General features: G+C 40.1%; 2 protein-coding genes across 5 annotated transcripts; both read right to left on the bottom strand.

Moving 5' to 3' along the window:
* Positions 1 to 23761: 23761 nt before the first annotated feature.
* alx1 (ALX homeobox 1) lies at positions 23762 to 29919 on the bottom strand. Its single transcript, XM_086299537.1, has 4 exons — positions 28377 to 29919; positions 27729 to 28033; positions 27241 to 27369; positions 23762 to 24901 (listed from the first exon to the last, which is right to left on the bottom strand). The coding sequence occupies exons 1-4, from the start codon at positions 28564 to 28566 to the stop codon at positions 24566 to 24568; spliced, it is 960 nt and encodes a 319-aa protein (XP_086155663.1). The 5' UTR covers positions 28567 to 29919; the 3' UTR covers positions 23762 to 24565.
* Positions 29920 to 30776: 857 nt separating this feature from the next.
* Positions 30777 to 70271, bottom strand: lrriq1 (leucine-rich repeats and IQ motif containing 1). Of its 4 annotated transcripts, XM_086299535.1 has the most exons (28): positions 70169 to 70271; positions 69940 to 70031; positions 69033 to 69129; positions 68844 to 68926; positions 68631 to 68745; positions 66836 to 67011; positions 65230 to 65304; positions 63240 to 64892; positions 62933 to 63085; positions 62666 to 62816; positions 61655 to 61848; positions 60774 to 60901; positions 60409 to 60482; positions 59855 to 59948; positions 54509 to 54688; positions 50637 to 50734; positions 50345 to 50507; positions 49635 to 49818; positions 47740 to 47865; positions 47440 to 47529; positions 46114 to 46205; positions 44673 to 44744; positions 44482 to 44570; positions 43524 to 43625; positions 37975 to 38083; positions 37502 to 37562; positions 36824 to 36944; positions 30777 to 34228 (listed from the first exon to the last, which is right to left on the bottom strand). In XM_086299535.1, the coding sequence occupies exons 2-28, from the start codon at positions 70015 to 70017 to the stop codon at positions 34095 to 34097; spliced, it is 4692 nt and encodes a 1563-aa protein (XP_086155661.1). In that variant the 5' UTR covers positions 70018 to 70031; positions 70169 to 70271; the 3' UTR covers positions 30777 to 34094. The 4 variants fall into 4 exon arrangements, with proteins under 4 accessions (XP_086155661.1, XP_086155659.1, XP_086155660.1 ...); XM_086299533.1 differs by having other exon boundaries at positions 50345 to 50734; XM_086299534.1 differs by having other exon boundaries at positions 50345 to 50731.
* Positions 70272 to 72089: the final 1818 nt, after the last annotated feature.

The raw sequence follows: 72089 nt of genomic DNA, 5'->3' as shown, positions 1-72089 counted from the left end.
TCCGCTGCTGAAGCCAGTGCATGTCCAGGCCCGTCTGAAGTTTGCCAGAGAGCACATGGATGATACAGCAGAGGATTGGGAGAATGTCATGTGGTCAGATGAAACCAAAGTAGAACTTTTTGGTATAAACTCAACTCGTCGTGTTTGGAGGAAGAAGAATACTGAGTTGCATCCCAAGAACACCATACCTACTGTGAAGCATGGGGGTGGAAACATCATGCTATGGGGCTGTTTTTCTGCCAAGGGGACAGGACGACTGATCCGTGTTAAGGACAGAATGAATGGGGCCATGTATCGTGAGATTTTGAGCCAAAACCTCCTTCCATCAGTGAGAACTTTGAAGATGAAACGAGGCTGGGTCTTCCAACATGACAATGATCCAAAACACACCGCCCGGGCAACAAAGGAGTGGCTCCGTAAGAAGCATTTGAAAGTCCTGGAGTGGCCTAGCCAGTCTCCAGACCTCAACCCCATAGAAAATCTGTGGCGGGAGTTGAAAGTCCGTGTTGCTCGGCGACAGCCCCAAAACATCACTGCTCTCGAGAAGATCTGCATGGAGGAATGGGCCAAAATACCAGCTACTGTGTGTGCAAACCTGGTAAAGACCTATAGTAAACGTTTGACCTCTGTTATTGCCAACAAAGGTTATGTTACAAAGTATTGAGTTGTATTTTTGTTATTGACCAAATACTTATTTTCCACCCTGATTTATGAATAAATTCTTTACAAATCCTACCATGTGGATTCATGGATTTTTTTTTTCACATTCTGTCTCTCACAGTTGAAGTGTACCTCTGGTGCAAATTACTGACCTCTGTCATCATTTTAGGTGGGGGAACTTGCACAATCGGTGGCTGACTAAATACTTTTTTGCCCCACTGTGTGTGTGTGTGTATATATATATATATATATATATATATATATACAGAGAGAGAGAGGCCAATAATGCCACATTCATTACAAAATCTCCATATTCTTTTTTTTTTTTCCATTGTGCTCGAGCTACAACCAGCTGTTTTCCGTTCCTATGCTGGGAGAATAAAAATAGCATTGTACAGCTTTTGAGGTGTAAATGTTGCACACTTGGATTAAAATGAATTGAAACCAGTGTGGCTTTGTGAATTCGCCTTTACTGCATCTGCAAATATATACATTGACATAGCACAACGTTACACACTTTTGCAGTCTCACACAACTCTTATAGGCGCACTGCCTTATGGGTAGTCTTTAAACTCAAATCACTAATATTTCTTACAGTGCAACAATGAAATAAACATAAACAAAAGATAGTGTGATCCACCAGTCTATATCTGCTTGGTTATAGCTCGGTACAGGTATAAATCCACAAAAGCGCCACGAGGTTTCTGCACAAACTAATGAATTAGATCTAGCTGCTAATCGTTAGCATCACGGCTAATTCACATCGCTACCAATAACTTATATACTAATGACACATAGTGGGGATCAACAGCCAACTTTCCCACATTCTCTGCAACCCCGTGGACTCATCTGTAGATACATTTTAAGTTATTTACCATCTTGTATCTGCTTACCTGCAAATATATACATTGACATAGCACAACGTTACACACTTTTGCAGTCTCACACAACTCTTATAGGCGCACTGCCTTATGGGTAGTGGCTGGGCTTATTTACTCCCGCTAGACCTGCTCATTTTAGGGGATACTCCCTCTTGTGGTGTAACGGAGGAATAACTACCCTTCTTGCACTATGTCATTTTTGGAGACTGGGGCACACATTATTTTACCACAATCAAAGAAAATACATATTTGAACAATCAGACCATTTAACTAACTATAATATTGTAACTAAAGAGTATGGGGGGTGCCCTGTTTTGTCCACAATGTCTTTCTTGTCCTTACACTCTTACACCCCTCAAAAAGTTAATGGCGTCCCGACATTCTATCAATATCAGTCCTTATGTGGCAACTATACATTGCTTGTAGGAGGCTACATCCCTTTAGGAGTCAGAGTTCAGCATTACTGCTGGCCACAGTGAAACACATGACATGTATCTCCCCTTCATGTCATATGCCGCCGCAGGTGTTATTGTGCACGATAACAGTCCACTGCTTTTCCGTCCATATCACGGGTATCTGCATCTTTACTGAGTAAGGTGCTCTCACCTTTACCTGGACATAACCTCGCTACATAACATAGGGTGCCATTCTCATAACGGGTCATTACACTAAAAGACCGAGAACCAGGAGCTTCCTTTCAATGTGTTGAGCATATCCTGTATGCGGGGTATGGGATGGCGGTCAGGGATTGACTTCATATTTAGCTCCCTGTAGTCACAGCACAAGCGGAGGCTGCCATCTTTTTTCCGCACACATACGATGGGGCTGGAGTAGGAGGATTTTGATTTTTTATCCACCCTCTATTCAGCAAGTCTTCCAGATATTCTTTTACTTCTTTATGAAGTGGCTTAGGCACTGATGTATATGTTCGGCGAACAGGTGTGGGGTCGCTGAGGCCAGTGGCGGGATGAGACACCATTCTTCCCAAACACTGACACTTCTTCATTTGAAGTTGTTAATGATAGCTATGCAGAAAAGCTGTCTCACAGATTGCTTCTAAATATCCCACAGGTGTTAAATAACTGTGACAACCCTAGTAAATTATATAAATATTGCAGCGAAGGTGTGGTCCCTGCTCAGCTACAGGGGAGGAGTGGCGCATTGAGCTCAAGGAGGCGTGCCATGAGGCAGGTGAGGCCACAGGTGGTGGCGATTGGACTGATGACAGTCTCTGTTTCTTTTCATAGTGAAGGGAGAGACGAGCGGAGGAGAAGGAAGCTGAGACCTGGGCTGAGAGGAGACTGTCTTTGTGTGTGCAACTGACAAAAAAGTGGAAACCATTGAGCACAACCATTGTGTGTTGGGTCTTTGTACAAATATAATATGTGAATAACATGAATATGTGAATGATATTAATCACCATGGATGGGACTATTGTCTTTGTAGAAGACACAACTTCATTCATAATAGAAATGTTTATATCATTGGATACAGGTGATACCTCAGGCCCTCCAAGGTTTGGAGGCCTATCTCCACCCACCACCACTTCCCCTGCCGGTGGCGGACTCCCTCAGGTGTCGGTGTGTTGGTGGTTCTTTGTGTCTGGGGGTGGGCGTCCGGGTACACACCGGCTCACTCCTTGGCGGCCGCTTGTCGGGGCCTGGGGCCTGGGGCTCGCTCGGGCCCCTTAGGAGGTGGGGTGCCCCCGGCCTCTCGGCCTGGGGCTCGGTCACTCAGGCACAGCTGGGGGCCGGCGGAGCTCACGGGCGCGTCACTGCAACTCCCCCTGACTTCTGCTCCGCGGCTGCTGAGTGAGCCCTCATCTGGGACTCTCCTCAGCTCTTACTGGAACAGTGGCGCGGCTGCCCCTCTGTTGGTCTTCCATGGTCTCTTGTGTTCTGGGGGCCTCTGGATGTCTGGAGTTTTGATCTCCTCCATACCCGCTTCACACCCTGGAGGACGGGGCTGTGGCCCCCCCACACTCCCTAGCAGATCATTACATGGAGAAACCTTTGGAATGCAAGCATGCTGATCCACACAGGTATGCACACATGGGTATTCACAGACACGGACTAAAGCTTTCTTGGCTGCTGCCTCAAAGCACACTGTGCGCTGTCTATCTTGCGTGCTGCACAATATCGTTTATTATTTAGTAAATATTGATATCTATGACTAGCTAGTTTATTGTGATGGTGCTTTGTTTTCTCTATTATTATGCTGCTCTTTGTTGTTTGCTGTCTCCTCTGTTTGTTTTTTTTGTTTGTTTTTTTTTTTCTCCATACAGGTGACCCAGGAGTTCTTTTTTTTTTTTCTCTCTTCCCCCCCTTCTCACCGTCTCTTCTCCCCTTTGGTTTTCTTTCTTTCTCTCCCCCTCTTTCTCTCATTCATTCCCCCTGTCCTATTTATTAAAAAAAAAAAAAAAAAAAAAAAAATGACAAAGGATGAACTGAAGCTCTGCCATCACGTAATGTCGCATACTGCTGTTTCTGATGTCATTTAGGAAAAAAAAAAAAAAAAAAAAAAAAAAAAAAAAAAGGATACAGGTGATACCAGCACCAAATATCTTTGTATTGGCTTTTAGTTTTCTGTAAGAGGACAATGGACCCAATTCAAATGAGATAAAAAAAAGTGCCAAGAATCTGTGCAGCTGAAAAGTTGTTGTTTTTTTCAACAATTCCAACCATTACCACTTCTGTACCTACGCTATGCAGAACCTTTACTCCAACAACAAAGCTGGGAAAGATCTGTGCACTAAAATAGAAAAGATGCTTCCAGGCCAATAATAAAACATGTCATTTTCAACAGTTTTTATGTTTTACAGACATAAAGCTTGTGTTGAAATACATTGTTTACCAACACAGAAAACAGGCTAACGCCAGACACCTGATGCATCATCCTTTTCTTTCATCTTTTCTGAGAAGACCTAGGGACCTCAAGTTTCTTCTCACTGATAGACTGCAGTCCTTACTTAGTTTTAGGAGAAATTGGAGCTGATATGAGTTTCCAGATGCTGTATGTACAATATGATAGAAAGCCAATGGGCAAGCTAAGAAGTGTTACTTGTAGGTGTGCGGACTTCTGTTGTGTGACAGGCCTGCTTTTTCCTCTTGCAAGAATCAAAGTCCAGCAGAACGGCAGTCATGTTACCATCTATATGGCACCACCAAGTGAGACCACAATACTTACAGCGAGTGTTTCACAGACAAAGGAAGTGCTACACAATGCACAATAGAACACACACACACACACACACACACACATATGTAAATACTGTACTCACCAAACCTTACATATTATTATATTAACTTCCAATACACCCAATAATGTTATATCACCGAACAACAAATCGTTTTAGCTTACAGCTAACAAGCATGAAACATAACAGTTAGCATTAGCAGCATGAACTAGCCACATAGAGAACATGTCAATACGCATTGCACTTCTACATCCACTAAATGCTTGAATGGCATAAAAGACTCCACTAAGCTAATTTCAGCCAACAGTAAATGTTTGGACACACTATTGTGTCTTACGATCAGCATCAGTTCACTACAATGATGATAAGAAAGTAAAATTCATGTATCTGCTATCTTTTTCATTTAATCTATCCTTGGATTTGTTTTTCTGTAACATGACTGAATCTTTAAATGGCTTCTTTTTAGACTCCATCAACGTCCCTCATAACTTAGGGATATGCCTCACTGTTTTCATGTTATCTCTTTACTGGTACAAGGGACAAACTCATTAAACTCATTACATAAAAAAATAAGCTTCAAAGACTGTATACAATTTAGCCCTGTGTGGGGGGAAGTTCCAAGAAATGCCTTTGACAGATTAAAAGAGAAATGTTTGAAGAAAACAACAACTGGAGAACTTAATAGGTAAAAAATCCCCAAACTTGCCTCACACTGCGAATGCATTCACAGTTAGGTAGCTTGAAACCAAATTTCCAGATTTCTTTTGATAACCTCTTTTTTGTTGGTCTTTATGACCAAAGGGGGTCACTTGTCAGAAAAACTTACACTGCTATATCTATTTTTTATACTGTATAATGTTCTACTATAATGTAAGCAAATTCCCGACACAGTCTTCAAACCCTAAAGATCCACTAGCATTTTCAGAGTACTGCATTTTGTCTGACCAGCAGCAGCAGATTAAAATAATCTGACAGTAAGTTAGATCAGTGCTACAGGTCACATAGTACTTTCCCACATTTAATGAACTTAAATTTCTGATTTTATATTAAAAATTATGGCAGTAAATCTTTTATTCAATAAATAACTGATTAATTGCTGAGCTTTTCTGTAGTACTGGAAAACACTACTAGAAGCACAACAATTCTCCTTTACCCACTTAAACACACTGACAGTGAGAAAACTGTAGATTAAGTTTGACTATCAAGACATCAAGAGCAGCTTATTATTATTATTATAATTAATATTAATAATATTATTATGTTGCTCAAGGACATTCACATGTAGAGGAGAGGAAGAAAAATCGGTTCTAATTTCCTATCAAAACCCATGAAAGGCTAAAGAATGAGTATTATAAATGATCAATAATGCTAAAAAGTTCTATATTTTATCTTATTTTTATCACATAATTTTGCTTCAAGATTTTTTTTTTCTTTTTCAGAACTTAGTAATGTTTTGCTCCTTCTTTGTTCATCTGAGCTGAAGATGCATTAAGGAGTCGTTCATCCAAGCAATGTATATCGATGATTCATCTTAACCTATTTTGCTGTACATTGCAACCACAAGCATGAAAAAGCAAATTCTTCAGTAGAACAGAAGTGATGGGAGGATGCCAAAGTGATTCAGTCAAATAAGTCACACCATAAATAATTCCCTCTACATAGCCCTATTTCCATTCAGTCATTTTCCTAGATGTTTCATCTTATATAATCATTTGTCGCTTGAAAGCGACAAATGCTTTCCATCTTTTGTGCTAATCTATCAATGCACTCAAGAATAAATTAATCTTCAGCAATCTCAACTCTAAGATCAGGTGCACCTTTGAATTGTCTTTTGCTGCTTTTTTCCAGAGGCATAATGAATGAGGCACTGTAATTGCACTTAACATGCTCTCACTCTGAGGGACAATGTGGGGCCCAAAGCTGCCCATGTTTGACCCTATCCCAAGATCCACAACACAAAAACCAAACCTGGAGCCCAGAACCCATAAAGTATGTCAAGTCTTTAAACAAATAAATGTTTCTTTTATTTATTTATTTGACCTGTGGATTCTCAGGAAACTGTTAGCAGTTAAACTCATCTCTGTGCTTTCGTCCTCTGTGGAATCTCTGTGGTTTGGAGGTCCTGTTCATTACTATTATTTTACTCATTGCTGGTAACTTTAGTTATATTGTTTCAATTGCTAAATATCCATCCATCCATCTTCATCCGCTTTATCCGGGGCCGGGTCGCGGGGGCAGCAGCCTAAGCAAAGAGGCCCAGACCTCCCTCTCCCCAGCCACCTCCTCCAGCTTATCCGGGGGAATACCAAGGCGTTTCCAGGCCAGCCGAGAGATATAATCTCTCCAGCGTGTCCTGGGTCTGCCCTGGGGCCTCCTCCCGGTGGGACATGCCTGGAACACCTCACCCAGGAGGCGCCCAGGGGGCATCCTTGTCAGATGCCCGAACCACCTCAGCTGGCTCCTTTCGATGTGGAGCAGCAGCTGCTCTACTCTGAGCCCCTCCCGGATGGCCGAACTTCTCACCCTATCTCTAAGGGAGAGGCCAGCCACCCTTCGGAGGAAGCTCATTTCTGCCGCTTGTATCCGCGATCTCGTTCTTTCGGTCACTACCCACAGCTCGTGGCCATAGGTGAGGGTAGGGACATAGATCGACCGGTAAATTGAGAGCTTCGCTTTTACACTCAGCTCCCTCTTCACCACGACGGACCGGTGCAGCGTCCGCATTACTGCAGCTGCAGCCCCAATCCATCTGTCGATCTCCGGCTCCCTTCTCCCATCACTCGAGAACAAGACCCCGAGATACTTGAACTCCTCCACTTGGGGCAGGAACTCATCCCCGACCCGGAGTGGGCACTCCACCCTTTTCCGGCTGAGAACCATGGCCTCAGATTTGGAGGTGCTGATCTTCATTCCCGCTGCTTCACACTCGGCTGCGAACCGTTCCAGTGCGAGCTGGAGGCCCCCACCCGATGAAGCCAACAGAACCACATCATCCGCGAAAATCAGAGATGAGATTCTGAGGCCACCAAAGCAAAAGCCTAGAAATCCTGTCCATAAAAATTATGAACAGATCCGGAGACAAAGGGCAGCCCTGGCGGAGCCCATCACCCACCGGGAACGAGTCCGACTTATTGCCGGCAATGCGAACCAAGCTCTTGCAACGGTTATATAGGGATCGAATGGCCCGTAGCAATGGGCCAGACACCCCATACTCCCGCAGCACCTCCCACAGGACACCCCGAGGGACACGGTCGAATGCCTTCTCCAAGTCCACAAAACACATGTAGACTGGTTGGGCAAACTCCCATGCACCCTCAAGTATCCTGGAGAGGATAAAGAGCTGGTCCAGTGTTCCGCGACCAGGACGAAAACCGCATTGTTCCTCCTGTATCAGAGGTTCGACTAGCGGACGAACTCTCCTTTCCAGCACCCTGGCATAGACTTTCCCAGGGAGGCTGAGGAGTGTGATCCCCCTGTAGTTGGAACACACCCTCCGGTCCCCCTTCTTAAAGATGGGGACCACCACCCCGGTCTGCCAGTCCACAGGTACTGCCCCTGATCTCCACGCAACATTGCTGAGGCGTGTCAACCAGGACAGCCCTACAACGTCCAGAGCCTTCAGGAACTCGGGGCGGACCTCATCAACACCAGGGGCTCTGCCACCAAGGAGTTGTTTAACTGCCTCAGTGACCTTGCCGGGTCATTCCCCTCATCCCCAGACTCTGCTTCCTCCTCGGAAGACGTGTCAGTGGGATTAAGGAGGTCCTCGAAGTATTCCTTCCACCGCCTGACAATTTTCTCAGTCGACATCAGCAGCGCTCCGCCAGCACTATACACAGTGCAGGTAGAGCACCGCTTTCCCCTCCTGAGACGTCTGACGGTTTGCCAGAATCTCTTCGAGGCAGTCCGAAAGTCTTTTTCCATGGCCTCTCCGAACTCCTCCCACACCCGAGTTTTTGCTTCAGCCACTGCCCGAGCCGCATTCCGCTTGGCCTGTCGATACCTGTCGGCTGCCTCCGGAGTCCCACAGGCTAACCAAGCCCGATAGGACTCCTTCTTCAGCCTGGTGGCTCCGTTCACCTCTGGTGTCCACCATTTGGTTCGGGGATTACCGAGGCAGGCACCAACCACCTTGCGGCCGCAGCTCAATGCAGCAGCTTCGGCAATGGAGACGCTGAACATGGTCCATTCGGACTCAATGTCCCCAGTCTCCCTCGGAATGCTGTTGAAGCTCTGCCGGAGGTGTGCGTTGAAGATCTCGCGGACTGGGGCCTCTGCTAGACGTTCCCAGCACACCCTCACTACGCGTTTAGGTGCACCAGGTCTGTCCAGCGTCCTCCCCCTCCACCTGATCCAACTCACCACCAGGTGGTGATCAGTTGACAGCTCAGCCCCTCTCTTTACCCGAGTGTCCAGAACATATGGTCGCAGGTCTGCTGATACGATTACAAAATCGATCATCGACCTACGGCCTAGAGTGTCCTGGTGCCACGTGCACTTATGGACACTCTTATGTTCGAACAGGCTGTTCGTTATGGCCAAACTGTGATTAGCACAGAAGTCCAATAACAAAGCACCGCTCGGGTTCAGATCAGGGAGGCCGTTCCTCCCAATCACGCCCCTCCAGGTCTCGCTGTCGTTACCCACGTGAGCATTGAAGTCTCCCAGCAGGACAACAGAGTCTCCAGGTGGAGCACCCTCCAGCACCCAAACCTTCCGACTGATTCACCTGCATTTTTGCCTGTTGATCTGTAAATATCCCCAAGTCTAACCCGAGGCTATCAGGACAGAGTGGTTTCTGAAAATTTCAGGAGAATAAAAAAAGTCCTAATTTGCATGCATATACTGTTTTTTTCTTAAAAATATTTTTTAATTGAACATTTATGGTTACATTTAATCAGTGTTAAAATACATTTCATCATAGATTTCTGTCTGCACTTTCTTGTATATCTTGTTAATTCAAATAATTCTCCAAAATTCCAAAAATATATATACTATTAATATAAATATTATAATATTTTATTATATTATTGATACAAATCCTATTGGAGTTTCATCAGGAAGGGCATCCTCCATAAAAATCTGCCAGATCAAACATGCAATGCTACCCGCTGTGGCAAACCCTTGTGAATAAGGGAGCAGCCAAAAGTAGCTTCTTCTATACAGTGATTCTTTTTATCAAGTAAAATAAAGCTAGTGATGTCTGCGTTCAAATGGGAACCTGACAGAACAAAGCTTCTAAGTGTGTAAAATGTCTGACTCTAACTGGTGGCTTCACACCAGGCGAGGCTTTCACACATTTAATGAGCTAACAGGATGAGGTTTGTATAGGAGAATTGGCTTTTTCTCCTCAGATTAATGGAAAAATCACTCTATCAATAGACCTCATTTTCATCTCGATAAGATGAGCCCTGAGGCTCCGTCTGAATCATACATTTCAAGAAAGAAACTTTAAAAGAATACAGATTCTGAGGGGGTAATGAGTAAGTTTGTTCTAGCACAATCAGCCTGTGGCCCATGACAGAAAATGGTGAGATCGGTTTAATCATGTGTCTTTGTCGTAAGGGGGAAAAAAGGAATTTTCTGGAATTTACGAGGACAGAAGGGTCATCATTACGGCCGGGGTTTAAGCACAAAATATGTTCACTGAAATGCATCACAAAGTCTGTGTGTTTTCATCAAGTCCAAGGGTAAAAGCACTGTGGTACAGCACATTTATGATAAATAAGTGTCAGCATGACATAACCACAAATGCAGCTAGTTTGTCCTCAGACAGCCAGTCAAATCCACGGCATTGGCTGTGTAGCTCGTGGGCGATTTTGTTGCACAATCAGGAGCCATGAGGCACTCAAGTCTCAGATATGCACTCACAGGAACTCCCCTGTCAATCGTACAGCAAGGCCACAGAGCCCATGAAAAGACAAAGGCAAATAAATATCATGAATTACGCATGGATATTGATGCTGTGGCAGTATGGTAACATATGACCTCCAACACAGTATACAGGGGCTTGCATTACCTTTTCTATATGTACACCTTATCATTACCAGATCACCTGACAATCTATGTAGTTTTCCCATGATTCATTGAGCTAACTATAAAAGATATAAGCTGTTAGGTTTTGTAAAAGCTGAAAGTTGCTGATTAAAGGGACTTTAATATTAAACTGCAATTAAAATGTTTTAAAAACTTGTGCTCGTTCTCTGAATCTCATGTCTTCTTTGTTTTATCTTCCCTGCGGCATCTTAAAATGTTTTATTAAATAAGCTGTTCCTTTTCCTTATGAGCTCAGTGTAATTAGATCAATTTTCAGTCACGTCAGGTCAACTAATAGCTGAAGTCATGAGCTTTAATGCCTAAAGTATTAACGTGGAAAAACACACAGCTAATTGTTTTCCTGGTTTTAATTTTTCCATTAATAAATGTAATTAGGATTAGGATCATTAAGATAGAAATTGTCCAGAAAACCTAATTCAACTTCACATGAGAGCTTTATCATGTGTCTCAGATGAGTCACATGGATTTGTATCATAACAGTGATGCAAGTGTATCACCTTCAAAATCTTTACACATTCTCTGGACATGCTGTTCGGCCCACGGCAGCAAGCAGTGTAGAACCAGAAGTGATTAAATGGTAAATATTTACAACCCAATTTAAGCATTTCTATCCATATCACAAAATATTGTTTATGTGAATTATTTGGGTTATGTAAGGATGTGAAAATCTGATATATATCACATATCATCAAGTCTGTGAAGGTTCTCAGTCATCCAGGTCATCGCAGTCTAAGGAGCTTGGAAAGAAAAGCGTCTGGACTTCTTTAGGTTGCTTGAAGACGTTCTTCAGTTCTAGGGTCAAATGGTGGAGAGTCCCAGATTTACACCTTGGCTCATGTGATTAGGTAGAGGATCATCAGGGGCTCCTTTTGTCCCTCTTTGGGAGGATACTCCCACAGGGTGTAAATCTGGGACTCCAAAGGGCGTATTTAGACCAGCGTTAACAGTACATCTGTGGGTATACAGATGCCTGACAGGGTAAAGGATAAAACATCATTAGGTTTGTATGTGAGGTTTTCAGGCTACATGGTAAAGTCCAAAGTTCTCCAAGTCCAAAATAATAAAATGTGGTCAACTGAGATTTTCCTGTCACTGTTTAAATCATATTTCTAATTTCAAGGGAAAATCTCTGAAGTGTCCTTGAGCAAAGCAGGCCAAGGTTCCTGCTATATGTAACTACAGTATGACCTTTGACCTAACTCCATCATGAAGCTGTATTGTATTTTACGGAAAATGCTTCTGATTTGTTTTCAGAAGAAACGCGGTCGATCTAAAAGGTAATATGGAAAGTTCATCAGTGTTGAAGTACAAGCTGCCGTGCTGATCAATACCACCTCTATCTTGTATACAGCTACCATGCCATTACTGCCACTCTTTGTTTCTCCAAGAGTCGAGTATGAAGTGGATTCATCTTTCCTTTCATATCTTGGTTCCACAGACTGAGTGCCCCATCATAACGCCAGTGCTCTCACATCTTCCATCACCACTGATGAAAAAGGTACTCAGTACCACCTGCCCCCCCATTGTCTTTAAGTGGTTTTAGAGCCACTTACACTGTGCTTCAAAGAAATATCACTGGCAGAGGAGGAAGGTCAGCAGCCCCGCTATAGCTGCCCTCAAATTCAGCTGATGTATTCAGCTGATGTACTGTATGCCATAAACTTGTGGTCTATTTGTCTGGTCAGTTTAATAGCAAAGGGGGTTGTTAAACAGTTTCAGCTGCTTTATTGCTATTGAAATCAACAACAGGTGCACTAGAGGAGCAACAATGAGACAACTCCCAAAACGGGAATGGTTTTACAGGTGGAGGACACTGACACTCTTCCCTCCTTGTCTTTTACTTCACTTTACTTTTCACTAGTTTGGCAATCCCCTAGGGTCAGCGTCACTGCTGGTAGCACGAGGTGATATCTGGACCCTAAAGAGGTTGCACAGGTATTCCGATATACACAGCATATATAGTTAGCAGCCAGGTTACAAGATTTTACAACTTGGCTACAATTATTGTCAGATGATGAGGTTTTCGTGCTTCATCTCAGGTGATGGAAGACTTTCATGTCATGGCTCTTTGCATCCCACAATATAATCTTTTATTTGTCTGTATGGTTTGTTTTCTTTATTTCTGAAATAAATAAGGTTTAGCTTTGTGTGCCTAAAAAAAGCTTACAGCCTGACTGGATATTCATCCCTAAAGTGATCATATGCTTCCATCTAGTGGACTAGAGCAGAAATCCCTTATTTTTACATCTCTACTCCTGTTGCCCATAAGCAGGCTCGACCTCAGCTACAGTTTGCTTTTAGCACAGTGGATGACTAAGTTTTTAATTCTAGTGACAAAATAAAAATTGAAATTGTAAACTATAGTTAATACTCATGATTTTACAGAGTTCTAAAACGTAGTTTTTTTCAATAAATACTTCTCTCTTTCTCTCTTTTACACTTTACTTTCAGATGGTCTGTCTAAATGAACAGTCATTTTAGTGGATTTAGAAGCAGTCACATCTTCCTGCAGATGCTGTGTGTGACCCTGTTTGACCTGCGATGAATGTGATGTCTTAAGTCTCTGTTTCAAAGTTTTAATTTGAGATGCTTCTGCACTTCATTCTGTATTCGCCGGATATGTCTGCGTTGTGTCTCTCAGTGTGTTGCTCTGTAGCCTTTGCTACCTGGATTTGCCAGGACGCCTACAAAACTCTACAGTCTAATAATAATAAACGTAGAATTGCTGTTAATCCTTTGATAGACTCTACAGAATCTGTCCTTTGTCATATTGCAGGCCTTTCATCACATTTTTAGTACAAGCTTATATGTGATCATTATCTTATATATCCTCATTATCTGAGCAAACCTGAGATAACTTTCTTATGTATGACTCATAAATTAGATTCTAGCTTCATTCAAGTATTTCTTCCCTCCCTCAGCTTGTGTGCCTGAGCTCTCATGTATATTTATGACACATATGAACTACCTCGAAGTGTAAACCAAACACACTTATGTCAGATATATGAGCCACTTTAACACTCCTGAGATGCAAGGCTGCAGTTTGGTTTGGCCACTACACAGCAGGAGTCGTCTTCCCCCCGTCAGCTTTCATGTGGTGAGGGCATCCATCTCTGTGGAGGCAGCCTCATGAATACTATCTCGATGGCCCAATTTCCATGGCTGCAAAAACTGAGGTTTTCATATCGTGAATAGCTTTTGATTACATTGTTCTTCTACGTATTTCTAACTAAGTGGATGTGACACCCTTGAAAGACTGCACACAGTAAAGCTCTTGTCACTGAGTTATGAGCTAGTGGATTAGAAATTTTAAAGGTTTCTGTAAATGTGCAAAAAAAATCTATGATGTTAATGGGAAGGATGAAGAGTAAGTCATCAGCAGTAGGCAAACTCAATATACCAACATACCTCCTCCTTCTTGCTGGGAGTCTGAGTATGACAGCGCCACTAAAGCCCATGCTTAGGGGTCAAAAACTGCAGTTGTGCTAATGGTTGGTTGTGTCTAATGTTTTGGCTCCAATAACACTAGATTTTCCAAACTTTGGACACAAAGTATATCTACCTATTATCCCAATGGCTCAAAAAGCCAATCAATTTCCATGGATTCATTTTAAAATGCCCAGCTTAACAGTATTGGACACATGTTTCAGCCTGGTACAAAAAATGTTTTTGACCTCTTGGATGGTTTCTCCCTTTGTAGCATTTGACGCTGGGTGACTGGTAACTGTAGGCGTTTACTGTTTGCGAGGCATCACCTCCACTATCTCCAGTCTCTTAACTGGACCTCTCAGCTGTTTTTGTCGTGTTGGGCCCTTTTAGAGTACTTCTAATGGGATTTTCTGGCAAATAATGTGGCCTGCTGTGTAATACAGACAATCCAGTAGGTTTGTTTGTGTTATTTTAGTCTGTCAGCACTCACTAGCAGAAATGTTTATGTATTGCACTCATATAGTTTAAGAATGCAGTTTGCTAACCAGACCTACTAGCCTTGGCCAGTTGCAGAAATCCAGAACCAGAATGCTTCTCTTCATTGGCTCTCTGTTGAATCCAGAATCAAATGTAAAATCCTCCTCCTCACATACATGATCTTGAACAAACAGGCCTCATCTTTACTGACTTGTACTTCCTAGAATCTGTAAAAGAGAATGGGAGGCCCCTCTTCTGTGGAACAGCTGCCAGTTTGGATTCAGGAGACAAAAACCCTCTATGCTTTTAAGAATAGGCTTAAAACTTTCCTTTTTGATAAAGACTAGATCAGGTGACCCTGGAGCCCCCCTTAGTTCTGCTGCAATAGGTCTGGTTGCTGGTGGTTTCTCCTGATGCACTGAGTGCGACTTCTTCTTCTTTCACATTTTTTCTCTGTGAGTTTCTGCACCTCTCTGCATTTAATCATCAGTTATTATTAAGCTCTTGCTCTCTTCCACAGCATGTCTCTGTTCTGTCAGCCCCCTCTCACCCCGACCAGTCACAGCAGATGGCCGGCCCTTCCTGATCCTGGTTCTGCCAGAGATTTCTTCCTGTTAAAAGGGAGTTTTATATTCCAATAGTCACCAAGTGCTTGCTCATAGGGGATTATTTGATTGTTGGAGTTTTCTCTATATTATTGTAGGGTCTTTACCTTACAATGTAAAGCACCTTGGGGTGACTGTTGTTTTGATTTGGCACTAAGCGCCAAATTGCCGAATTGAAATTAACTGCATTAAAATCTACCAAGAGGTGATGTCATGATGCTTACAGCCATCTTTAATTTGGATGAAGGGCCCAAGCACGCCAACAGTTTATAACATCTGAATATTGTGAGTCTTTTAGTCCTTTGAATACTATAAATGAAGGAAAGGGACTTAGCTCCTGGATGGCAGTTTGGTACCCGTTTCCTTAAAGCAGATTTGCCTCATTTGTCCAGCAGACATTCTGGCATTAGATATCATACACTGACATGAAAAAACAGAACAATGAAAAATCAGCAGTTAATAATAGATCGCAAAAATGTCTCCCAGGCAGTGCTGAGTTACCACAGGGCTTACATTCTACTTATTAAAGAAAGCTGCTGCTTTGCCTAGAGGGGCCCAGAGGACCTTTTGTTAGTTTTGTCTCTATCTTTATTTGACAGATTAGTCTTCAAGACACCCAAGGAACGATATTAACAACGCTTGAGATCCAGCAGATTTTGAATAATTTTTCCTATGTGAATCTTCATCCACATTGTGCAACTCTGGGGCTTAAATGAATGAAAACAAGTGTGATAGAGATTATCCTGTACATGGGGGAAGAGGGTTTATTTGGCGATAGCAAGACAATGATTCAAAGTGAAGAATCTGCACTACAGTTCAGGCTACCTGCACACATAGACTCATTAAGATAACTTTTAAATGTGAGGGTGCAAACCTAAGTTCTTACCTTAAGGATGATAATTTTTCTCTACTTACTTTTAGGTTAAAAGTCATATTTCTATGTATCAGTCTACCAGCTGTTTCTGTCCATGACACAAAAGAAAGTGAGTTTTCAAACTTTGTTAATCAAAAAAGGTTCATCAGTTCTGCCTTTAACTGTAAAACTATTCATACCAAGGTAATTCTAACACTAAAACTTTCAGTTTCCGTTTTTGAGGAGAAAGAAGAAGACAGAGAGTTATTAGGAAAGAAAGTGTCGCACTGAGATAAACTGCTCTGTCAATTAGGATTGATGACAAAATCCCACTTCAGGAGTGCAGACTCAGCTGAGTACACACTGACTATAAATCTACTTCCACTGCAATGGTAGGACCGGGCTGCATCTCTAGGAAGCTAAATGAGGACAGCAGAAGAGCTAAACCTTAAGAGGGATTTCTTTGTCCACTAGTGAAAGGAGAGGAGCAGTCAGGGAAACGATTCAGCCAATTTTTGTGACATTCTTTGTGCCATGTGTGTCAGCAAACACTGGCCAGGTCAACTATCCACAAGTACACAGAATAAAGGCGGTTAAAGCTTATTGCTGCTGACTCTCTGGCGCAGTGGTACACTTTGGACAAGTCACCAGCCCTTTAAAAGGCTTGATACAAGGACACACACTTGACACCCACTCCTACAGCAAATTTAAAATCACCAGTCACCTAAGATGCATGTCAGTAGGTGGTGCAAGAAAGCTGCAGCATTTGGAGAGTACCCAAACAGGCACAGGGGGAACATGCAAATACAATGCTTCAAGGTCCCATCTGATGAGGAGCGTTGAACACCAGTGCAAAGTTACAATTTATGTAAAAATTGTATATATTTTTTAAAAATATAACTGATGTAATGTATGTAGGCCTTCTAGCCACAGCTAATTGAAAGACTTCGTCCCTGTTTTGACTTTTAAGACACAATATGTCAATATAAAGAGGAGATCAAATGATAATAATAATATAATAATTTATTTAGAGAAACATTTAAGTAAAATTATTAAGAACACTAGAAGACCTATTTCAGTGATCACAGATTTATTTTAGCCATAATTTTGCTTTTTCATTAAAAAATTTCAGGGCCAATCACACCTTTAAAATTAATGTTAAAAGGGCAAATTGTATAAGAGCATTTATTTAAAAAATATTATTAGCTTCATTTTGCAATAATTCTATTGTATTGCCTTTTTCAAGCTTTTTTGTATGTTGACATTGCAGGTTTTATATCTGATTTGGTTGCCTGGCATAAAAAATCACATTATGAAAGATGTGACAAAATCACAGCATGTAAATATAACTGGAAGCTTTAACAGGTAGACAAGATTGTATTAGAACGGTTAAAAAACAGTTCAAATTAATCTTGATGGGTTTTGGAAATTTTCTTAATCTGTATTTCACATTTTACTTCATCACCCAATATTACTCCCAAATATTTAACTTTATTGATTTGCTGAGTTTCTTTCTGATAAGTAATTATTGAAGAACTATCACATCATTTCCTCCCCTTTGAAAAACTGTGCCACGCTAGAGGCTCAGGATTCAAACAAATCTGTTGGAAATGTGAATTAAGGAACGAAAATAACACAGACTTGAGAGTTGAGTGAATTATAAAATGACAACACCTATTCTTCTGGGCTGCATTTGACCTCCCAGCTTTGTATATCTCGGGTGAGCTGAGTTTCCTCAGGGAGCAGTGGGGTTATGTCTTTTAGCATTCCCAATATTTAATCATTATCATTATCGAGCCTGGAACCATGAAAAGACTCATTACTTCTTATTACTACCTTTACTAAAATGATGTTACACTGATGACAGCTTAATAATACTCCAGCAAAACTTAGGCTAACGTGAGGAAGAAATAATGAGTGACAGAATCCACTCATGTGAGTCAAACCTCGTGTGCTGCAGGGAGATTACATCAGAGATTAGGTAACTGGCATTTGGATTTTTCATTGGTTATGGTGGACTCCATTTACCAAGGGACCCGGCCTGCAGCTTTCCCACAGCACCACCACTGGCACATGTCCTTTATTTATAAGGGTACAGCTAAAACGTGAATATTTACACTTCATATAAATACATTCAAATGGCTTCCATAGGAACAAACACTTACAAACTCTCTCTCACACACAAATACATACACGTTCCACTTTGACATCTTTGGTAACTGGACACCTGCTTTCTCCTGCTCTGACTGACAGCCAGCAGTAGAAAGTCCAGATCCAGTCCCAACTCTTCCTAAATGGATTTGTGAGGCATCCTGCCGCAGGCCTCCTAATAGCCTCTTGTAAGCCACCTCAGGCCTGCTGTGGACCACTTCCTCCCTGCGCTGAGAATAAGGGACCTCCTGAAAGGCATTTTTGGCCATGCACCCGGATTCCTCTGGGTCATTAAGCTCTTGCAGAGTTGGAGGGGCTTTGACAACAACAGGACATGTGTCAAAAAAAGAGATAAAGTAAGAGCATTTGTAACACAGCAACACCGCTAAATGATGATGTTTTTGAATTTTTGGAATTGTATTGAATTGATCATATTTTCTCAGCTCCATGAACTGAAGAATGAAGCATTCTGAGCTCAGCTTAGGCAAAAGAAGTATGCCTGCTTTTAAACTCACAAGAGGTTTTATAAAGGAAGGTGTTGCAAAGGAACACAAAAAAGAAAAAGGCCCACTTTGTTCCCTATTATTGACACAAAAAAACACGTAAAAAGAGCCTCAGGTGTTAAAACAGCTTGCCCCGAATAAACATAATATGAAAATGAGTATTACCTGACTGTTAAGCCTAGACACCAACATGGCTTTTGAAACACAATCACCCTCACTTTCATATGGGTGAACATCACCCAGTGTACGTACTGGGGTTAAATGGATTTTAGTGATTTACACAAAAAGATTTTACCAAGGTAAATTCAAGTCATTTTAGTTGCATTGTTTGAGTAATACACTCTGCTTGCATTAAACATGACCACTAGATGGCTTTAAAAGCGAGCAGTACTTCACGAAGTGTACATAGTTTGTTTGCATGTGCCGGAATGGCATTGGATATTTGACTGGTTTTGATAGATATTTTGCAGAAATACAAAACTTTGAATTAATACTGCAAATTACACACAACATATGTTCATAAGTAACTAAAAGCAGGAAACCGCATTTGAATGCTACAGGCTGCAGTGGAACAAATCGTAATGTTCTCCAAATGCTCTCTTTCTTTTGTTGCACTTACTGCTGTGCTAAGTAGCCAAATCATGAGTCACATGGCTAAATATTAAAATTCAAACTGCACTGAATGTGCAAGGAAGGCCTGGTGCTGTTTCAGTGTATCATTTGTTTTAAACTGTTATATGTTTTATTGTGCAAATCAAAGAAAGCTAAATGTCTACCAGCTAACATAAGTTCATAATTTATGAAATGTGTCTTTGTCAGTCTGACATGAAAATCTTTTATTAAATGACCTCTAAAGAAATGTAGTCTTATATTACATGTAGCGAGGAAGACGGCAAAGGTGAACTGGTCCATCCTTCCAGAGCAGAGGAAGAAGTAAAACATCACTGCTGAGTGATTAGAAAAACAACAGTGGGCAAGACACATGTTCCACAGCAGAGGAACATGTGTGACCGCCAGTGCCATTTTTCAGCCGCCTGCCACCACAGCGTTTGATCTGCCTCTTTTTCTTCGTACCAATGGCCATGTGCGTATGTATGCACACACACATGCGCACACACTGGGGCTTGTACTCCCCCACGTAAGGTTGTGCGGGAAGAAGGGAGGCAGAGGAGGGAAGCTTTTATATTAATGGCTGCGGTTAACCTGGAAGGGTCAAACCCATTGGAGCTGTTGATGGATCTAGACTGCAGGAGCTCTCTTTCTCTCTCTCTCTCTCGCCTACGCACAAAAACACAAACACAGTGTGGACCTGACTGCATGATCAGTCTCCAGGCACATTGTGATGACCATGGAGAGAGATAAAAGATGGCGTGGAGGCCAGGACAGCATGGACATAGTGATGGTTGGAGGGGGAAAAAGAAGATGAATATATATAAAAGAGCAGATCAGAGTGCTGGTTACAGGCATTTTTATCAGAGGCAGACTAGAAAGAAATTATGAGTTTTTAAATTAGGGTTTAAAATAATAATAATTTAAAAAAAACTGGAACGAGATAGATTTTCAATTTTTAATTACTCCTTGAGTACAGTATATCACCGAGGGTTATGGCAAGTGGAATCTCATTAAACCATTTGTACGGTGAGAATGTCACACTGCTCACTTTACTTTTCATAGACAGCAGTTTCTATTCTCTTTGCTACAAGATCTCACCACTTAACAACACCACTGGAACAAAGCTTTTGCCTTGGGCAATTTCTAATAGAATCAATGATTTGTAGTGAAGAAAGTTTAGTAAGAAACGTCACTAGAAACACTACTAGAAAAAGTAGATGTATCTGTAAATACATAGTTCATGGTTATAGTCTACAGATAAGCACCACAAAGCAAAGACAGATTGTCGGTGATGGGATCACACAAGTGGCAATGTAATCAACACGGGGATGTTTTGATTCACAAGTACGAGGTCGTTACTACATAATTACACCAGTCATCATGAGTCACAGACCTTGAATGGGTGCATGAGGCGTGTATCAGAAGCTGCTCTGAGTGCTCGGGTAGAGTAGAGAAGCGCTATATAAGAATCAGTCCATTTAACATTTTCCGAGCTTGACTATGGGGGCGGTGTTCTTTGGGTTATACTCAGTGTTTCACTTTTTCCAAATACAGCAGATCGAATTAATGCCATTAAGCTTGGTTTCAGTTTCATCAGACCACAGCACTTTCTCTCAAGCCTTCTTTAAATGTTCACTGGCAAACTTAAGATGGGCCTGTATCTGTGCCTTCTTAAGCAGGGAGACCTTGCAAGCGCTGCAGGATTTCAATCCAATATGGCATAGTGTGTTACCAATGGTGTTCTTGGTTACTGTGGTTCCACCAGCCTTTAGATCATTAGCAAGATTTTCTCAACTAGTTTTGGGGGATCCACCACCTATCTCATGCTTATCCTCACCTCATGAGTGTGATTTTTGGAGTTCTAGACCTTCCATTTCCATATAATCATATCAACAACTGTCACTTTCTCACCAAGCTTCTTGGTGATGGTCTTGTAGCCATATTGTGCAGGTCTACACTTGTTCCTGACATCTGTTGTCCTCGGAGGTAGAGAGGATGGGATCAAAGAAACAGACTGTGTGACAGATGTGCTTTATACGCATAACGAGTTGAGATCACAAGTATCTGTAATTGATTGACTGACTTATTACTGACTCCTTGTAATTTTAGTGACTTGCAAATCAATTTATAACGTTCATGTAATGTCCTTTTTCTTGATTTTTGATTCATATTCTCTGAGCAAACTAACAAATAAAGCAGAGGTTCAAATAATTTCCCCCACTGGATGGATGGATGGATGGATGGATGGATGGATGGATGGATGGATGGATGGATGGATGGATGGATGGATGGATGACTAACTTTTGAACATTTGACACAATATTATCATTAAGAATTACAACAATCAAACATTAAGTACTTAATAGAAGATATGATTTGGTGACAACAGCCATGATCCACTCAAAAATTGAAAGTGTATGTGCAACATTAAACTGCAGTTTTATTACAAATATCTTATCACAATACACGCAGTTGTGAAAAAGTGAAGACATACGTAAATTATTTGTTCACTATAAGAAGAGTCTCACTGCAACTTTTGGGAGTGTATGCAGCGCTCGTTCCATGAACACTTCAGCATCAAAGCTTGTGTGTTATAACGTGCGCCGATAAGGCACTTGGTGTTCTCAGAATGGCAGCAAGCAGGAAGTACCTCAAAAAAACAAACCTATTTCCAAACCGAGGCATCTGACACAAGTTACGGTCCTAATTGAATCAAGCCCGCTGTTCCTATAGACAGGGTTTCCCTGAAAACACAATTCACCGCTGGCTGGGATTTCAGAGCAAAACAAAGCGATGATGTCAGTAAAAAAAACAGCAGAGAAAGAACATGACATGCTCCTAATTACATGACAGCATGATAGACTACAAGACTTTATTTTTTTTACATACTGTGGTGTTGGTGAATAAATAGATTAACTGCATTTAATGAGCCGACTTGGACTCCACAGGAAAGGTCTGATTTTGGATAAGGTTCCAGATATATTTTCTTGTTGTAAACAAATCCCATGTAAGTACCACATTTTAAATCCAACAATTAATGTATGCTAGTACTCTTACATAAGAGTCATATATCTAATTCGTATATCCCTTATTCATATCTTGTTCCATTACTATAACCATAGAAACTGTAGTTTATCTTGAACCAAATCCCTTTGTCCTACTGCGTGAATACTAAAGCATTGTGTCACTCCACAGCTGAAAATAGGTCCCTTCTCAAGCGCTGTTAACTTCTCTTTGAGTGACTTTTCTAGTGTCCATCTGTTTGACAAATCGCTAACATTTGTGACCATTTTTTAAAAATTACATGTTCAGTAGAAACTGAGCCACAAACAGGCCAGAGAAGTAAGATAAAAAGTATTCAAAGACAGTGGATACAGTTTGTTACATACAGCTTGTTTGGTATTTTTCATTATCTTTATATCTCTCAGATAATATTTAAAACTTGCTTAAACTGCAGCGGCTAATGCCAAAATGATTCACTTTACAATCAATTTGTAAAGTGAAAGAATGCTGACAATTTGTTGTGCCATTTATCCAGCATTTTTTTTTTACTTTCTACCAACCACAGTAGGTTTTTTTTAAATCTTTGTTAAATGAAATGCTGAACTTATTAATATAATTCAATATTTCACAAAATTTCACAGACAAAATAACCAAGTCATCAAAAAATATTCAACGGAGAAAAGGAGAAAATAGGTATTTGTTGCAGCTCTTTGGCATAAACATGATTCCGTGTGAAACAAAGAAATTCCTTGTAAAAGAACATAGTCATATCCTACGGCCAAAAAATGAATGAAGACGTTGATTTTTATCCAAATAGAGGTATTTAGTTAAACAAATCATTTTAAAAATCATGTATTCCAAACAAATACTTGACTTTGATGAACTGAGGTATGCATGACTTTAATTGTCTAATCTATTTTTCCCATAATAAACCAGTTGTGCAACTATGGAACAGCATAATTAAAAACAACTTAATTTCCAAATGTAATTATTTAAAATGTCTAAATCATTTCTTAAGCAATCTCTCAAAGTGGAGTAAAGAGTGAATTTGCTAGAAATAGTCAGCTGCAGATTAATATAGATGTGGGTGTTCTGTGAGATACAGACTAAAGAAACATTTGCAGCACTAATATTAATAATGATGGAAACCATCACCCAGTAAAACTGTTTGACACTCTCATGTTTTTAATATTTCTTAACTTATATTAAAACTCTGCTGCACAAAAGAAGAAATAATAAAAGATCTTGGATGTAAAGGTTCTTCCATGGTTTGTCGACACCTGCCGTACATCTCAGTGTAATCTTTTTTTTAAAAATGCAGCCATACCAGAATCAAGTAAAATCCATTTATTATGATTCCATCAAATAAATTTATAGCACAAACATGGTTAAAAAACAACAACACCTGCCTCTTTTGATACAGAACAAAGGCAGAAAACAGAGATTACAGCTTTGCTGCAAAGCACACAGACACGTTAATACGCCAAGTAGGTTTTTCCTCTGCTCTGCTCATCTTCAGTCCTGAGACAGGGAGAAATATGAAAGGTAAAAGAAAGCTATTCACAGTGCTTGGAAATACTGAAGTGGTTTTGGACCCCTCTCTCTGGATCCAAGTGTGCACAAAGTGGTACTAAATCCCACGGTAGCCTTTGGTTTTTGTTATTGTCTCTGTCGAGAGGAAATGGTGATAGGAAAAGAAAAACAACAACGACAAAGCTTATACACATCACAGCTTTCATCTCCACCGATCACAAAGGTTCATTAAATGTCTCTTCTCACCAGAGTGACAATATTTGCTGGGACCATTACCTTGATATGAATGTATTGGTTCCGTTTGATGACAACTTTCAATTAGTTCAAACAGGCTTCAGCCAGAAACACAGCTGATTGTCATACACTTTCATTCCTAGTTCAATTTTATGGTCCGAGCTTGAGTGTATTATTTTTTGAATAAGCACAGAACCATAAGTAGTAGGAGAGTGAACTCGAGTCCACCGAGCAAAGAAAGGCTTGTTAGAGCTTCACTGTGAGTGACATAGAGCTTTTTTTTCAGAACAGTTCACTTTTTTGTGTAAAAAGTGATAATTGAAAAAGATAATAAATTCCCACACAGTATCCGGGCTTTCTGGGAACCCTGATCACATGGCCCACGAGATGTTGGCTGTGTGCTCCTTGGCCTTCATGCGCAGCACGGCGATGCTGGATGACCGCCTCTCAAACTCAGGTTTGGTGTCAAAAGCTGGGTTACTTGCCGGCGTGAGAAGCGAGTCTGCGCTGAAGAAGTTATTGAGAGACACGTGGCCAAATTGGTTCTGCTGATTTGGGAAGCCCATGTAGCCATGGTCAGCAGCAGTGGCGGCCGAACGAGGGGAGTGGGAGTAAGAAGTGACACAAGGAGGGGAACCTCGGGGCAGCATGCAAGAGGAGACCACAGAGCTGCCAGGAGCTGGGCTCGGCCACAGATTGTTGGTGATCTGTTGGGTGAAGAGGCTGTTAGATACTACAGGGAATGGCTTCAATTCATCCCAGCATACAGTACAAATTAGTTTATATGGATTAATAACTGGGCTCGTAAAGACACTGTACGCTGACCTGTTATCTGTAACTTACCATTTGAAAAAATTTAAGAGAATTGTAAATACAGGGTTACAGACATGATCTTGTAAAGTAAACTATGATGTATCCTGGGTACAATTATTGCCTTTCGAACTGTCTATATGGAACATAAAATACAGAGAATACAGTGTATGTAGTTAACAAGCATCTAGTTTACAGAAGTATTTTTCACTAAAAAATGTTGTTGTTGTTGTTTTTAAAATGTCCTCTGTTATTTATATATATGTTATCTCATGCAACTGGAAAGTTGCAAGTGATTTTAAACTTTTACTGTAGCACTAAAGTTTTCTAACAATTACCTAAAAAAAGAGAGGAGAATAGCAATGAATATTACATAGTTTTGACACTGACAGCGCTATAATACAAAGTTTGAGTGATGCCCAACTGAGCCCAGGTAAGAATAAAAATTCACAGTGAGTGCTTGGGCATCCCACATGTTGTATGCTTGAAAGGTCAACTTCAGAAAATATCCGGACCTGATTATCCAAAGCGTGTAAAAACTACTTACAGGAATCTTAAATGGTTGCATATTAATAATACAATAAATGTAAATGTGGACAAAAATATTTTTATACAAAGCGTGAAAACTTAAAATTATTGTTTAAAGGGTTGTGTTTGTAATGCATCTTTCCATGAAATTTTAAGTGAACATTTTTCAGTGAACTGCTGATATGATTACGTTTGATGGTGATGTGTATGATTATCAGTCGTAGTGACTCCGGAGTAGTTTAAAATGTCCTAAATTCACTCTAAAAGGTCATGTGGCCAAAATTTAGTCAGGGAGTAGTAGGATAACACAAGAGATACACTCATGTGATAAGCTACAGCAAACACTACATGACCGATTTTTAATAAACTTCACCTTACAGAAGGATGACTGTCTAACTTATAAGCTCAGAGTCTACTGACTGCTTGATCACATCCAAACAATTTGATCCTGACACAGTGCGAAATTTCCAATAAACTGAGAGGACAGGCCAATGTAACTAAGGAGCATGTAAATTTCCTCGGTCAAAAAACAGTGACTGAAATATGTCTGCCTCTTCAAAAGACTCTGCAAATTGCACATCAACAGTAACCAAACTGGTAGAGCTCATTTTGCTGAAGCATGGCTTTCTGAAAATCAAATGACAAAATGCCAAATACGTTTTGACTGACTAAGGTTGTTTTGGGAGTCAGATGAACATCCTTAAGTTAAACTAGCATAAGAATCGACTGGTGCCCTTTTGACCACATGCATCATTGTTAAGCATGACTTCAACTTTTGCACAGAAATCAACGACAACCGAAAACCTCGCTGACAGAAAAAAAAAAAAAAAGAAAGTTCTCTAAAAGCCACAGCAATGCAACTCATGTCCAGTGTGTTTCAGCAGACCGAAACAGCCAGTGCCAACAGGGTTACAAGTAGGTTTGTCCGTTTATTGATAGTAATGGGGATCAGCTGTATGAACAGGCATGGCTCATATCCAGGAGAATCTATCAGAAACATATGTGAGGAAAAAATGTGAGACAGTCCAACAGAATTCTAACCTGGTGTTCGGCCAGGGTATAGCAGAGCTGTGACTCTGCCTTTTACTACATTTTATTATTTTTGCCTCTTGGAATCAAACACGTCAGCTGTTTTGTTTTTGTTTTTCTCAAACTCAGAGTGTAAATGCGAATCTCTCTACAGAGCTGCTGTGTGCATATTTACATCTCTGAAAACCTAAAAGTCTCCACAACACTTGAAGGCCAGATGTCCGTTTTTAATGTAACACCTAACAAAAGGAGAAAAAGACACAAAAAACACTGACATTCTGCATCTCTTCTCTTCTCACCTCCTCTCATCTTGTAACTGACCTTTGTCCAAACAGCAAGACAAATGCTCAGCCAACATGCAATCTGATATAAGCTCATTCATTCAGACATGACGCCTCACAGCGACTCTAATCAGTGTTCAGGCTCCTATCTGAAGATGGGTTTCATAATTAGTGATTTATCGAGCAATCGTGGCCGAAGCACTAATTTAAGTTTGAAGTGACCTACATAACTGAGATGCTTAGAAAGGAGTGAGAGTAAAGAGTTCATATTCTTTATAAAGCACAGTACTGCCTCCAGCCCATGCAGCTGACAAAGAAACTCATTTTCTTTTGACGCTGAGAATAAAGTCCATGAATGCTTAAAATGAATAAAATAAAATAAAATTCTCAATACTTGCCTGTGTGTAGCTGTCTGTCCTCGGTAGCACGGATAAATCGTAGGCGGCTGCAAAGTGACTTTTGGCTTGCTGGATTTGCCCGTAGCGCTCTCTTTTCCTCCACTTTGCCCTTCTGTTTTGAAACCACACCTTTTAAGTAAAAGAAAAAAGACAGAAATATAAAATATGTTTACATTTATTAATATTATTTTTCCCAAAGGCTCAGAAAGACAGAAAAGTAGCCAATCTATTTAAAAAAAAACAAAAACAAAAAACAAAAAACGGGACAACAGAAAATAACAAAGTTGCAACATTCAAACAAAAAATTAAAAGAAACATGAAAATGTATTTCAACTATCAAAACCTTTATGCTTATATATTCACGTATACATAGGCTGTATGGGTTTGGATATTAACGCCCGCTGCCGTACTAGGCTACACCTTTCAGCGCTTAAAGGCTCCTGTTCTCATTATGTTTAAGCAAAAACGAGTCGGTCCGTAAACTCTACCTGCACTCTAGCCTCTGTTAATTCTGTCCTCATTGCCAGCTGTTCCCTCACATAAACATCTGGATAGTGTGTCTTCTGAAACACTTTCTCCAACTCCTCGAGCTGCGCGCTGGTGAAGGTCGTCCGGTGTCTCCTCTTCTTGCTGCTGGACACGTTACTGTCGCACTTGTCTCCCATGTCATCCAAATCGGTTTTCTCCGAGCCGGTGGTCACCGGAGACGCCCGCAGAGTGCAACAACCGTCCATGGGCCTCCCGAGGTCAGAGTGCAAGGTGTCTTCATCTGTTTTTGGCACACTGTAACTGGCTACAATACAAATAAGTGATAAGTTAACAACAACAGTCTCAATTTGCTAGTCACTGCACCAAAATATGCAACCTACTAGCCTGTATTGGAGATTAAATTAAATTATTTTACATATCAGATAATGTTAAAAAAAAAAATAGATTCGATTTAAAAAATTAAAATAAAAATCCAAAAGAAATTGTAATTAATAAGTAGGAGAATAAAACTAAACGTCATTGAAAAGATCGACTTCGGGGAATGTAAGCTTTCCCCCCCCTCTCTCTCTCTCTCTCTCGCTTAACTCGTTTAACTCGCGCACACATTTGCGGGATAACTTTGACTTTGCAAAAATGAGCGTACTCACGGGTTTGATCCCCGCAGGGAGAGGAGCGGTGCTCGCCGCTCTGCAGCCCGAAGGCCTGCACACATTTTGGGGGAGACTTGGTGAAGTACTGCGCGCTGTCCAGGCTCTCCATGACTTGATCCATGTAGTAATCGCTGGCCTTCATCGCTTGGCTTTTCAAGGCAAACTTATCCTCCATGTATTCCATCATCTTCACCGAAAACCGCTCGCTCTAATCAAATGTCACTAAAAAAAAAAGAAAAAAGAGAAACTAATCGCTTCGCGCACCGACGAGTAGAGACGACTTGTAAAGCAATAATTCGCCGATGAAGATAATTTGCTCTGTCTTGAAGGCACAACGTCTTTATAGCCCCAAAGAGAACGAGATCCTTAAAGAGCACCCCCTCTCTGAATATGAAAAAGCGCCCTCCTCCCACTCCTCCTACGCCCTGAATCCAAACCAAACAGCAGTTTAAAGTGATTGGAGACCCACAACGAATTCGAGGAAACAATCAAAAGTGACTTTAATTTACAGCATGTTTAGACGTCCAAAATGAGGCAATAATTTTTCTACAGCTAAACCTTTCAGCTGAAAATGGGATTTAATTCGTGTCTTTGGAAATGTTGTAAGAACTCTGCTCGTGATTTATTTATTTGGAGGGATATTTTAACCTGTAGGCAGCAGAAGGAAGTCAACAGTCAGATGTTCTCAAAATGAGGAGATTTCATTGGCGTGAACATATAAATAAGTTTGTTATATTTTGCAGTAAGTCATTTAAGTTCGGAGGATTGATTTATTACCATTTTAAAGAAAAGATCATTTCTGAAACTTCAAACTAGTAAAAACGATATAAAGCAGATTTGACATTTGCGAATCTGTCATGTGACGAAGTAAAATAATCAATCATATTTAATTATTAAAACAGGAAGGTGGAAAATGCGTTCGTCCTTGTCGGGTAAATTGTTATTATTATTATTATTATTATTATTTAATCTGCTTATTTCAAATCCTTCTGAAAACCCAATGCAAGATTTCTCTTCTTTTTTTCATTTATTTGCACCCAAAAACAGATCTTTATTAACACCGTGGCACATTCCAGACTTTCTCTTTTACGTGATCAAAATATGGATTTTAAGAAGTGGTTTTATTATTATTATTATTCTAACACGATAATAATGTAAATGTCATATCTGGTGGCTTTAGAGTAAGTTTTATTTTTAGCTAAACTTTAAATTACATTTCGAGCTGCGCGGAGGATCTTGTGCACTTCATTGCTTTGTAATAAGAATCTAATATTACGGCTGCAAACCTGCATGAAGCTGCTGCTTGATGCTTGCAAAACTAACTGAAAACTTTTTAAAAGCATAAGACGAGAAATTCTTTTCAGTTGGACTAAAAGCCTAAAACTATGCTCTCTAATTAGAGTAGGATGCCACTGTTGTCTGCTGGGTGAAAAGAGGATTTTATGAACTTTAGCAATAAACTTAAAAAGTTCCATTACTGGAATATTGATCATTCCTGTTTTTCTTAATTGAAACATCCGGGAAAGTTTAGTTTCATTAAGCCCTCACACACACACACACACACACACACACACACACACACACACACACACACACACACACACACACACACACACACACACACACAGGACCCAGCTGCGAGTTTTTCACCAAAAAAAAAAAGAACAGGAAGAGTTGTTCTTCTGTATTTTCTTATTGTAAGAATTATATTACCACTAACCAAAGCCCATCTTCCACCTCCACATCTCCACCCTGAGCTACACCACCTGCGATGCACACCATGCATAGCTTTGGTTCGCTCGAGGGTCAGTGGCAGTTACCTGGGGCTGCATGGTGCCACAGGAGAAAAAATAAAAATAAATAGGTGTGCTCCTAAGTAGCAGGGGGTGTCTTAGCCTTCCTACGATGACCTTGCACACTGGCTCATGCTGTGGAGAAAATGTTAAAAGTTCACTGTGGTTTGGTGGGCTTTCTGCTGGAAATTCCAGCCACAATAGCTCCTGCATGGTTCTGCAAAAGTGGAGAAGCTGGTCATGAGTTGATCAGTCAGGCTAATTCTATAAGTACTGCTGCCAATGTCATGTGAGCAACCTTGAAAGACCTACAACTTGACTTTAAAAAAAGACAATTCTAAAATATATGATTGAATTGAACTAATTCTCAACCTTTTGAGCCTTAATGTGACTGAACATGATCAAACACACAAAAAAGCTGAAACTGAACAGGCCAAAATCTGCCACTTCAGAAGGCATAAACATGACATCATGATGCCCAAAGCTACCCTTGGGTATAATTCAATTTAACGAAATGTCTTCAAACTTTGGCTGCATGAAACACACACAGAAAAAGACCAAAGTTTATTTCAGTTCAGTTCAGTTCATTTTTATTTCAAACATTTCAAACATGTGCCTTCACAATCATTACAAAATATCATTCCATTATTTGTTTGAAAAGGAGTAGGCTGAAGTATTTACTTATTTGTCCCTACCCCCTCAAGTTTTACCTCTCATTCATTTAATTTTTTTTTGTCTTAAATTAAACAAACAACATATGAAACATATAAACATATGAAGTAAAACAAAACATAACATACATAAATCAAAAACAAGAAATTAGCAAGCCCCACCACAGTATAGTTTCTTTCATATGAAATATGAATATTTTCCCCAAAAGCACAAACTGTGAGCTTATTGATGCCACTCGAGTCTGCAGAACATTTGGCTGAATTTCAGAAAGTGAAAGCAGTGCATCAGCGTCACGAAAGTTTGTTTTCATTTTGTTTGCCATTTGCTTTTCCATAGTCAGGCATTCCTGAGCACTAACAAGCTTCAAGTCTCAGTGATTTCACTAAGTCTTCTGAGTTCATGTTAACATGTTGCACAGGCCCCCTATACGACTGAAACCACTGCAAACCGTCCAGTTAAGTAATCGAATGCTATGGTACAGTACAAGGGTAAAGGAAATGTTAAATACATTGTTTATAATAGTGTATGCTTTTTTATATATCAGGGAAATTATAAATGGGAAATTCGTTCTTCTTCGTCTTGTCATTGTGAAGGGTTTTTTTTTTTGTAGACTATAAATTTCGCATATGATTAATCAATTAATACATTAATAAATTAATATATTTTTCCTAATACTTGAAACATATCTAAAAGGTTTAGGCTTAACAAAAAAAATAATCAGTGAACAGCAAAACAGTCTCTATGACCTCTGTGTCATGGGAGATGCTAAAAGACATCAAGTACTTATAAAAGCACAAAACACCACATAAACCATTATTATTGTAGTAAACTGCTGAAACCAGCAGCAAAGGAAAAGGCAGTTTAGGCATTATCAAACCAAATTTAACAAACAAAATCATATCACATCAATTATTATTACAATACAAAAATTGTGTTTCTTATTTACTTCTTCATAAAACACATCTTATATTTCGAGTCATCATAAAAAAACAGACATAAAAAGTGTGTCTAAACGTTCATTTAATGATACATTTGATAATGAAAACATTTCCATTTTCCTTTTTAGAGGGCAGCTTGCACAATATGTTCTTACTCTGACAGAGTTACTAATAAAGTAGAAATAAATAGAATCCAACTCCTCTGTCATTTTTATCAATAAGGGTTTTACATTCTAAAGCATTTTTAAGTAGCGCAATATATCTCTGCAAAATTAAGGTCCCTTTTAAAGAATGTACATACAATTCAAACTCTTTAAGATTTAATATTGACTAAAAAAAATGTAATCACTTCAGAATATATATTATTTTCTTGCAACACACAAATTTGATGTCAAGGTCACGCCACACCCTTATCCTGCATTACCTCACCACAGCTTTCTTTATTTGCATTAGTTGGACCACCAAAAACCTCCTACACATTTAAAGGCCTGTGTGTTTCTCATGTTTTAACTATTTTAACATCACAGTGAATTATTCTGCAAGTACACCAGTGTTCTTGAGAAATCTTTCCAGATAGCCACTGCTTTCTTTAAATTGAAACCACTGGCCAAAGTTAACATTTCACGTGTCTGTTAATTCATTTTCAAATATTCAGAAATGCATAGGAACCTAAAAGCTGCCAGGAATTGGTTATAACTCCACAGCGTACTTCAAAAATGTTCAGCAAAAATGTGCAAAATTTGCAAATTGTAGTGAAAACATGGAAATGTGGTTTTATGGACTTCAATGCATTTAAAGAGAGCACTTGGAGAGATCTGGATGCAGAGTCCCATTGACATGGCAGACGAGGCTGAGAGGGACATTCTTGGTCTTATCTAAATGTGCAGTGGAGCTCTCATTTTACAAGGCAATGGGTTTTGGATCTCTTAGGTTACATATAATTTACCCATAATCCAAACGTAAACAAATGAAATGAAAAGTGGTAGATTACAGCTTAACAACATCCCTTCAGAATAGGAAGCTGCAGAAAACAGCTCTAATGGCAAATCTGAACTTGTGTCAAGTAATACTAGTGACAAGACATAGGCACAGATAGGCCACGCACACCTGTCTGTAAAGCAAAGCATCAGATTTGACTTATGCAGTACTGGTATGATCACAGTCTACAAAAAAGCAACTAGAAGAATCAGTCTCCCCGCTGCAGGAGAACAGTGCTCTCCAGTTTCACAACAGCCCCCAAGTGGGCAGGACCACCACATCTCTGGCATGCGCCACTCTCCAAGACAAAAATCCCCATCAGATCGTGTACAGTCAAAACACAGCCTCAAGCCATGCTTAAGTGAAAGACAGAAGGAAAATAAACAGGCCGACATGCATTTCCTTCCAGGGAGCCACTCTGCAACTCTGACTATTTGTTTTGACATTCATTAACTTATCATTTTCAGCAAGGAACCTTCAAGCCTGATGTTCACTGCCTTCAGTAGGGCTTGTGTTTGTGGACGGACGCCTTGGCTCTCCAAATTCAAATACACAGAAAAGGCCATTACGATCCACAGCAGAAGATAAAGAAAACAGTGTTGCAAATCTAACACCAACGTTTATGCTGAGAACATAAATGCAGTCATTTCACGTGCACTTTTGGTTAGCAAGTGTTAAACGCAAATACAGGGCAGTCAAACTAAAATTCTGCACTTTCATAAAGTCTGCTCTGAGAAAGCAACAGAAAATTGGAAAAGGGTAAGACTGATCTCATAGCTACAATCTGTATTTAAAATCTGCATGGAGGCAAAATGACAGCATCCTAAGAAACAGGCATTAAAAGTCCTGGTTCTTATTTCCTGCCATCATTTGCATATGAAGCATGTCATCCACTCAACATTTGTGACTTTGTTCCATGTGTTTTGGTGCTAGTTGGATGCAGTGAGGTTTGGGCAATGATACTTGAGAACACAGCATTTGATACTTGAATGAACATAATAGAACCGCCTGCAGATATTTGGGCTGGTCTGAGTCCTGTTGGCCTTAATTCATTTACAGAAAAGGGAGTCTTGAGTTTTCATCTGCTTTTCCATCTTAGTGCAGGCAATAAAACAGCATTAAAAATCAAGCTGACCGGCAAAGGAAAATCACATCGAATTTTAATAGCTAAAAATTTTCTAAAGTATCCACGTGAGCTCTTCCAACGCATATTTTAATAATCTTTTGACGCGAAATGCATCGAAGTACATATAAGAAAGCTGCAACTGCATCTATTAGAGGCTGCAGAGCAAGGGCAGGAAAAGTGGTGACCTCTGGAAGGAGGCTTTGTGTTTTTACTTGCGCACTCTGTCCCTTTTCTTGCCTCCTCCCCAGCCACCGCTCAGCTGAACCGGGTTGTCACGGAAGGAGATACGCTCCTTTTTTGACGGGGCAGACGTGACTCGCGCGGGAGATGGGACTTCTTTTCCTGGAGACAAAATGGAAGAAGACGGCATCAGTATTTAACATTCAAAACAAGCAGAGTGAATTTACTTTGCTGACTCATACTATATGTGTTTTTAAACAACAGTTGACACCGAGAACTCATTTTGTACTTCTGTGTCTGCTCACATATTTTATAGAATTTATTAACATGGGTTATTATTAATTTCATAACATCATTTTCTAGAGGGAAGGCTATCTTTGCAACACACAACGTCATGTTAGTTTGCCAGGGTCACATTATAGAAATTGTTAAGTACTTAAAAATGCATGGCATAAAAGTAAATATAAAAGCTTTAACTAATGATGCAGTGTTAAGTAGGTTAAAATATGAGGATTTGTAATATGTACTTAATATACATGTTTTGAAAATTGAGCGTCAATTTTGTGTGACTCAAAATACTCGAGATGGTGCTGCATTAAATCTCACACTAAAGACTTAAGTGTGAGCAGGCGGGTTGTTCGGTGCCTCTCGGGAGCAGTGTGTGTGCTGTATCACAGGCCGTTCCACTTTCACCTGGGGATCAGTACAAAGCTTTTCAAACATACAGAACAAAGGCAGCGCTTCTACAGGGTATGATGCATTCCACGTGTAGAGCGCAAACCCACAGTCAGCACGGCTGCCTCACACAGGGAGTCCAACAGCATGAAGCGCTCTTTAGGTGGGAGGGCTGGGATGCATCGCACGTTCTATGCTAGCCCCAAATATCCGCACAGCTGGCAAACTGTATAGAATAACCATCCGCTCACAAGTCACACATAATCACACATCTCTAAGTTTTGATTTTGTTCAAGTCTGTTGGGCTAACACTGCGATTTTCCTTTCCTCGTGGTCTCTCTTAATACACAGTGTTTTGGTGTTTATTTCCAGGTCAGCTTTGGTGGCTCAGTATATTAAGGAACTTTGTGCAGTAATGCGTTTGAAATCAGAAGCATTACTGCACTAAAAGTTCAGTGTAATAAACACTGAACTTTTGCTGCATGTTTTCCTAATAGCACTGCTAGTTGTGCATTCTGTTATTAACAGTACAGAGTTTTATTTTTGTTTAAACTGCTCATTTTAACAAACCACTGTGACCAAACAAATTGTTTTCAGTCATCTTACTCCTATTAGGGTTGCAAGAGGAGCTTAACTTAAGTAGTTTCCTCTGCACACGTAATGAAAATATTGTGTGAGCCGAGAAATGCATTTTATGGTACTGTCCCGGCAAGAGGTGAGTATCGCATTGCAACAGGTTATAGACTATTTATGTAGTCTTTACTGCTATACCAAACTAAGTGAACCCTCTAACTTTAAACCCCCACCTTGATGATGTATGCCCCTTTACAGGCGAAGGCGATTGTTAGTCACACTTTTTTGCAGGATCACGTAGGCTCAGTATGAAGATTTACATCAAAGAAGCTGCGTTCCCTGATTTTACTCCCTAAGGAATTTCCAAGCCATGACTTTTTGATGACCACTGGGACCATTAGATAGTCTTTCCAAGTTTATAAAATATCTAATTGGCTTTTCAAGAAATATTCTTTCCTTACACATACATCCATATTTCAATTTGTCCTTCACAATTTTGATAATGGATGTTTTGATCAGTGCGGACAAAGAGGCTTTCTTTCTCCCGGCCACACTCCCCGTAGAGTCTGCCTGCCTAACAGGGAAATGCTCGTTCCTGCTGCTGCACCTCGTGGATATCATTTTGAAATCATCATCGGAATCCAATTTGGCTTCGTTAACATGGACAGGGCTCTCCTTCACTCAGATTCCTGGGCTTGTTTAATGTGGTCATCTGCTTGTCAGCCTGTCAGTAGCATCTTTGTCACTCAAACTCCTGAGCCCCACTACTCCTGACAGAAGGGCCAGTCATTCTTCACTGAAAGGACTGATTTTTTTTCTCTCCCTCGCTGCCTGTTTCCTGTCAGAGGAAAATTTCACGACACTCTGTCCCCAGCCCGACCTTGTGGCTCCCCTCCCCTCCCGCAGCAGACGACCAGCGGACTCGGTCTAGGCTGAATAAGCAGCGGTCTTTATCCCTGGCTCTGCGCACTCAGATCTGTGTGGCCCAGTAGTCATAGGTGCAACTATGCAAACCTAAAGAGATCACATGTAATAAACACACAGTTATGTGCACCCCTGCCAAAAGATTTTGAAGAGTTTGAATTTGAGCCTGTGCTTTTCTCTCTGTGACTGCTAACAGGAGAATATAGAGATATATGTGACAGTGAGCTCATATGTTTATTGGTCCTTTTCTTAATTGTTATTTTTAAGTCAGAACTTGGTTTCAAGTTAAGGGCAACTTTCTAGAATTGTAATAATTAACACATTTGCATAAAAATACATTTTGCATACATAATGAGTTTTAAATATATATACATCTCTAAATTTGCCATAAATTATATGTGTTAAAAATTATATGTGTTAAAAAAATAAAAAAAAACTAAGGGAAACACTTCTGTAAGGAGAGTTGGGTTTTTTACTTCACATACATACAGATATTTTTTACACTCTGCTGAAAGACCAGTTCATTATTCCCAGTATCACTGTGATGTTGTGGAGAAAAGCAGTTTACAAGTTTACAAGACTCACTTGCATGACTGGAGGAGGTTCTACGGGTATAACTGTTCACTTTGCAACCCTGGCCAACCAAATTGCTGTTCGTCCACAGTCCACTGGTGTGATTTAGACAATCTGCATATGCTGGGTTAGCCTGCATGCACCACACACAGAAACAGACACACACACACACACACACAAATGAGGCCCAAAATGAAACATCTCACGCAAGTAGTCGAACATTCTGAAAATCAACAACCCAGCAGCTCTGCAGTCAGAGGATATATCTAAGAAACTGGAGGAAAGGGGCGGCCCCTCTTGCCAGTAAACATAAGTCACACTGCTCCATAATGGCACGAGGAGACCTGTGGTTTGTGACTTCAAAGACTTCACAACCATCAGCATCGTTCTCAGGTCTAAACAAACTGCTCCAATGTGACACTGGGATTTCAACAAGTGAAATTAAGAAATCGCGCCCACTTGATCCAATTGAAAGTGTCACTACAGAGCTAAACCTCAGACTCCCCCCGCCCCTTCCTCCTTTAAATCAAAGTTGATGAGACAGACTCCAAGGAAGAGGACCTACGGTGTGGGATGTGACTCTGACTGGTAAATGTAAATACTACATAGCTTTACATGCATGCAACTGCGCCACAAAAAAGATTCAAATCAAGGGGGGGAAACAGCATGGCTGGGGGGACCGATACTCACTACGAGCTGCACTCTGCCTCCGTTCAGAATGGATGAGTTTATGTCCGGTAAGAAATGATCACTGAGGACAAAACACAAAATGCTTAGATGATTAGTGTTCTGCATGCTTCACACCAATTCAGTGATTAACTCTCTATTGCAGGCTCCATTTCCAAGCAAAAAACTCATATTCAATTTTAAAAAAAGAAACAAATTATATGGATTATGTCTGTTTTTTTTAAATAGGGCAGGGATAGCACAGGCCTACACACTGACTTGTTTCTGTCATCTCCCTGATTCAGCAGAATCAGAATACTTTATTGATCCCTGGGGGAAATTATTTAATAAGTTAATCAATTAAGTTAATATGTCATTCTCAGTGCACTGGAATATTTTATTTTAGAATGATACAGCGCAGGTCTTAAGGTGAATCGATACAGATAGATGCATAAACACCACCTTCATCACCTTATGATCTACATTAAATAGCTCACCTGTCTGAATGCCCATGAGTGGCCTGGGTATGGAGCCACTGCTGAGTTTGATCTTGTTTAACTTGCTCTGTCCTCTCTGCCTGCTGATGGCCCGTCTTAGCCCCACCAGCTGCACTCAACAGAAGAAATGAAATAAAGGGTCACAGGCTGTTCTTTTTTCAGTTTGTTGGTTAGGTAACATTTTTGACAACAGTGGCAATAAAGAAATAACTGCCTCATCACCGTGTGCTGTGGAGAAGATAGCATGAGTCTAAATGAAAGGACAAGGCTTGTGTTAACAGATGCTTACAAATGTTCAAGCTGAACAAATAAACAACTGCAGGGCCTGTTCTGTGGCAAAGTTTGACACGTTTTACTGCCATTACAGCGTGCCAGCTTTCCCTCAACGGGACAGATTAGTGGTCAAAGTCATGTTAGGGCAGAAGGTGGTGTAATAATTCATGTAGCACTGCTGAAAGTTGCAACAGGAAAGGCCTCATTTTGTTCCAACAATGGCAGTGACTTGTTTTTTTTTTTTGTAAAATTGAATCCAAGCAATGTTTCAAAAGTTTGTGAAAGTGAAAAATCCAAGAGGCCGGTGATTTACGGGTTATGCTGAAATCCCATAATAAGGTCGTAATTCAAAATAAACATTTAGGTTGTACTGACAGTAATGCTGCCTTAGATGGGTGTAAACTGATAATTTATTTTGACAGGCCAGTGCTGGAACTAATGACGCATTTATTTAAGCCATTCACTTGCTTTTGCTGAGCTGTAAAAAGAAGAAAAGAGCTTTACAGTTTTCATGGGTTAATTGAGAAGCCACACTAAAAACGTCAAGTGATAGATGCCTCCCCTGGGCCAGCAAAGGGCAGGATATGGCTACTTGCACTTCCCGAAGTTGAGAGAGAAAGAGGGAGAGATGGTGCATGAGAAGTCCAGATATCAGTTTTCAAACACCAGCCTGCTCGCGTAGAGTAAATACAGTGATTACAAAGGGTAGGTAAACACATGCACAGAAATCTGTACACACTGATGCAAGATAAGAACCACGAAAAAAAATCATTTAGTTTGATGTACTTGAGCAGCATGGAGAGATTTCTTCTCTCCATTTCCCCCTCAGAACCCCCTACTAGAGCTTCCTCCTGACCTCCTTCAACCTCCTCAATCCCCCTTGAGTACTCCTCCAGGACATCATGAGGGGGGCCTGTAAAAGTCATGCCTGTTAAGGGGGGCTTTTAACCACATTAGGGGATCTCGTCAATATCAGAGCGCCGGGGAGGAGGAGTAGCATTCAGGTTTTGGCCTGCAGCAAAGCAGAGATGAAGGAGAGATGATGTTGTCACTAAGTAGTCTCCTCTCCTCGAACCTCACTAAAGGAACAAAAAACACTGAGTCCTGCAAAGAGTCAGTACCAGTACCAATAACAAGTAGAAAAAAAAACAAAAAACTCCTAAACAAATGATAGTGACCTTAAAGGACAGTTGTGTCAAGAGTAAAACTGTGCACGTGCACAAATATAGCAAGTTTAACAACCAAGTCACTTTATAACAGACATATTTTAAAGTCAGAGGATTCTTGATTTGTCCTTCAGGCATAAACCATAGATAAAAGATGCCCATAGTTTGTGGATGACTTGGCAATCTTGGTTTTTTGAAGCCAACTAAAGACACTGTAGTGATTTATCAATCAAGCGGGAGGCCCACACTGAAGAATATGTTGCATTATATTCCTTTTATAAAAATGGACATCAAGTTGTACTCAGTCAGACTCAAACTAGCATTTGAGACCATATACTCATTAAGAAACCCTTCACTGAGGTCATGAATCAAGTAAGTAGTAGATTTTTTAGAAATCTTTTATCGATTTTTTATAAATTCTGGAGCAGCCAGAAGAGTCCCTCTCCTTTTGGCAATGAGAAAAAAAAATGCATGTTTAAAGCCGTTTTAGGTCGAAAACCTGAATCTTCATCTTTTCTACACATGCTGTGTCACAAAACAAATCTAAATGTAAAAGTGTGAGATGGAATAACAGTGCACATCTGTGGATTAGAACATCTATCCACCAGAGATGTAAAGCTTTTCTAACCCCTAAAACTTGGTTTCATGCATTAGGCGACTTGACTCTAAATGATTCTACAAACATGTCACTGAAGTTAATCTGAATCACAATAAGGTCTGTAAAATGAAGTTGTCTCTTGCAAACATATTGGCTGGTTTTGGTCTGCTAAAACATGAAAATAAAGACCACAGTAGGATGGAGCAATTCATACACGCTAATCATCTTTTGATCTAAAAGCATTCTAAGATCCATTTGTTAACTTTGTAAAAACACTGGAACACTGACAGGAAAATGTTTGTGACGATACTTGAAGAGAACCAGTTCAAATTGCATATTATCCAAACACATTAGAAATTAAAAATGTAAATGTTTAGTTCCCACATTTTCAGGCACTGCTCCTGAAAGGACTTCTAACTTGACAGATTAATGTGTTTCTCGATTACTGGAGACTTGTAAGGGACCTTCTGTAAGTAACATGAATTTAAATTAATAAGACGGCTAAAGTGCATACGTTTTCTGTTTTGTGCAGATGGCTAATGTTGGAAAATGTAGGAAAAAAATGAAAAAGAAATATAGAAAAGTATTTTATAATCCTTTTTTTTTAGGCATTTGCTAAGTGAAATGTGTGACATTTTAGCAACTCGGTGGTTTTAGTTAGATGTCTGACTCTGTGAATGACTGATGGCCCAATGCACATTGGCTCAGCTCGTTTCTGAAGTGTGCCAATGCGCCTCAGTCATGTAGTATGAGGAGAGAGGCTCCACTGCACGAGATAAATAGAAGCTTAGAGATTACGGGGCTGAAATTGGATGCATATGAATGGTGGGGAACAGCCTAAGCTATTTTGACTGATCAATGATAAACAAAATGATTGTGTTTCAGTTTGACTTTGTTGATGACATCAAGTGTGAAATCAAGTTAAATGCTCAGGAGGTAGGGGAACCAGGCTGAAACAAAAATATATATCATTGTGTCCCTGAGACACGAGGACGGATGTTTGGTGGGGTTGGATCTCAGTTTGGATGGAAGAGGATGATTAGAACTCTGTGTGTATATGTATGGATATGTATGTGTGTGTGTGTGTGTGTGTGTGTGTGTGTGTGTGTGTGTGTATCTCTGCGTGCATCTGGAGGGGTTGAGTGGTAATTAAGAGTAGAAATTAGGAGAATTCCTTAGAGGCACACCACACTGTCAACATCTGCAGCACCCCAGACACATGCAAAAGATGCAAATAATAAGGAAAAGGTATATTTATATTCTCTTTTAAACTTTTAGAAGAAAATTTGTTGTGGCTCTGCACTATTCTCTCCCTCTCTGTCTCCGTGTCTGGGTATGTAAACTGATACCCATTTCAAGTGGGTTACTCATGTCCAGCACATCCACACAAAGAGCCCGGATAAAATAAACACGCAGCGTCAGATATCTTGGAAAGAATCTGTCATGGGTTTGAGGCTAATCACCTCCAGAAGGAGCTTGACTCGAGGCCTGAAACGTTAGCCCCTGTCGGGGAGCGCTGGCTGGGCCAGTCTGGGGCTGGGCTGGCCAGGCCCCGGGCACTGGTGATGAATCCGGAGGAGGGGGTGTCTTACACAGGTCAGGACCAGGGGGGCGAGGATGTAGTCAAACCTGGACCCTTTTACAGAGACCCAGCTTCACAGCACCACAAGTTAATAACTGACACAGCACCTCACTCGCCAGCCTTATAGCAATGCTGTAAAAAGACAGTAGGAATCGTTTCCCCTAGACTGAAGCTGGATAGAGTTACACATTTCTGTCAGATCAGAAAACTGACTGAGGATACAGAATATAAACCGGAAAGAAAGAGAATGCCCTAACCAGAGATCCTTCCATTACTTTATCAGTTGTATTAGCTCAAAAGCATCAGTCCCGTTTGATAAACTGTCAATAAGAGGGTGGGGAGGAGCGATGAAGCTATGGGAAAAAACAGAGCTGGAAATATTGTTGTAATTTAATATGTTATCGGGATACAGCTATTCCTCGATTGCCAGTTAGCTGACAGTTTATCCACAGCAGTATTATGCTCACACATAATTCCAGTGTCAGCAATCACAATGTTGGAAAGTTGACATAATACACCTGCAATTCAAATAAACAATAGATAACATAATGATGCTGTCACGCAGCTGAGATAGCTCCAGCTCCCCCCATGACCCTGAGCTGGATAAGAGGAAGAAAATGGATGGATGATGCTGTCATAGTCAAGCTCCATTTTTCATGCATTTTATAAATTGTCAATGGAAAATAATTATTGGAAAAGAATGTTGTGCCACCTACTCCAAAAGGGAACATTTGTTAGTCCGTCACTGTCCTGATGAAAATGCCTTGTAATGCTGGCAAAACAGTGTCTGCTGACAGAAGAACTTCAGAATTAATGAAAATAAGAGAACTCATTCACATATAAATCGCCACATTTTTACGCTAAAAAGATCATGGTTGTTCTATTTTTTAAGACTGCAACATAAAATGACAGGCAAATCTGCTCTTCGTCTTCACAGCTAATTCTTTAGTATGTTAGTCTTATAACTGATCGCTTCACTTTCTGCTGGCAAATGCTGCTGTTCCAGCATCCCTCTGACTGCTGGATGACCGTGAGACTATTACTCCATGGATGTGAGGCCTTGACCCTGGTACGTGGTGGTGGGGTCCAAAAGAAAGACGGAGACAGTCCCTCATGATAAAAACAGACTCCCCCCCCCCCCCCCCCCCCCCCCCAACTCTCCCTTATGCTCTCCCTCCAGCGCTTCCCTTCCTTTTAAGTCTGTCTGTGTGTGTCACAATGCCAAATCCTCTCTGCACCTCAGGGCAGGGCACCAGGCCACAGCAGAATATGGATGAAGGTGGAGGGAGGCTTTTGACTTTTCTCAACCAATCACACTATCCCACATATAATCAATCCATAGCCTTTTTTTGACACTGTATTTCCATAACACTGAAAACTCTTTGGAAAAAAGTTGTGCCATACAGTCCTGTGAAAAGTACACCCTGACCGTCATGACAGTACAATTAGAAAAAGGTTGGAAAAATATGGCTTTGAGGGGTTGCCAAAAGAAAGCTTCTTCTCTTTTAAAAGAATGTGGACATTTGAGCCATCCAGAAGACATCTTTCACCTTTAGACTGATGAGACCAAAGCGGAGATGTTGGGTCATAAAGCGCAGTGGCCCAACAGGCAAAAACCAAACACAACATATCAGCACAAAAACCTCTCACCAACTGTTAAGCACGGCGGTGGACGGGTGGTGATTTGGGCTTGTTTTGTAGTTGCAGGACCTTTGAAAATTGCAATCACTGAGTTGATCATGAGTGTCTCTATATATCACAGTATTTTAGAGACAAATGTGAGGCCATCTACCCCTTCTGCTTTGCAATAGTCCAGTCTAAGACCAGACCAGACTTAAATAGTTTAAATTTAAATTAAAAATTCTTAAAAATAATCCAAGCATTTGAAATACTACTGGGTTAGAAAATATGCATAGATCTCTTTTCTTACCTTTTGCATAATTTCTGTTGTATCGTGCTGTTGTGTTTTGTGCCTCCGCTGGACCAAGCTGGTAATTACAATTTCTGAACAAGTCAAGTCGGACGGAGGGATCTAACACAGCAAGAAAGAGAAGGTCAAAGCAGGACACACCAGGCTTTAAACCAGAAGCAGAAAACCAGGATCAAACAGTCAGAAAATATTAGTGCATATGTAATACAGCGCTGTGGTTCAGCTGAGGCAGATGCCATTAGGAGTTAAAGCCGACAAAGACCTGTGTGTCGATGGAGCAAGATGACAAGAGCACCACTAATGCAATCATGTATTTGAAAGTCTGATCAAAGACCAACCTCCCATTACATGACCATGACATGATACCCATGGCAGAACTACTGTTTCTTGGAACAGAGCAGAGGTGAGGTCACCTTTCACTGCAGTTACACTAAACCACTACAATGAAATGGAATGAAAGTCGCCACAAGACGACTTGTCATGAGCTTTCTTGGCAATAGTTATTTCCTTTGCAGGCTCGTAAATAAGTCCAATGAGAGGTGACAGCCCTGGCTTCTGCTGTCTGTTATGGCTCATTAACATACATGCGGCGGAAAGGTTCACTGCTACTAAAGCACGGCTGAAGAATGAGAATGAAGAGAGATCTTTCTCCTTTTTAGACAACAGATTTATGTCTTAACAGGAGTTATCTCCATTTTGTGAACTATATAAAGACAGAAACATCAGCTGAGGTGTAGAAGGATTAATGAATGAAGGAAGCATTGCATATGAGGTGACTGAAGAAGGAAACCACAACAGTGTTTAATCTCCAATCACAGCATTCAAATTCTATGGGGAATTTTCTAAAAACATACAAAAATAGTTTTTTTAAACCTGAACTACTGCATAAAAAGCACACATGCAAACACAAAGGGTCCAAATCTCAAATTTCCACCTATCCCACTTTAAACACACTAACCCCTTTGCTTCTTTTGCAGTTGTCTCTTTGACTTCATCTTCCGAGCTCTCCTCAGCAGCAGAAGTGCTGTGTGGCTGTCAGTAAAGCCCCTGCAGATGGCAAGGAAAGAAAAGACAAATAGAAAGTGCCGTTCTGCCATTTACTAACAACACACAGTTGCAGCAAGCAGTGAGGAGGAGATGATGATTTACCATTCTTCTAGAATCTTTTCTGATCTTTCAGAGAGACCACTAAGCGCTGAGGTGGAAGTAGGAGATGTGTTTCTGGAATCATAAAGAAATTATTGTCCTTAAAAACATAACTTGAGATGCAGAAATTCACAACAGGACTACACATATTTAAATCTTTCGGGATTGAATTATGGCTGATCTTTAAGTCAAGGTTGTCCTGTATTTTTTCCTGCATGGCTGCTAATATTATTATGCTCAGTGGACGTGCAATAAAGATGTGCAAAATGGAAACCCATTTCATTTAAGGAAAAAGGGAGCTAAACTGGGCGAGTAGGGCTAGTGGTGATTGAAGATTGTGTTTGTGTGTCCAAACACAATCTTTATTGGGGCCAAAAACACATTTTCAGTGCACTCTGATGGTGGCATGCTCCACAGCTGTGGTCTTTAGTAGCAACTGTTCTCTCAGATGCCTTGGGATCTTACAGTAAAAACATGCATTAAACATTTGATTGTTTAAAAGTCTCAGTCCTCTAAAAGTTCATTTAAAAAAGGAAAAGCACACTCCTGCTCCAGCTCTTGAACTGAAGCTTGATCAAACTCTTAAACTGAAAACTGTTGTCTGGTCTGTAGCAAAAGATGCACCTGTCATCCACATAACTGTAACCAACATAACAAGCATGCTGGAAGTGGAGCAGTGCTGCCTTGTTTTCCTTTCCATTTCATTTTTTTCCTCAATGGAAGCCATTGAATTTTATGATTTGTATGCCACCAAGTAAAAAAGTAAACGAAAACAAATATTACCACTTTATAGATTACCAGTGACATCAGCTGAACATCATAGAGAGGAGAACTGAACAGTCATTCAGTGAACCTGCTTATTTGAGTGTTTTGCTAGCTGAATATGTGGATACATTTTGTGGATCACAACCATAACAAAAATATAAATGTGATTTAGTGTGTGTGTCATCCTCCTTTATATCCAGAAAGTGAAATTTCAACATCTGTATCATCATTTTTTCTATGCTATACTAAAATCTTATGACATTAAAATCTTGCATTATTAGGACCAGTTTGATTATTGTTCCTTGCATTTTTAATATCAGATTTATATTTTGCTATCCATGAAACACTTAAACACATACTTCAGGTTGTCTGTATTTTGTTCCAAGAGCAAACGCCATATCATGAGCTTCATATGTGAAAAAGTAAACCCAGTTAAAATCTCTAACTTCTAAGATACATCCGACTCTTTAATGTGCTTAGCAAAGATTGTATTTTTCTACTTGGAGTTGCATTAACGAAAAATATTAATGTCACAAATCAACACTGTTTGCTATATGTCCTATTATGAAAATTATTTATCTTCTTTTTCCCTATATAACTTTGTACAATAATTATGAAAATCTATATAAAGCTTAAAATAAACAGCTTTTTCAAATGCTGTGGCTGTGGGTTGTTGTACCTGTTAGAACCGTCCACATGTTCCCCAGCCATCCAGGCGTGCTTTGGTAGGGGGAGTATGTCCTGGGAGGGATCAAGACAGGGCCCAGGAGGCTGAAATACATATATCAATTAATGACAGGCCTAAGTTACTTTTCTTTTTTTTTTGTTACCTTGAAATGTTACCAAAACACACTTGTTGTAGTTTTCCTAATGAATTACCAGAATACACATAAAACATCTGGGATACCAGTGTGTGTTTTTATTTCTGTTATTCTGCATCACAGACATTAAATCGGAGCGGCTTTGCTTTTTCAGTTTCTAAATGTTTCATTATTATACTGTTCATCAAACTCAAAGCTGGTTGGAGATAAAACCACGCTGAACAAAGGCAGGATTTTAGCTTTAGACTGTGACACTTGGAGTTTATGCAAAATTGATTTGGTTGCAGTTTTTTAAAAAATTGAATGTGTTTTTCAGGCTGGAAAAACTAATGTAGCTTTCTCCTGTATTTATGAACTTGAGCACACTCAAAAATCCTAGGAAAAAAAATAGACATAGATTACTAGTGGAAAACTTCAACTGACATCTGTGTACTTAAAGGACCTGTAACAAAGGTAAAATTGTGCATGCTTTCATTATAGTTACAAAAAATCTGAGCAGTCTGTTGTGGCATACTAATTAATTTTTCATGGAATAACACTACAGTTATCTGTAACTCTTGGGGGAAGTGATTACATTCTACACTATTATATCCAGTGACACTTAACTCAGGGGCCTATTTTTGTTGTAGGTATGTGGCTGACCGAGTGAACGGTTCACAATCATGGAATTCTGATATTTAAGTCAAAGTAACAGCTTAATTACTCTCCAGATTCTATTTTCTCTTGGTTAAAGTGCTAAATTGTTCATCCCCTGCCTTTGATCTGTGCCTCAGTGTCAACATATTGAGGCTGACCACGCTAGCAGCTGCACCACATCAGCTTGCTTAAACTGGCTACCATGATGTACAGCGCTGAGCACGCTCCAAAGAAAAGATCCAACAAGAGGTAAATGAAGAAAAAAAACAGGACGACAGTCCAGCCAGCATGAAAAATGACATCTGCTGGTGCTGTGCAACTTTCAGCCCTCCAGGAAATAATCCTGTTTTTCCAAGTGAATAAATTTAGAGATCAATAAGGGAGGGTGAGACAATTCCTGGAGGGGAGGTAGACAAGCAAGAAAATAACTCCAACACTGACATAACACAAGATGGTAAATCCCAAAATTCACAATTTGCATAGCAGGTTTCAAAGTATTAGAGAATATCATGTCAGGACTACCAGGTTTTAAGAATATCAAACTTTACCTTCGTAGATAATTGCTGCTCTGACACAAGTTGGTGTCTGGTAGACGAGTCCTGAGAAAGCATCAGTGTGCAGTGTTCCTCCAAAGCTGCCTTTATGAAAATGAAAAATACTTGAATTTCTGGACGGCAATGACAAACAAACCACAAATAAAGTGTCTTTGGAGTGAAGTATACAGTACTATATTTATGTGTTACATTTATGTGTTAGCCTCTGTGCAGGTTTTTTGGTCTGATGGGGTGCGAGATGGGGAACAACTGCCGAATCGTGAAAGTGAAGAACATACAGGCTTGTGCAGATACCTCATCAAAGACAAATTCATCTATGTCCACCTCCTCAAAGGTGTCATCCTCTCCAACACTGGGGCATGTCACAGCAGCAAGAGCAGATGTGAGCCTCCTCCTCAGAGAGTAGCCCCTCCAGAATGCCTGGAGGTACCCAGAAAAAGAAATGGTAGTTGCTCAATGAATCATGGAGCAAACGCAAATATTGCATGTTATCCCATTAGGAAGATAAAACATGTTAACCCCTCTTTTAATTGCTGAGTGTTCTGCTGTCTGAACTCTGTGTGACTCCAGGCTGCTCTGAGACAAATAGAGCTCCAGTGCGCCTCTAAATCCTGCAATTCCCAATGGGCAGAGGGGGGGGGGGCACACTTCACTTCAAGTTGAGCCGCACAGGAATTTTAGAACTCTTACTACCGCACGTCTTTGGAATCTGATTAATCACTCTATACCCCCCTGACATGCACAAAACACACACTTACACTTACACAGTGCTGTAGTGCACGGTACACGGCAACTCCCAGCCTCTACCTAGCCCTCAAGGAGTCATCAAACACTTTGTGTGTTGAAAAGGGATTTGAGAGGGGTGATGAGTAGCATGTTTTTCAGAAGAGCAGCTTACACCTCTGTGCAGAGGATTAGCCGAATAAGCCTCAAGAACGTATGAGGCCTGAAGTTCAGTTTTTAAGGATGAAAATTGGCATTTTCAGATATCCACAAAGAGGAAGTGACTTCAGGCACACTTTCTACATGCAGAAGTAAGATCCTTAATTACACAATAAAAGGTTAATGTGAGCAGTTTCTTCTCAACGCATAATCTTAAGCTATGACAAACTCTGATGGGGTTTTTTCCTACTCTTTTTTATCAAATTTTTATAAACTCACTAATTAATGAACCCAAAATAGAACAAATCAACTATTTGCTATCTGTGATATTCAGCAGTTTCTGCTATCCTCTAGGAGCAACAGCCGATCTTTCAGGGATTTTAGTGTAGCCAGGCTACGTTCAAAGCAAATGCAAAGCATCAAGCAATGCATCTGGGCTACACACATAAATCTCAGGCCACAAGAAGGAACCTAAAAGCTTTTGCTACCAAAAATCCTCTGCCTTTGAATTCTGCAACTGCGAAATGAAAATAGACGTCATAGCCACAGTGGCCCAGTGGATAGATGGATATAAATCTCAACAACAATACCCTCAAGGTGCTTAATACTGTAAGCTAAAAATCCTAAAATAATAAAGAGAAAATTGCGAACAATAAGACAACCGCCTATGAGCAAGCATTTGGCGACAGTGGGAAAAAAAACTTTAACAGGAAGAAACCTCCAGCAGAACCAAGCGCATGGAGGGGCAGCCATCTGCTGTCACAAGTTGTGGGTGTGGGGAGGAACACAGGACAAAGGACGCAGAGAGAGACAGAGTTTAACAATAACTAATGATTAAATGCAGAGAGGTGTGTAAACACATAGTGAGTGAAAAAAGGTGAATGAAAAAGAAAGTGCACCTTGGGAAGCCCCCAGCAGCCTAGGCCTATTGCAGCATAAAAATGGAGGATTTAGTACTACAACATTTCCAATTCAAAAAAGAAAGATTTAAGCCTAATTTTCAAAGTAGCGAGGGTGTCTATCTCCTACTTCCAAATGGTAGCTGGTTCCACAGAAGGCGGGCCTGGACGCTGAAGGCTCTGCCTCCTGTTTTACTTTAAAACATCCTAGGTAAGCAAGCCAGCAGTCTCAGAGCAAAGTGCTCTGTTGGGGTGATATGGTGCTATGAGGTCTATTACAAGTAAACAGTTTGACTGACTGAATTCATATGAACTCGCCTGGATAACCGTTCTAAGTTGTTACCCAGAAATCTTCAGAGGGAAATTGTTCTAGGACGCTACAAATGCTACAAGCTACAAATGTTTTACCTGGATGACAGTTGCCGCACAGTGTTTGCCAGCAGTGCTCCTATTAATATAGAAAAGTCTTGACTCTGGCTTTCCTCCATCTCCTCCTCTTTCTCCTCCTTTCTCTGTGATGGGGGGAGCATTAATGTTCCCACATATCTGCTTGTATTTCCTCCAACATTGCTGAATCACAACTGCTGCTGTGCTGCTCAAAAAAGAACACACACACACACAGGCATTTAAATACACACAAAGTGAGGGATATATTGCACATGATATCATAGCACCTTCATCTTTCAAAACATGAATTTATATGTGAGCAGACATCTGGAGAGCAGTACTCTGGAGAGTTTAAGCCTGTCTAAAGCCACCCTTCAAATCAAAGATGTATTGTCCTCCCGAAGATAGCACAGTGTTAATGATAAAGCTGCGTGTTAAAATGAATAAAATCTTCAACGTCTTCTGGTGTAAATCAAGTAGAGGAGGCTCCAATGATGACAAATGCTTTGCAGCAGAAACTAATAAAAGGCTGAGCTCTGTTAAAAGAATTACATAAAAACAGAGTGTTTGCTTTAAGTCGGCAGCATCCAGTTGTATACCACGAATGAATTTGGAGGTTTTCATCGCATGCATTTTTATCAGCTGATCTTTCATCGAATACAAAGGTTTTATTAGAGTGAATATACAAACATACACACGAGTGACTCAGATAAAAGCAGAGAGTGAATTACTTTTTGAGGTTTAAGTCTTGATGGCTGGAGACAGATGCTTTTTCATCACTGAAGAAGGTCGCTGGACCCTGTTTTGGGCCAAATGTGTCATAGTGACTCTCTGTAGCTGGAGTCTCATCAAAATTCCAATAGCTGCATCTCATGATGTCTCTATTTGGAAAGACTGGTGGTAATTTGTTAGTGGACTCTATATCTCGGCAATCCATAAGCTCTTCACCAATGACACTATCCAGTGTTTTCTCAGGCGCTGTTTGACTTGCAGCCCAGTGTTCATCAGACACAGTGGTCTCACCATATTCATGGGCAAATCTCTGGTCCTCAGCCAGCTTCAGAGTCATACTGAAGTGCCGGCAGAAGCTTTGCACATCATTAAAGGGAAATGCAAGTCTGCTGTAAACAAACACATACAAAAATATTTCACGTTACATTATTAACTGGCAATACAGACCAGTTTGGCAACAGGGCAATAGTCCTAATCAATGCAAATACCTGACCTGACCTGACCTACATAACTGATTTTATTTTTGCACATATATTTTTATCGCTGCCCATTTCATTTCTGCATTTCAAGTACACCTTATTCTGCATATATCTTATTTATCATGATTACTGTTCGCCTTTCTTTTAGTACCGATGAAGGAAGGAACCCCAGTTTCATTGTACAACACAAAGTATGACTGTGCAATGGCAATAAAGTGAATGACATTAAAGTTAATCTTAGTCCACATGGTTCCCAATCAAATTTATTTAATAGGTTTACTGTAAGCAGTAATTGTAGCATATTGTTCTGAGCTCAGGAGAAGCAGTTATCCACTTTTAGGGTTGTCTGTGAAGGTTCTCAGTCATCCAGGTCATCGTAGTCAAAGGAGCTTGCAAAGAAAAGCGTCTGGACTTCTTTAAGTTACTTGAAGACGTTTCACCTCTCATCCGAGAAGCTTCTTCAGAAGCAGAACTGAAGAAGCTTCTCGGATGAGAGGTGAAACGTCTTCAAGTAACTTAAATAAATCTTTCTTTGAGAGTTTTGGTTATAGACTAGTAGTATAATCCTCATTGTGATTAGAATGTATGTGAATCTATTCTGGAAACAGAACAATTTTTTTCTTATCACCAGTATAATTAAATCTGACCTGCATAAAAGTCAAAGTTATAGCTTATCTGCTTTTACAGTATCAGAGCAATCCTCTCCACGGAGTTCACCTCACAGGACATAGAGAAGACATATTTAAAGAATCTCATTCTTGCATTAAACAACCCTAAAAGTGGTCAAAGGAGCTTGCAAAGAAAAGCGTCTGGACTTCTTTAAAAACACACAGTGATCGGTGGTGTTAGAAAATTAAATCATTCAAAAAGGATCAAAGCCATTCCATTTTGAGTTAAATATCACATATATATCCATTTTTAGCTCTTATTCTTGGCCAGCCTGTGATAGGTGTGGTCAGTGTGTGTCCTTATATTTATGTGAGGGTAGGGGTGGTGAGGGGGCGAGAGAGAAAGAGCTGTCTGCCTGCTCTGTGAGTGCCCTAATACCATATAATGTCTCTTTCATTGAGGGGATAAACTGACAACAAAGCTACCTCAATGGAAACTTAATTAATCTATTAGCTATGCTCCGCTCCTTGTCTTAAACCCCGAGGGGCCAGAGACGCTTGGCCAGTCTGGAAGGCCAGTAGCCACAAGTAGTGCAACTCCTTCTCTACAAAGACCTCGCTCTTCACTCTCAGTGGGATAAGAAAGAGAAGAGTCAGAAGGTCTTAAAGGATTGTGACACCAGTGACCCTCCCTCCCTCTACCTGCTGGTTCACTCCAGGGTCACCATAACACGGGTAAAAGAAAGCTTCAGTATACAATGTTCATGACAGGAAAATGAAAAGTTATTCACTGATTAATGCTCGCCTGTGAACATATCCAACCATGTATGTAGATGCTAAAAGCTCTCAGTGGTTATTTGTCTTCTGACTTGCAATACAGGAAATTTAGAGATATTTGGTGTTGCTTTATCACATGGGTGTCCCCAGGAGGCCACTCAACAAAAAACTGAGGTCGAGAGCTGCAAGAAATTCCTGAGCCAGCAGCAAACCCTATACTAGTTATATTATAGAGGCGTTTACTGTCCTTTTGAAAATTCAATTTGTGTCTGTCGCAACTGTCAGACAACTATGAACAGAACATAGAAGACCTCACAGCTCCAGAAATGATATGTATACTTAACACAACAAAAGTCTTGTGTAACTGTTTCACTTCTATGTTCACTTTTTCTACATTGTGGGTGAAAAATGTGGTTTGGTGATAACAATAAAATTGATAAAAACAGAGAGAAAATCCCAACAATCAGACGACCCCTAAGAGCAAGCACTAGGCAACAGTGGGGATGAAAACCTCCGGCAGGGCCAACTATCTCACATGACTGGCTGGGGTGAGTGGTGGGAGAAAGGATAAAAGACATAATGCTAAAATGTTGATGAAAACAAACACAAAAAAACATATAGGTTGCTGTAGTTGCTTCTGCTGTTCACACTACCCTTTGCAAGATGCTCAGGGCACATTTAGCTAATGCTAAAATGAGGCTTCAGCAATCTGAAATGGACTAATACTGGTGTATTCTTCAAAGCTTTGGCTTTTTGCCTTAGCAGTTTTTCTTTACCATACTGTGTGATGGTACCACAAACAGAAGGCACAATGAGTGGAAAGTACTCATTTCATTTGTTTAACTCAGACTGCTCACACACTAGCTTTAGCAAAACTCTATAACCCATCTTTTTCCACATGACATAGAAACATAATTTTTGATTCACTTCTTTTACATTACAACCACATAAGGAGCAATTCAAACCTAAAAAATACTGAGTGCCATAGAACACAGTGGAAAAAGTGGGGAGATTGCGGTAGTAGATGGGTTTATTGGTCTTTTTCCCACCACATCCAAAAAATGTTTTGATTTAATGGCATACAGGACTGGATTGTAAGGCATGCTCATTTATGGGTGAAACAGAGGCACTTTGGTAGAATCCCTACACCTTGTAAAAGAGAGTAATAGCCCTAATACGCCACAGTACCTCACCTTACAGTCACCAGTTGACTGGCGTGTGGCACTCTTCTCAACTCCCCTAAAAACTCAGTCTGACACAAGGTCAGGCCAGGGGTTAAATGGCTGTGTTGGCTCTTGCAAAGCCCCCAAAATGGCTCATTGTCCAGAGGCCAGAAGGGTAGAGGGCACTCAGTGAGGGGCGAAGCAAGGGGAGGGCCACGCTAACCTCCCCCAAGCCATAGGAGTCCTCGATGTGACCCATACAAGAAGCCGCCACCATGTTTCATCTTTTGTACTGTGTAATTTGAAAAGGTCAGGAAGATAAGCAGAAAGTTGACCACTGTTTTAAGTGCTGGTGGTCCTCCTTGTATAGGAGTGTCAATATGTGCAGAGGCCAGTGACATTGAAGGACTTGTGAAAATAGATGGACGTTGTCTTTAGGCTCACTACGCCCTATGTATCAGACATAACAAGAGGATAGCTAACATTCCTCACTGCTTGATGGCGGTATCTCTGACAGGTTCAGCAGTACACGACAAAAAAAGTGTAATATAACCTCTGGTGCATTGGTTTTGGGTTATTTTTGTTGTTTTGCCCTGTTCTTTATTATTCCCTTTTACTATTTGATTCTTCTTTTCTTTTCAACCTGTTCTCGGTTTGACCTCATGCCTTCATCCTATCTCTTTATATCTTAAGTACTCTCAGTCAAACATAACTTGATTTTTATGCATACAGTAGAAGAGACGAGAATTCTGCAGTACAGTATTCGTTTTCTATTACCATAACCAATTTTTTTTTATTATTTGAAGCTGAACATTTCGCACCTCTTCCCCATGATCTGCTTTCAAGCTTCTTCAGAAATCTGCAGCTTACCTGCAATATTTTAGTTTACAAATACAGATCATATAAGATGAGTGTGAGTATGAAATCTGACAATATGGAAATTGTGTAAACTGAGTTCACAATAAGCACTTGTATCTGCAGATTGTTTTCTCTTCCACAATGTGGATAACTTAAGAAAGTGTTAGCAGTAACTTCTGGGGTCAAACACACATCCTACCACCGGCAAAACCTGCAGTTATCCACACTAAACACATAGCACACTGCAAGCACATTGACACAGGCAGCCTGTCTCTTACCTGTGCTCCCTGCTGTGATGCTGCTGTAAATTCTGAGTCTGCTGAAGCTGAGCCTGGCAGAAAGTTAGGAAGCAGTCTGAGGCCGAGCTGACCTGCTGAACAGCTGGAGGCAAGAAAAAGGAATCTGTCTCCTGGCTATCAATGACTCTAAGGCCAGGCACTGATTTCTGTAGTGTGGATCTGAAAAGGAAAGTAAAATCAGCAAAACCTGAGCTGTGCAGAAGTGATTTTACTAATATTTTTAAATGCATTATTTATACCATTTTACAGTTTTTCTCAGTTGCTTTGGTGCATTTCTCACAACAGAATTAAACTTTGCACAATAGTTAGTTCAACCTCCACAACATGTAGTTGTTTTGGCACAACCTTGTGGCGGTGTCCAAAGGCAAATGCCTTTGGACATGAAGCAGTTGAGTAAGTACAAATATCTAAAGAATGGTCACTTTTGACTTGCTATTCATCACTATCTCCTTGCTTTTATCATGAATGTCACAATTATTTATACTTGTACCGGCTTAATAGTCATTGTCCTTACAACTAATAGTCTTCATTTCATTGCTTGTGTCAGTGCACTCAAAATTGTTGAACATCTTGTCAAACAATTTGTACACCCATTTTGAAAACCCTATTTTTAAGGAGTTTCCATGAAAATCTCCATAAATTACTTTTCTCAGGTGAACCTTATCTCACACTAATGTGTGAGATAAGGTGGTGTGTGTTACTCTTACTTGCAACCAATGAAAAGCCTCTTCTACCCAGTCACAGGTGACGAGTGAAGGAGCTCCGTCACCAGTATGTACAGGTAAAACATGTTTGCATATGTACCTCTGTTTACTGTAAAAGTTTAGGCCATGTACTGCACTTACATTTATGCATGTTACTGTAATCCTATTAACAATTCAAACTGTACAATCTGTTGTGCCAAATGCACCATTACAGACTTTTTCATTCTCATCCTTTGTATAGCGTATCCTGGAATTGGAAGCCAGGGAACCCCTGCACACGTTTGTATATCTTGACGAAGCGGGATTCAATCTCGCAAAAGGCAGATGGCGTGGACGAAATCACATTGGAGAAAGAGCCACCATTGATGTCCCAGGCCAACGAGGAGGAAATATTACAATGTGTGCAGCAATCTCAGAAAATGTCGTCCACACCCATATTCCTCGTATTGGTGCATACAATACACAACACCTGTTGGCTTTTCTGGACGCTCTTTATAGGGACCTAATCCCACAAAATGAAAGGGATGATCCTGGTGACAATCGGACAATGTATGTAGCGGTTTGGGATAATGTTAGCTTCCATCACTCTGCTGTAGTCAGGCAGTGGTTTGCAGCACACGACAGGATGCTTATGGAGTTTCTTCCTCCTTACACTCCATTCCTAAATCCAATTGAGGAGTTTTTCTCTTCCTGGAGGTGGAAGGTATATGACAGGCATCCACATACCCAAATGACCCTGCTAGCAGCTATGGATGCAGCTTGTGATGACATCACAGCAGAGTCCTGCAGAGGGTGGATTCGACACTCCAGAAGATACTTTCCCCGATGCGTCGATAGAGCTGACATTCGCTGTGATGTTGATGCAAATATGTGGGCAGACAGACGGGAGCGTCTAGATATCAATGATTGATATGCAGCAGTGTCTGTTTTTCAGGGTTTTGTTTCATAACTACTGCAGTAAGGTTTACTGTCTAAGTGAGTTTATGTTTGCTGTAAAATGTTTGATTTGCTGTATTTCCCCAGTTGCACAATGCTGTGAACAGTTTCAATTAAATATTATCAAGAGTGCATATGAAGTGTCTTGATTTTCCTTTACAATTTATGGTTTTCAACATGCCATGGATGCTGTCCAGACTTGACATGTCATTGGGGAGCACCTACAAAGAAATCCGTCATAATGAGAACATGTTCAAACCATTTGAAGCGCCTTGAGGCGACTTTTGTTGTGATTTGGCGCTATATAAATAAAATTGAATTGAATTGAATTGAATTGAATTTGATTTTGTGACCAAAGGTGCTGGTGTAATGACTTGTAATTGTGACAGCCCTGACACTTTGATATAAGTACTTGCTTTTGATGAATATATTATCTGTTTTGATTAAGGGACTTGCTTTTGAAGCATTGACTACTTATTTTGAACTAATGACTTTTCTTTTTGATGAAGTGACTCACTTTTGCAAGTTATCCACCATGTTTTGCAGTTTGCACTAATTGTTTTGAGAAGAGCCTTAGTAGTGGTGCAGAGATCAATTCTGTTGTGAGAAATGCACCAAAGCAACTGAGAAAAACTGTAACTGCTACTGGTATTATGTATATCTGTATTTTTGTATGAACTCATTACCTCTGCATTAAAGGCAAACAGCTTGGTGATTTTTTTAAAGTTTATAATAAACAACACTATTAACAGGTAACAAAGACAATGAGGGCAACTTGAACGGAACTCAGGTTGAGGTTGCACAGAGGTGTCAGGGCTATGAAACAGGACACTTATTTTACTCAACAGATTTTGTAGATCACAAAATAGTTTTGCCAAATAGACGTAGTTTAATTTGAGTTCTATATTTGTTTCCAGTTATTTACTTACTAATACGACTCATAACTGTCAAATTACAATCACTGCCTGACTAAGAAAATAATATTCACAGCCAACAGAAAGCTTCTCTAAAGCTGGCAGAACCATTCTCTGTTTAGACCGTAGTGTTTTGAAGAAACCGTTTAACTTTCCTCTCACAGTATATGTTGTTTTGTACACAGTACATTTTGTTCTCTGAACTAATTAAAGGACCATATGTACAGTGATTTAGTCATCCCCTGGTATTAATGGTTGTCTGAGTCTACAATCTGAACCTGTTTGAACTCATTACTATCAATCTAGTGCCATTTTCTAAAAGTGTAGTTACACAGCCACTTTGGATAGAAATCCTTTCCAAAGTGCATATGTTAGGTAGTGTGAGCATTCAGCTGGAGGAGCGCCCTGAATGGCTGTGATACAGGGGGAGAGGTAACCACTGCCCGAGGCTAAGGATGTGCAAGCAGAGGAATCTCAAATATCTGCCAGAGAAACAGACTAAGAGCATCTACTAGTGGAGCACTGGCCAAATGTGGTCTCTGTGCAGTGGGAAAATGTGGAGCTGGAAACTCTACAGGGCACTAGGGAACAGCAACAATAAAATTTGCAAAAATAAAAGCCTTTGGGCTGCGAAGTCAGTTTTTAAAACATTAAGAACTGGGTTTTCTAAAACCGATTCCCAGAGTACTGTATGCTCTTAAATCTGTCCCACGACTTCACCAGAGAGAACAAAACATGTGTTGAGGTCATTTACTGCTTCAGATGCATTCATAAATGGTTTATATGAAAATGTCTTTCTTTATAATGTGAAGTACTTTACATGTACTTATATATTCACGATAGATAGATAGATAGATAGATAGATAGATAGATAGATAGATAGATAGATAGATAGATAGATAGATAGATAGATAGATAGATAGATAGATAGATAGATAGATAGATAGATAGATAGATAGATAGATAGATAGATAGATAGATAGATAGATAGATAGATAGATTGATTGATTGATTGATTGATTGATTGGATGTGGATCACTGGGTCTCTCAAACACAGATTAGAATTGGATTCCAACCCTAAATAGGATGCCTGACTCGCTGTCTTTAAATGAAGCTCCAAACCCGAATTAGACAAAATTGGATAAATAGCAGCAACTTATTACCTTTTTAATATAAGGGCTTCATTATTCACAGCTATATCTACAGTACACTGAAGATACTCAAACTTCAACTTGAGTCTTACTAAACTGTTATAAATTTTATCCTCCTTTTCTTTTAAAACACTTTTTTGGATCCTTCATCCTGATTCTCCAGTTCCTATGAGCATAACTCCGTATTTCATTTAGTGAAGACTTCCTCCAAAACATAGGCTCTTTAAGCGGCTCTGATTAATCAGGGCCAGTATTTTCTTCATCTATTTCTCCTGGATCAGGGGGTGCCTACAGGGATTGTAATTCTTAGCGCTTGCCTTTTGGTGCTTTTATTTAGCCAGTGTTATCACTGGCTGAGGATGAAAGGACAAGGGCATGAGTGTGGAAATACTGAGGGTTAATTCTACTGTTGGCACTGGGGGTTAAGTAAAGTTCAGTGAAAAATTAAGGTAATGTTTCAGTTATGGCTTAAGGAAGAAAGTGTTCACAAGTAACTCATAGTTTTACACCTATTCCAGCAAAGAATCCTCTAAAAACTCAATCTAAAGATAAAAAAAATAGATTTTATGTTCATATTGTCAGCACAATAAAAATCATTAAAAAAATATGGTACAATGTACCATTTTAAAATGAATATAAATTTTTAAAGGCTTTTTTTCCTGTATTTTTTTTAATCACACGTTAAATTTTGCCATTTACCATTTATGGAAACCAACATTGGCAGTGGTACTGGCAAAAATTTAACAGAACATTTGTTTTGTTTTGTTTTTTTATTGATGTTTTTATTGAACCTGCTGGGCAGTAACTCCAACATATGAACAATGATAAAAATCTGACTATTAAATAAGCAAAAAGTTTCCAAAACTAGTATAGTTTTTCATATTTTGGTTATTTTGCTGGGTGTAACTGACTCTGAGGAGCCAAATAACTTTGCAAACCTGTAACAGCTGACATCACCGCTCATGACATCCCAGTAGAACCTCAAAGAATATAAGTGCTCATTGCATATTTTTCATATAAACTCATTGCAACTGCCTTAACACTGGTAAAATATTTAAGCAATGTAAGTGAATGAGCAAATTGACAATGAAAAGATAATTGATTTTTCTGCTGTATCAATATTTTGGAAATTATGACCACTTAGTGTGGCATACACACATACAGATGTTGGTAATCTAATAGGCAATGCAGATCAGAGTGGTAATCCTGGAAGTGGACAGGGAGACCAGTGTTCAGCTGGAATGTTTAGACTACCTGAGCCCACAGACTAAATTTTGGATAGGCAAATACTGACTTTTCAGTGGTATTTTCCTTTGATCACCCATCATATCAAGTTATATTTAAGAGCAAAAGAGGCAGAAACTGGAACTTCTATCCAAATAATTTCCAAAAAGAACAGAAATTTCTAATTACTATATCTTGATTTGAAACTGTGGAGCAGGTGAGGAAAATGTGTCTCAACGAGAGGCAGCCAGAAAATTCAAGATTCCTGAAACTAGCGCAATGCACTATCACTGCATGATGGGTCGTGAAAGCAGATACATACAGATAACAACATATTTAGTTCTAAAAAGACAGTATATCATGTCATTTTCTTACTCTGTCCAGTGCTTACCCTACCTCCAGCCACTCTCCTGCTGAAGAGGATTCCCTGTGAGGTGGATTTCACGCAGGAACTGACATCCCTCAAGATTTTCACACACATTCTGCAGGTCTGAAAGAGAGCATGACACGTTTTTCAATATATTCTTCAGTTTCAATATAACTCCAACTTACAAACTATATCAACCTACATGAAATAAGCAGAGGTGTGTAGTGAACTTATATCAAAGTTACAAAGTTACAAAATTTTACACAAGGCACCGAAATAAGATCAACAAAATATAAAAGCAATAGTTCAAGTACGGTGAGCTGAAAGAAGAAGAAAAACCACAGGTTTTAAACTGGCTTAGGTGGTAAAACAGGTTGACCACTAATCACAGGATTAGCAGCTCTATACTCAGGCTGTCCTGAGCAAAACAATGAAGGCCAAGCTGCTCCTAACAGAGCAGGCGATGCTCTATTAGGAGTAGCGCTTGCATAACAGTGAACAAGAGACGTTTGCTGAACCACTAAGGTAAAACAGCGCTAAACAAGCACAGCCCATTCACCATTTTATAAAGAAAACATGTTACCTGACAGGCAGTTGTATCTAAGATCCAGATTTTCAAGGGACACAAAATTAGACATGGAGGGCAGCTGAGTAATTCTAGGAAAATAAGAGACAAATTACATTAGAAGCTAGACCACATCTCAATGCATCGCTCATGTCACCGTTAAACACAGAAGCATTTTGAATTTATGCGACTGTGTGGCTTTGACTCGTCGTGGTTTTACAGAACCTACTGATTGCAATTTTTTATATCAAGTTACATTTTCAAAAGAAAGAAAAGCCAGAAAAAATTGTGGCACGTGTGTTATTTTCTACTTTGAATATATATCACATAACAAAACTTAGGCGAAGACAGATGGCAAGTAGTATTGGATGAATACTGGATACCCGTTTTGAGCTGCAGAGAGGTGCTGCATTAGAGGAAGCCAGCAGGCAGCGAGGCCGTGAAGGGAGGAGACGCTGTTGTCATCCAGATATAGCTCTCTGAGGAGGACCTGGTTGTTCAGACTCGGGGGCTGATGAAGCAACAGGACAAAGTCGTCAGTTAACACCCATCACACTGTGAGGTTAGACTAACTTCACACCGCTGCTCCTGCTGTAGCAACGAAACGACCTCATCCATCAATGTCAGTTGTTTTAGCCCTGCTATGCCTACTGCTATGAGTGCCTGCCACAAGCGAAGCTCGTCAGGTTCATTTTCACACTGCTTGTGAAGCACTGTGATAAAACTTTCAGGCTTGGCAAACACAAGCATAGTTAATCTGTGACTGAAAGATTACTGAGGATAGAGTGGGCCATTATCACATGTGTGCAATAATATACATTTTTAACAGCACATCTGCTGGACTGGAGAAAATTTGAAATTTGGCCAGGTAAAATTTATTTTCACAGCTGAGAAATGCGAATTAGCAAACAACAGCATGTGTTTGACTGAGGTACTTCTTGGATTAGATCTGATGGATCAGCTTCCTTTTTTTTTTAATTGAAATTAAGCACCTTATTTATATTTGTCATACTTGCCTGGTTTTAATTTTATTTTTTGAAGGTTTGACAATCATTTATCACTAAACGTAACTTCTGGAATAAGGGGAACTGTTTCTCAATTAAAAGGGCACGTAGTAAATAAAAGCAAAAGGATTTTAGGCTTAATTCAAGCCCATCACCTGTCTCAAACACCCACACCACTTTCTCTGCAGCTCTCGCAAAATTGCAACAGTGAACAGTGATATTAGATTTAGTGCTTCCAGTCATCTGCCGTGAGTTTTTACCTCAGTAAGGCCGTTTCCTCTTAGATCCAGTGTGTGAAGCAGAGCACTGTTCTCCAGACCCTCCACGTTGGCCAGGTGGTTGTGAGAGCAATCCAGGTGGAGCAGTGTATATACATCTCTCATCCCTTTGGTGTTGATCAGCTGGTTGTGGTTCACTGACAACCTCTGTAGCCTCCTTACAGACTCCAGACCAGCTAGGAAGCAGACAGAATATATGCAGAAAGCAGAGCATGAGTCTTAAAAGTTGACATGATACAGTCTAAAAAAAAAAGTACAGTCTGTACATGGAGTCAAAATTTCAGTTTTCACTGCAGAGTGAATGGTGTGAAGTCCTCAGCAGGAAAGAAGAGAGATGCTGCCCTCTTGTGTTACATTACATTACATTGATTTTTTTGACCAGAAGAGGAAGTTTAGTTAAACCTGGAGGGAAACTTGGAATTCCTGATGTCCATCTATGATAGTCCTTTAGCATGTGAGGTAATAAGTAAAATGTTGCATGAAAGATTTTAGATACTGTTTGTTTGTTTTTTTCCATTTTCACGTTTATTTCTCAGGTTTGATAAGCTCTGAATGTAGTCCTTTAGAATTTCAAATGAAATATATGTAAGAAATGTATTGTAACTGCAGCATGTCTTTTACCAGGATTCTGATGTTAAGAGCCATAACTTTCATTCATTTTGTTAAACATAAAGAAGTCCAAATGCATTTGACATACTCCATAGACTCTTTTTATTTTGAAGTTTCACACTCATACTACTTTCTGTGTTTACATGGAACACGATGGCATCGTGCCTGTTCTCAGGTTAAGTGAATGCTGCTCTTTTTTGAGGATTTTAGACTTACCAGGTGTTCGGATCAGTCACGCGTTATCTCAAGCTGCTACACACACATTGTTAGCAAATAAGTATTTAAAACACAAACACTTTCAGACATTATACTGACGAAAAAATTAATCCGTTTTTCTTTTTTGGGGCTTTTTTCAATAGCTGTCAGTGTTTCATGAGTTCTCACCAATACGGGTGATGGAGTTATGCGAGAGATCAAGAATATCCAAATTCTCAGCACCATTTAAACCATGGATGGAAGTCAGCTTGTTGTGGGCAAGTTGAAGAACTCGTAAGCTGCTCATGTTTTCACAATCCACAAATGAGATGTCATTTTCCTAAAACAAAACAAAAGCAAAGCTGTTGTGACTGAAATGACTGAAACAACATGAAAAAAAATCACAGTAATGACTAGTTTTTTGTTATTTTTGTTATTTTTTAACTATATAATCACCTGTAGGTCAATGTACCAGAGCTCTTGTAAGTGGTTGATACCTTCCAATGATTTCAGTCCACAGCGTCTGAGGGTGAGCGACTGAAGTTGAGTACACTGGGCAAGGGTAAAAAGGCTACAGCCAGGTAAGTCCTCCAAGGTCACACTGGTAACCTGAAAGAGAGCCAAACATATTTCAGCGCTTCTGGATCTCAAATGAAAATAATGGGTTCTATGTGTGAATATTCTTTCCGAACACAACAAACATTTAAGTACAAAACATTTTCATCAGTGTTCCTGGATCACAGCTAAGCACACAGTATGTTACCTCCTGCAGGGATCTCCATCCTGTGGACTGAAGCAGAGTGTGTGGGCACAGAGGGGGCAGACTGCTACCCTCTGCCACCCTCCTTGGCCCTGTCCTACTCCGGACTGATCCTTTCTGCTTCCTCCTGTTCTGGCAGGACAGATTAGACCAACGGATGCATTCCTTCATCCACAACAGCCTCTTCTGCTCTGTGTGCTCTGGAAGGCCTGCAGGCAAAAAGCAAGAAGAAGTGCCAGGCTTTGCAGGATCTTGCCGGTTACTGGTTTTATACACAGGGATCTGACTGATGTTCTTGTTTAGGTTCTGTTGTTTTGCAGTTTCAGAGCTGACGGGGTCAGCTGTAGATTCACTCTGCAGTGAATTAGCACTTGAGGTCCGCGTGGTGTTGCCTCCTGGGTGTGAGATCCTGCCAGTATTCTGAGATTGCATGCTGCTATTTTCTCTTTCCTTGTCTCGCAGCTCATTCTTACTTATGACTCGTTCTTTCAACTCTTCTTCTACTTTCCTTTCTTCTGCTTGTATGTTTTCCTTCACCTCATTTCCATAATCCTTTGCATCTTCCTTGTTTCCCGTCCCATCCTTCTTTTTTCCTATACTAAGCCCCTCTTGGTGTTTCTGCAACTCTTCTTGCTTCTTTTCTTTATCTTTTTTCCTCTCATGTTCCATTTTTGTGTTCTGGTCTTTATTCTCACAAATCTCTGGCTTGAGTTTTATTACTTCATCTGTGTTTCTGTGTTCTTGTTCTTCATTCTGTTTCATTTCTTCCATTCTCATTGTAATCAGCTCTTCTTTGTTTGTTTTAGTCTTTTCCTCCTTCCTCATCATATCTTGATTTTCCAAACTCTCCTCATCGTTCTTTTTCTTTTCCTCACTTTCCGTGAGTTGCATTTTGTCATCTATTCTTTTATTCTCATCTTTTCCCCTGATGTCTTCATTCAACAGCTTTTTCTTCATCTCGGGCTTTTCTCTTTGCTCTACCTCATTTCTTTCCATTTTATGCTCTGTAGTTTTTCTTACAATTTCCTTTCTTGTCGTCTCTTCCTCACCTCCGTTATCTATTCTCTTTTCTTCCTTAATACTTCTTATTTCTTTATTTTTTGTCTTTTGATCTTCAGTCATCTTCCTTCCAGAAACCTCTGTCACATTGTTTTTGACATCCATTATTCTTGTTTCCTCGTCCTCACTTTTCCTGTTTTTCTTTCTCTCCTTCTGCTTTTGCTTTATCTCCTCCACCTCTTGTATCTCTCTTCTCCTCTCCTCATCCTTGATTTCTTCAATTTTTCTCTCTTCCTCTTTCTTTCTAATCTCTTCTTCTTCCATTTTCTTCTTTACCTCCTCCCTTTCCCACAGCTCCTTTTGCTTCTTTTCTTCTTTATGTCTTAATTTTATCATGTTTTTCTTTTCCTCTTCATCCAATCTTTTCCTCTCTTCCAGTTTCTTCCTTTTCTGTTCTTCTTCACTCTTAATTTTCTCTTCTTCCTCCTTCATTTTCCTTCTGTCTTCCTCTTCCTGCTTCTTTTTCGCTTGCATGTCTTCATTTTTCCTTTTCTCTTCTTCATTTTTCCTTTTCTTCTCTTTGTTTTTCTTTCTCTGCTCTTCCTCAATCATCCTCCTCTCTTGCTCCACTTGTTTTTGTAAGTTACCAATCAGTTCCTAATTAGAGATGATATTTATAGAGTTACAAAAAAACTAGTTGCCTCATTTCTTTAATCTATTCTTTGAAATATATTAAGCAAACTACATGGAATTTACAAACATCACAAAAAGTATTCAATCAAAATGGAAAAAAGCATCTATAAGTACTAAATTTAAGGTGTGTTTTTGAGGACCACTGATTTATAAATCCAGTATGTTCAGTAAATTGATTCTACCAAATGCTGCGCTGATAACAAATACCCAAAAGTATATCAAATGTCTAAAAATACAATGGTGAGCCTGTGCTCTACGTCACACTGCACACAAATTTGAAAAAAATAAAAAAATTAATTACCTGCTGAAGCAGCATCTCCTGCTCAAGTTTTTCCTGGGCTCTTTTCGCCATCAATTCCAGTTCCTTTTCATGCAGCTGGAACCAGAATAAATAAAACACAACAGGGTTAATTAATACAGCCATTTTTGCTGCATTCTGTATTTTCTCTGTGACAGTTTGCCCTCCGTACCCTTGTCTGGGGGTATGAAACATCTAATCCTGAGGCCACTCCTTAAGAACACAGTAAAACAACAGGTCCCTTGACTTTAGTGATGAATGCTGTACATACCAGCCTGTACCACACCATACCAGCCCATCATATTATCATAATACAAATGTTTGTCCTGAGAATCAGAACAGAACTGAGGGGGAAAAGGCTTTTAAATATGCTGGCCTGGTTTTCTGGAATAATCTACAGAAGGGACAGAAATTGTCAAAAATGGTTACGATGCAGGAGTTTAAGTTCATTTTAAAGGAGCGAGAGAATAACTCAAGCACCAATCTTGCTCCTGCCACAGTTACTGTAGAAGCACAGGACTGCAATCACAATACACTGCACTAATTACCAAAATGCTGCAGTACTCTACAGCTTACACAATAATAATCTGCAATCTATCCTAATTATTATTTTTTCTGTTCTCAAACTGTTCTCCCATTAGGAGCTCACTCTGCGTGGAGTTCGTTTTTCTCCTCCTCTCACCTCATGTTGTGTATTTTCGTTGTTCTTCTTATCAGTTTCTGACCTGTCTTCCCAATGTGATCTTTGTGTAAACTATGTTTGGTTGGAGGGTTCCTTTGTTACTATGCTCAAATCAGTGTTCCTCCATGTGCCAGTGAAAGCGTGACCACTGCTTTAATGCTGTAAATAGACTGTAGAGTCCAGGCTAGACAAGCTATCTCTTATGTGTTGTGCCATTTCTTAAGCTTGAGGTTGTTTAGTTTACCTACATAATTCATCTCAATGTTCTTGGTCCTTAACTGCGTACACAATATTACTCTGTTTAAGGCAGAGGACACAATCCTCGGGGTGGACAAACTTTTGAGAGTTTTGTTTGGAATTTGAAAGCCACAGAGACACAATGTTATGAAAACATGTGTCACTGTTGTTCCGACACTCCAGACACATAAGGAATCACCAGTGGTCTTCACTTTAGATGACACTTTAGCACTGCTTAGTTGTCTTCCCAGCGTAGTCAAATACCCAGCTGGATAACCACATTTACTCAGGCTCTTCTTGATATGATGATCTTCTGCTTCTCTGCCCACTGTGTCTTTGGGGATGGTGTTCTCAGTGTGTCAGTGTCCTAAAGACACACAATTTTTGCTCCAGTGGACAATTACAGTCAAACCTTTCATATCCTCTGTGGTGAGCTTGATCGGTCTGTGGACAAAGTCTGTGTACTTACTAAGTAAGGTATCAGCCATAAACATAAACAATGGCTCTGTGGTGCACCAGGCTATCAGAGGCCTCTTTTCCACTTCCTCCATATCCAAGTAAGGCTGGGTTATGTAATTACCCTTAAGACCAGCTTATTGTTTATTCGTAGCAATTATGGGATAGCTGCTCTACCACCTGGATCCAAAAGTACTATGTCGAGGAGAGAAAAAAAAGTCAGAAGTAACTTACTTTCTCTGCCTCCATTATCTTCCTCAGCTCCTCCTGGAAGTTAATTTCTCTTTTTTGCCTTTCCTCGTTTTTATGCATCTCCTCATCACAGTGTTTCTCTGGTGCTATGTCATGTTTGCTAAAGTCCCGGGCCAAATATTTCTCAGTCTCCCAACATCGATCTGTTCCAGCTCCATCTAAGACAAATACAAAAATGTAAGGCTTCAATAGTTCAGTAAGCAAGAAAGGAAAGCCATGCATATGTAGTTCAAATCAGGCTCAAAGTAAGACATGCCTTGCCTCTCCATTGATTGTTATGCACTAATAACAAATAACAACCAAATTTCCTGCATAAAGAATGATCCAAATCTAATCTTTTTTCTAAATTTACATCAGTGACGTGGCAGTGATTTTGAGTCCATCTACATTATATATGATTTAACTAAAATATACCTCCAGGAAGCTTGATCACCATTAGCTTTATGCTTTCAGTTGCAAATTTAAAAGTCTATTCACAAGACAGGATTATCTACCTTTTCATGTTACTGAAGTCGTGAGTGACAGCAAATTCTATGAAAGTAGTGACGTCTTGTGGCAAACTATGTTACCTTTTACCTTTATTTCGAGTGTATTATGGCTGTATTATGCAACATCAGAACTTCAGTAACCTCAAAGTTGTTCACTTTTCTGGCCATTTCTAAAGTTTTGGCTGTCTCTCTGATAGTTTTTTTTTCTTCACTTTTTTCACTCACTTCCACTAACATCTCTTTTGGCCTGATATTATAAATAATTGAAATTACAGTATAAAGCTATAAAAACAAAAATTAAACACATTGAATTGAATTGACTTGAATTGAATTGACTTGAGATATTATATCTCCTTCATTTAAAATTTAAAAAAAATGATCAGGCCTCACATGGCCACTGCTTGTCAATCAATTATCCCATTAAATTTGAACCTGGGGGAAATAAGGGACTGAAGCAAAAAAGAAAGTCTGTGTCAGGATCTGGAGGTTTGACTGGAAAGTTCCACCAGGCACCTGAGTCCCTTGGTCTCCACCCCTGGGCGGAGCCATCATCTCTCCTGCAGTCCTGCACACCTGAGGCTGATTCTGGGTAATCAGGCTGAGGATTTAAGCTCCACTCAGACTCTCCTTTGCTGCCAGTTTGTCAATGACCTCACGTTGGTATCGGTGCTAAGGTTTTGCCCCATGCTCTTGCCACTTGTTTTGTTGCCTACTTTGGTTTCCTGTGCTACAGTTTTCCTGGACCTTCTTTGCCATTGCCTTCAACCTCAGCTCTCCTTGGATTATTTTTCGCATTCTGGAAAAATACAAAGAACCTCACCTGCCTGCCCTCCAGCCACCACTCACCACCTCGGCACTCAGGTCAGCCAGCCTTTTTCAGTACTCGCCTGGATTCTCTTCGCCTCTCCCTCAAAGCCAAGCTCACCCTGACTATCAGTAAGCATTGTCAGTCATTACCACCTCCGCTAAATACCCTGCGTCTGGCGCCTTCTTAACCTTGTTCTCCTTTCTTCCCAGATGCACCCGCTCCATCCCCGTCGCAACCTGCCAATTCCCCCTTCACCCCCACTGACCCACGGCCGCATCATTAGTAACACTTTGCCACAAATTCACCTGTTGACTTCATAATAAAACACTGTAAAAACATTTGAGTCCAGTTTAGCTATTGGCCTGTGTACTTCAAGCACATGCTGGTTGTTTGATCTACAATCAATTGTGGTGATGTACAGAAGCAAAACTACAACAATGGTGTCTTTGTCCCAAACAATACACATGTACATGTTATCTACCTTCATTATTAGGCCACATGGACATATTGTGAGTCAAAGGATTTTGTGTCACTATTCGTGTTTGAAGAAGGGACCCATCAGCCTTTTTTTCCTCATTTTCTGTTTCACCACCCACCTGTATCAGTAAAAAGAAATCATTTTTAAAAATTAGGCCACGTGACATATTTTAGATGTAATAAAACAACCAAGATTAGACAGTTAAGACCAATTTACCTGTTCATTCACTTTCACCATATCTTTGCTGACTTCATTTGATAGCCTCATCATATTATCAGTGGAATCTGATGGTGTGAAGTCTGACATGGAATTCAAAGACAGTGCAGACAAAATCCAGAATGGTGAGGAGATAATCTCAGCTTTATCACCGTACACATTAGTTAAATGCTGTAAGTTATTACTTACCTTCAAGTTCCTCAAGGATAAGTTTCTCACAAACTGCCGCTCTAGTTTTTGATGTTTCAAAGTAGCTTAGAAGAGCTGGTGGGAAATTATCTGAAGCCTGCGGTCAGAAAATAGGTTAATTATTATTTCTGCTTTCGCCACAAAAGGAAAATGTTAATATAAGCAAGCAATATTAACAATATTAGCAAGCATTGTGGGGACAAAAGTGAAGCAATAACTCTTACTGATACTAAATCCATTGTCTATTCTGCTTATGGGTCAATCGGTTTCCTTATTGATTTCTGATTAATTTTAAAGTAGGCCAGCAGACGTTCAGGGAGAATGCAAAAGTAGAAAAACAAAGTAAGGAAAAAAGGGTCTGCACTGTATGTGACCCACACATACAAAAGCTCAAAGGTTTTGGGGTCACTGTGTTGCAATTATCATTTTGTTTTCTAAGCAGCATTCATAAATGGCATTACTACACTTAAAGAGATATTAGTCCAATGAACTGGACAATTTGGTACCATTTATTTTTATTTGGAAGAATTTCTTAAATCCCATCCATACTCACTATATGAAAAAGCAATAGTTGGGATGTATAAGTCATAAGGCAGTAAGTGGATTTACGGAGGGTCAGCTTATGTTGTGCATAATTTATCTTCTATCCATTATCCGTTTAGCTTCGCTGTCCTGTTCAGCGTCACTCTGCTCATGTGTGGCTCTCAAACGAATCATCCTGATGCTTTTGTGGTAGAGATATAAATTAAGGTGTCTACCCTGACAAATAGCTGTTAATTTCCAGCTCTCCGGGTGATAGAATGTATGCAGAATTGGACAAAAAATAGTAAATGAAGAGAATATTTTGGAGAATAGCGGAAACATACATGCATGTGCTGTATTTTTAGAACGAGGCCCACACCCTTACCTCTTCTTCATGACATGAAACATTTTCCTGTTCTTCTTCAGTTTCGTCAGAGGTGAATGGCTCATCCAGCTCCAGCATGACGATTTACTTATCTGTCAGAGCAGTGAAAATGAAGGCATGATTAGACGGTCTGCTAAGTTTCAGTTGCTGAAACCATTTACTGTAACACGTTTATCCAAAGTACTCATATTTACCGTTAAGTTATACGTAATTATTTAAAATGTCCTACCTGGATACAGCACTAGTGCTATACTCGCTTAGAAGCTTAGAAGAACTTGGCTGAAAGATCCTCTTGCGTCTAGACGAAGTTCTGTCTCTATGGAAACAACGCTGTGAACTACGAAGTCTCGAAAGGGACTTACCGAACAAAACGCAAAAGAAAAACTAATTCATATTTTAAATGGAAAAAGGCGGCTTACATTTTGTTTTTAATTTTTTTAGACTGCATTTGTTGTATTGACGTCAGTATTTTTATCTTCATTTTTCATGTAAACACGATTAGAAAAGGAGTCCTTTTCTAATGGTGTTTACATGAAGAATGAAGAGGGCGCTAATTTAGGCATTTTTATGTGTGGCACATACATTGTGTCCTTAAAAAAGGAAGAAGAAAAAAGAAAATCACGTGTTGCTTGCTATAAAAATGAAATGATTTCAAAATGCCTCAAACGTTGGCTGCAATTTAATAATTCTATTCTTGAATTATTTTGATCCTTGGAAACTTCCTAACGCACGAGACAAAGAAAAAAGAGTAAATAAGCAGGCATTTATTTAATTTTTTACATCATCAGTTTAAATTTCCCGTTGATCAACAGGCGACCAGAACAGAGGAAAAAACTACCACAAGATGGCGATCACAGGCAATGGCTTAGTGCACATCACAAAGGTACACAGCTCTAGAAGAAGCCCCTTATAATGCGTGACAATAACTAGAGAGACAATACACCAAAAGTTTCATCTTTTAATATCAAATTCTATCAAATTACAGAAAAATGATCTGAATAAAAATGCTTTAATTTTCAATACACTTATAGCATAACAATTGTAGATCTGTCTGGTGAAGTCCAACTAGAAAACATTGAAACAATAATTCATATTGTTGCACAGTTATTGAAAAAAGTTGCACAGAAGTTACAGAAGCAAAATTATGAATCTGAGGTCAGCAAAGCTATTTGGCTACTTAGTGTGAAGAAAATGTAGTGTCACTGACTTGTGTGGGCATTCTAACAGCCAGCAGGGGGGGGGGTCAGTGAGCCCGAGACCTTGTAGGTGAATCACACGACCAGAGGGACAAAATCTGTTGGGCTGCTAACAATGCGCACTTTTTCCATGGCATTTCTGATCACAAAGACCAGTTCCTCTCTCCCGTGGTGAGGGCTTTGCACTTGTCCTATAGTCTTCTCTTTGAGGAGATTCCAGTGGCCCACACAGGTTTCCCATACACATTCCTGATAGCTTTCTAAAAGGAACCCAGTCTCCTTCCTGATAACTTTCAAACGAAGAACAGCTTGTCCTTCATCCAAAACTGTTTGGTCAGGAGACACAGTGAGGCCTGTTCTCTATTCTAATACATGAAAACAAAACAGTGGAATGGCGCCAGGTCCTTTAAAAAGCAAAGCTGAATTACACAATAACAATGAAACACGGCCCATCTACAGCCCTACTGTGGCACAAGATCAACACCTTCACCGTTTTGTACTTTGATAAAAAGTCATTATGGGTCATAGCCCAACTTCAGTGCTTAGGCTGACGGGGAGCTACAGGACAGTTTGGTGCTACTGCCGTTGTTGGAGTCAAACTGCCTGTCCCTTATGTTGTATTAGGTCCCCTAAGATTCATTGACCAAGTTCAATTGCTTAAAAAGGCTCCATCAGCAAGCCTTGTCTACTCCAATTAGGGCTAGGCCCTTTGTCAGTGGGCAAGGTGTCCGGCGCTTTTGTCCAAGTGCACGGAACCCAGACAGCAGCCAGACAGGGCCAAGCTGTAGATTTATGCAGCAGATTACACCAGTCAATAGCGGCTCCGGCCCAAACGCAGCAGAGGTTTAGATAGCACCCATGTGTTTACACTGTCAAGGGTTTTCTGTTACTCGTCTGTAGCCATTATCTTGGCAGCCATTGAGCAAATCGAGCCTATCATTTCCATCTGAGGGA

This window comes from Aulonocara sp. 'chitande type north' Nkhata Bay, linkage group LG7, assembly GCF_057382095.1.
Source record: "Aulonocara sp. 'chitande type north' Nkhata Bay isolate Kocher_YH1m ecotype deep benthic linkage group LG7, A_spYH_male_GT1.1, whole genome shotgun sequence".
NCBI classification, from domain to species: domain Eukaryota; kingdom Metazoa; phylum Chordata; class Actinopteri; order Cichliformes; family Cichlidae; genus Aulonocara; species Aulonocara sp. 'chitande type north' Nkhata Bay.
This window is presented reverse-complemented; position numbering and strand designations above follow the sequence as displayed.

What these genes read in the sequence shown, in the direction of transcription:
- alx1 (XM_086299537.1), bottom strand. Translation starts at nt 28,566, where the DNA reads ATGATGGAATACATGGAGGATAAGTTTGCCTTGAAAAGCCAAGCGATG. An exon ending in TAACAGAGGCTAGAGTGCAG is followed by an intron (nt 27,370 to 27,728) that starts GTAGAGTTTACG and finishes TTTACTTAAAAG; the next exon opens with GTGTGGTTTCAAAACAGAAG. An exon ending in GGACAGACAGCTACACACAG is followed by an intron (nt 24,902 to 27,240) that starts GCAAGTATTGAG and finishes TTCACCCAACAG; the next exon opens with ATCACCAACAATCTGTGGCC.
- lrriq1 (XM_086299533.1), bottom strand. Translation starts at nt 70,017, where the DNA reads ATGCTGGAGCTGGATGAGCCATTCACCTCTGACGAAACTGAAGAAGAA. An exon ending in ATGAATTTGTCTTTGATGAG is followed by an intron (nt 47,530 to 47,739) that starts GTATCTGCACAA and finishes ATTTTCATAAAG; the next exon opens with GCAGCTTTGGAGGAACACTG. An exon ending in CAACAGAAATTATGCAAAAG is followed by an intron (nt 38,084 to 43,523) that starts GTAAGAAAAGAG and finishes TGTTGAGTGCAG; the next exon opens with CTGGTGGGGCTAAGACGGGC.